Source organism: Pristiophorus japonicus, chromosome 12 (assembly GCF_044704955.1).
Source record: "Pristiophorus japonicus isolate sPriJap1 chromosome 12, sPriJap1.hap1, whole genome shotgun sequence".
NCBI lineage: Eukaryota > Metazoa > Chordata > Chondrichthyes > Pristiophoridae > Pristiophorus > Pristiophorus japonicus.
This window is the reverse complement of record NC_091988.1, coordinates 60,881,897-60,953,985: the sequence shown is the minus strand read 5'-3', so window position 1 is coordinate 60,953,985 and position 72,089 is coordinate 60,881,897. Positions and strand designations below refer to the sequence as shown.

Here is a 72,089-nt window from a genome sequence, read left to right as displayed (position 1 = left end):
AAGTTTGTCCACAGTTTCCTTGACCCCCAGGTAGGCTCCAGACACTGGTCAAGGCTAGAATGGGGTTTGATTGACTTACTGATCAAACAAAAATGTCCATTCAACGCAAGAGATAAGCAGAGAGGGATTCCAGTGCTACAGTTTAGACGGGGTCAAAAACCATTCAAGCTTTGTTCTTGAAGGCTTGTCATCTAAAATTTCAGGTGTTAAAATTAAAACTGAGGAGTATAAGTGACTACTTCTTGGTAATTAAATATGGACCGTCACTTAATATTATTATTAACAATCCCTCAGTGCAGTGTTATCACATATCAACTACACACGGTCCATTTGGTCAACAGTGTCCAGTGAGGTGCCTCCTCCCGAAATAAAAAACTGGAGCCCCTGAATTAGATTAGTGCTTAAGAACCAATCCCAGCTCTCCTTTATACCCTGTGCAATATACGGCATCAGCTTCACGTCTTAATTAGCTAAATTATACTGTCGCATACTCTACCACAGATTAACATAGTTGAAACAAACTGTAGCCTATACATTGATCTATAGAATCATAGAATGGTTACAGAATGGAAGGTGGCCATTCGGCCCATCGAGCCCATGGCCACTCTCTGCACTTCAGCGAGTCCCACTCCCCCTCCCTTTCCCCGTAGCCCTGCAAAAAAAAAAAAAGAATCCGGTGCTTATCCACCACCCTTTCAGGCAATTCATTCCAGATCTTAATCACTCGCAGCGTAAAAGTTTTTTCTTATATCACTTTTGGTTCTTTTGCCAATCACCTTCCTTAGCCTTAATCTATCTTAATATGTAAAATTCTTGTGCTACGACCTTGCTACATATTTCTTGCAACTCTTTTGTATCATCTTCAATCATTGGCCAATTTATTCCTCGGTAGATCTACTGGGTATATTTATTTCCACACACCCAGCTGGACCATTCTTCCCATGCGATTGAAGTTGCCCAGTCTTGCCTCTCAGTTTCTCACAAGCTGCAGCACATCACAGACAATTAAATTAAAACAAACTAAACATCTCCAAGCCATGGTTGGATGCAGGAAAATATAAGCTTCAAACAAATGATTCTTTCAATTAGGATATTTGCACATTCCACTCCTTTCTGATACCTGAAAAACAATCTTAAAACACTGTCAATAGGATTTTCAGCTTTCGGGGTTTCTTGGCGAAAATGGTAGCGATATGTGAAAATTACCGTTTTCACTGCGCGATCATTTTTAGGCCGAACTCTCAGCCTTTGGGGTCTGTGCCAGGCATGTATCGGTAAGGGAGGCTTTCCACTATTATTCGCAGCGCAAAACACGAGTTTCGGCAACTTTAGTCCGGGGTCGTTTATGCTGCGACTGGGGGGGGGGGGGGGGGGGCGGGGAGTCCCCAAATAATTCCAAAAACATTTACAAGACCCTTAACTAAGTAATCGCTGCAAAAAAAAACTTTAACTTACCTTTTTTGCGGTTTTCTGTCTTATCGCTGCTGGCAGAGCTGCACCATCAGGTTTGACTTGTCGCTATTCTGGACGCGGCGTACGGGTCGGGAGGGTGCCAAAACTCGGAGGCAAATGCAATCGGAGTCATTACACGTCGGTGCACCTCTCCTCACTGGTACTTGGAAGCGTCGCCATAAACAGGTACCCTAGGATCCCGTCCGGGCTTTGCGACCGGGTTTTCACAGCGGAGGGTCAAATCGCGGGGAAAACCCGGTCGCTAACTTCTCCAACATCCGGCCCGCAGCTTGTTTTTTGACCCGTCAACACAAGATTCTCACCTGCAATTTGACTTGTCATCCCTTGGAAGCACCCTCACCTCAGTCAGAAAATTGTGGGTTCAAATCCCACTCCAGAGACTTGAGCACAAAAATCTAGGCTGACACTCCAGTGTTGAGGGAGTGCTGCTCTGTCGGAGGTGCCGTTTTTTAGATGAGGCATTAAACCGAGGTCCCATCTGCTCTCTCAGGTAAACATAAAAGATTCCATGACACTATTTCAAAGAAGAGCAGGGGAGTTATCCCCAGTGTCCTAGCCAATATGTATCCCTCAATCAACAAAACAAAAAAACAGTTTATCTGGTCATTATCACATTGCTGTCTGTGGGAGCTTGCTGTGCACAAATTGGCTGCCGCATTTCCTACATTGCAACAGTGACTACACTCCAAAAAGTACTTCATTGGCTGCAAATAATTTTCAAGAATTTAGAGCAATTGAATCTTTTAATCTTAAAAGGAACAACCACAGGTGCATAATGACTTGCATCTAAGTATTTCCCTCCTGGCTTCTTGTGACTTGGCTCCTGAAACTTACAAGCAATTTACTGACTGCTTAATTAACCACAGGAGCTTATAATAGCTACAATCATCTGGTTCTCACAGGGAATATTTCAGCACTGACTTTAAAAGGGACAGGCCAGGCTAGCAACTAAATATCACAACCGTCTCGAGACTTGACTATTCCAACGTACTCCTGGCTGGCCTCCCACATCCTACCCTACGTAAACTAGAGGTGATCCAAAACGCGACTGCCCGTGTCCTAACTCACACCAAATCCCGCTCACCCATCACCCCTTTGCTCGCTGACCTACATTGGCTCCCGGTTAAGCAATGCCTCGATTTCAAAATTCTCATCCTTGTTTTCAAATCCCACCATGGCCTCGCCCCTCCCCCTCCCCCTCCCCCTCCTCCAAGATGTCTGCGCTCCTCTAATTCTGCACTCGAGCATTCCTGATTATAATTCCTCAACTATTGGTGGCCGTGCCTTCTGTTACCTAGGCCCCAAGCTCTGGAACTCGCTGCCTAAACCTCTCTGCCTTTCTTTCCTCCTTCAAAGATCGATGAAGGCCTCTTTAAAACATACCTCTTCGACCAAGCTTTTGGTCACCTGCGCTAATTTCTACTTATGCAGCTCGGTGTCAATTTTTTTAAAATCTCATGATACTCCTGTGAAGTGCCTTGGGACATTTCACTACATTAAAGGCGCTATATAAATACAAGTTGTTGTTGTCTGCCCAACCTTGGACAACCGGTGAGCATTAAGTGAGATCCGCTGGTTAATAAAGAATGATAAATATGTAGCAGTGAATTTAAGGCTGAAATTCAATCTCAGAGTTCGTTTGAGTCATGAACCCATTCAAGCTCGACACCATCCAGGACAAAGCAGCCCACTTGATTGGCACCCCATCCAATACCATAAACATCCGCACCCACCACCACTGGCGTACTGTGCATTGTGTACCATCTACAAAATGCACTGCAGCAACTCGCCAAGGCTTCTTTGGCAGCACCTCCACGACCTCTACCACCATGAGGGCAGCAAGCACACGGGAACACCGCCACCTCCACATTTCCCTCCAGGTCACACACCATTTTGATTTGGAAGCATATCGCCACTCCTTCATCGTCGCTGGGTCAAAATCCTGGAACTTCCTCCCTAACAGCACTGTGGGTGTACCTTCACCATACGGACTGCAGTGGCTCAAGAAGGCAGCTCACTACCATCTTCTCGAGGGCAATTAGGGATGGGCAATAAATGCCAGCGATGCCCACATCCCTTGAATGAATTTTTTAAAAAGGTATGATCTCTGGTATAAATTGCTGCCTTGAGACGCATTGACAACCTTTATTATTCAACATTTATTAGATACTTTAGTCTAATTTTTATTGGCACATACATATTATCATAAGTATACTGATAGCAGTCTTCAAGATTATGAAAGCGTAGAGGTAGAGAAGATGTTTCCACTTGTGGGCGAGACCAGAACTCGGGGCCATAAATATAAGATAGTCACGAATAAATCCAATAGGGAATTCAGAAGAAAGGTCTTCACCCAGAGAGTGGTGAGAATGTGGAACTCGGTACCACAGGGAGTGGTTGAGGCAAATAGCATAGATACATATAAGGGGAAGCCAGATAAGCACATGAGGGAGAAAGGAATAGACTGATATGTTGATGGGGTGAGATGACGAGGAGTGGGAGGAGGCTCGTGTGGAGCATAAACTCTGGCATGGGCCTGTTGGGCTGAGTGGCCTGTTTCTGTGCCATAAATACTTTGTAACACGATGCAAGTGTCCCTGGATTTACAGAAGCTTCCTTGTGATGAAAAGCAGCATAACTGCAGCAGTGCAGAATAGTATTGAATGTTAAGTGGGTGTGTAATGAATTCACTTCTGGTGTTAAACACACCTACTGGTGCAGGATCAACGATCGGATCAAAAGGTTCTACAAACTCACGAGCAAGACCATCATAGTCAAAGCCACTTATTTGCGGTTTTCACGGAAAAATCGTGGGACATGTGGCATTCCCCAGTAATAAGCTGACTTATTCAGTCATCAAAAATCAGTGGTCTGAATTATAAATAAGGCAGAATTGCAGAATGAAACTCCCAAAGCACCAGTGAAAATCCAGGAATCCCACATAATTAAAAAAAAAAATCTCGACTTATTTTCAGTCACTATAAACCACCCTCCCTAATTGGAATCCGTTGGTAACTTCGGAGAGTTATAAATTACAATTCTGGTGAGATCAATCTTGTTCATCCAGTGAATAAGCTGTACCCCCGCCCCCATTGTGCTCCTTCAAACCACAGGGGTTTGCTTTACTTCAAAATATACTTACAGCTGCCTGGAGTAGAGGCCTTCATCGATCTCCGCAGAATTTCCATTAGCTTCCATGGTCTGCAAATCTGAGGGCAATAGGAAGCAGGTTAAGATGTTGTCAAACTCGGAATTTAAACTGAACTCACCTTTTCTGATGAAGGGAAATAGAACAGTTGCATTTATATAGCACCTGATGATATAGGACTGGGAATATTTTTGACTGGCCTTTCGTGCACCCCCTTTGCCTCACCATTGGCTGCTGTGCTTTCAGCCACCTCGGCCTCAAGCTCTGGAATGTCCTCCCTAAACCCCTTCATCTCCCTCTCCTTCTTGAACACCTTCCTTAAAGCCCACCTCTTTAACCAAGCTTTTGTTCACCCCTCCCAATATCTCCCTCTTCAAGTCGATGCCCATTTTGGGTCTGATTACATAGAAACATAGAAACATAGAAAATAGGTGCAGGAGCAGGCCATTCAGCCCTTCTAGCCTGCACCGCCATTCAATGAGTTCATGGCTGAACATGAAACTTCAGTACCCCCTTCCTGCTTTCTCGCCATAACCCTTGATCCCCCGAGTAGTAAGGACTTCATCTAACTCCCTTTTGAATATATCTGCAAAAGCACCTTGGGACATTGTTCTATTAAAGGAACTATTTGCATGCAAGCTGTTATGACTGTGTGCAACTCTTTCCAACATAGTAGCAGTAGTGTACACTTGACTCATAATTTCACTATAGTTTTAATGAAATAAATCCCTTAGTCATCCCGTGTAATTACTTAAAGAGAGTGAGCGCATGCATAAAGTATAGGGCTTTAATTTAATACGAGGTATCAGCCGTGGCTATGTGGTAGCACTCTCATCTCCTCAGTCAGAAGGTCGTGAGTTCACACCCTACTTTAGAGACTTGAGCATATAATCTAGGCTGACACTCCAGTGCAGTGCTGAGGGAACGCTGCACTGTTGGAGGTGCCATCTTTCGGAAGATATGTTAAACTGAGTCGCCATCAGCTCTCTTAGGTGGACGTAAAAGATCCCATGACACTAATTCAAAGAAGAGCGGGGGCCAATATTTATCCCTCAATCAACATAACAAAAACAGATTAATTGGTCATTATCACATCGCTGTTGGTGGGAGCTTGCTGTGTTTAATTGGCTGATGCGTTTCCCACAATACAACAGTGACTACACTCCAAAGGTACTTCATTGGCTGTAAAGTGCTTTGAGACGTCCGGTGTTCATGAAAGGCACTATATAAATGCAAGTCTTTCTTTTAGTAATCCAGAGGCCTGGAGTAATGATCCAGAGACAGGAGTTTAAATCCCGCTACAACAGCTGAGGAATTTAAATTCAATTAAATAAATCTGGAATTAAAAAGCTAGTATCAGTAATGCTGACATGAAACTATCAGATTGTCGTAAAAACCCATCTGGTTCATTAATGTCCTTTAGGGAAGGAAATCTGTTGTTGTTACCTGGTCTGGCCTAGATGTGACTCCAGACCCACAGCAATGTGATTGACTCTTAACTGCCCTCTGCGGTTCAAGGTCGAGGCTCATCAGCACCAATTAGGGATGGGGAATAAATGCTGGCATTGCCAGCGACACCCACATCCCATTAACAAATTAAAAAAAGGCGTATGTAAAGCATAAATATCGGCATGGACCTGTTGGGCCAAATTGCCTGTATCTGTGCTGTAAATACTATGCAATATTCATTATAGAAATACTAGAAATGCGGAAAATGGCTGTTCGACAGGCTGGCAACAACAACTTTTATTTATTATAGTAGTAAAACATCCCAAGGCGCTTCACAGCAGTGTTATAAGACAAAACAAATAAATTTGACACCGAGCCACGCAAGAAATGAGGGCAGATGACCAAAACCTTGGTCAAAGAGGTAGGTTTTAAAGAGGAAAGAGAGGTAGAGAAGTTTAGGGAGGGAGTTCCGGAGCTTAGGGCCCAGACAGCTGAAGTTGGCAACCCGAATTAAGAGCAGCATGGATAGAACTTATTGCAAACCCACAATCCTGGTCCTTCACACTGTCTAGTAACAACAAATATTACTTTTTGTCAGATTTCCAGCCTCGGCTTTTGGCAAATATTATAATTCATTTTTGTGGATTCTATTCAAAATAAACACAATCAGACAGGAGCACTCCTTTTACAAAATGCTTTACAGGGAAGTTAGCAACAATACTGAACCAGTTCTTAGAACTTATATGGGAATTGCCAACGTTCTTTTTCGATTTCCTTCTCAAATGTCAGCATGCGTGTAAACTTTCACTTTCTGTCCCACATAGTTAAATTTTTTAATGTGTTTGTGTGTGTGTGTGTGGCGGTGGAAGTGAGGGAGCATTTGTGAATTTCACTCAAAATGATTGCAAATATCTTCAATTCAATCTGTCAGATTGTTTTGTTCCTGATCAATCCCGGATGTTCCAGCACATTGGTCCAGGTTGCCCTAACGTGTTAGGATCAAACATTTACATTTTAAAACTGTTGTGTATCTGTAAAGCATGCACTCCCATGTTCCGCCACCAGGGAGCGCATCCCCTGAAGTCCCAAGGGATCTCAGCATCTCTTGGGAGCACTGTATATAAGCCGGCGCCTAAGGCCTGTTCCTCACTCTGGATTGTCTTAATAAAGACTGAGGTCACTGTTACTTTAACCTCCCTGTGTGCAGTCTCATCTGTGTTAGGAACACAATAACTGGCGACGAGTATACGAATCCAACGCAAAGATACAGCAAACTGTGGACATCCTGGAGAGGTTCTTGGAGGGTGAGGACTGGGAAGCCTATGTCGAACGACTAGACCAGTACTTTGTAGCCAACGAGCTGGACAGAGAAGGAAGCGCTGCAAAAAGGAGAGCAGTCCTCCTCACGGTCTGCGGGGCACCGACCTACAGCCTCATGAAGAATCTTCTGGCTCCGGTGAAACCCACAGATAAGTCGTATGAGGAGCTGTGTACACTGGTTTGGGAGCATCTTAACCCGAGGGAGAGAGTGCTGATGGCGAGGTATCGGTTCTATACATGCCAGCGATCTGAAGGTCTGGAAGTGGTGAGCTACATCGCCGAGCTAAGGCGACTTGCAGGACAATGTGAGTTTGATGGCTACCTGGAGCAAATGCTCAGAGACTTTTTTGTACTGGGCATTGGCCACGAGACCATCCTTGAAAACTTTTGACTGTAGAGACACCGACCCTCAGTGAGGCCATTGCGATAGCACAGGCGTTTATGACCACCAGTGATAGCACTAAACAAATTTCTCAACACACAAGTGCTAGCAATGTTCATAAATTAACTGGAACTGTGTTTGCGAGCAGAAATGTACAGGGCAGAAACCACAAGTCTGCAACTGCCAGCAGGCCTCAGGTGACCCAGATGACTCAGAGTCCGCAACAAAGGATGAACGCAAGGCAATTCACACCTTGTTGGCGTTGTGGAGGCTTCCATTCATGCCGCTCAAAGGGTATGTTTGCAAGAGCTGTGGAACAATGGGGCACCTCCAACGAGCTTGCAGATGCTGAAGTACACGGTGTGCATACATTTGACGAAATGTCCACCTAAATGTAAAATTGAATGGCTTACCCGTAGCCATGGAACTGGCCACTGGCGCTAGCCAATCCATCATGAGTAAAAAGATGTTTGAGAGACTGTGGTGCAATAAGGCACTCAGACCAGCCCTGAGCCTCATCCACACGAAACTGAGAACGTACACCAAAGAGCTTATCACTGTCCTGGGCAGTGCCATGGTCAATGTCACCTACGAGGGCACGGTGCACGAACTGCCACTCTGGATTGTCCCAGGCAATGGCCCCACACTGCCTGGAAGGAGCTGGCTGGGCAAAATCCGCTGGAACTGGGATGACATCCGAGTGCTATCACATGTCGATGAGGCCTCATGTACCCAGGTTCTTAACAAATTTCCTTCCCTTTTTGAGCCAGGCACTGGAAACGTTTCCGGGGCGAAGGTGCGGATCCACTTGGTCCCAGAGATACGACCCATTCACCACAAGGCGCGAGCGGTACCTCACATGATGAGAGAGAGAGAGAGAGTGGAAATTGAGCTGGACAGGCTGCAACACGAGGGCATCATCTCCCCAGTGGAATTCAGTGAGTGGACCAGCCCGATTGTTGCAGTCCTCAAAAGTGATGGCATGGTCAGGATTTGCGGCGATTATAAAGTAACCATTAATCGTTTCTCACGACAGGACCAATACCCGCTACCTAAGGCAGACGACCTATTTGCGACACTGGCAGGAAGCAAGACGTTCACCAAGCTTGACCTGACTTCGGCCTACATGATGCAGGAGCTGGAGGAATCTGTGAAGGGCTCACCTGCATCAACACGCACAAGGGACTGTTCATCTACAACAGATGCCCATTTGGAATTCGGTCGGCTGCAGTGATCTTCCAGAGAAACATGGAGAGCCGACTCAAGTCGGTATCATGCATGGTGGTCTTTCAGGACGACATATTGGTCACGGGTCGGGACACTGTCGAGCACCTACAAAACCTGGAAGAGGTCCTCCAGCGACTGGATCGCATCGGGCTGCGGTTGAAGAGGTTGAAATGCGCCTTCATGGCAACAGAAGTGGAGTTTTTGGGGAGAAAGATCGCGGCGGACGGCATTCGGCCCACAATCCCCAAGACAGAGGCTATCAGGAACATGCCCAGGCCACAGAACATCACGGAGCTGCGGTCGTTCCTGGGACTCCTCAATTATTTTGGTAACTTCCTACTGGGGTTAAGCACCCTCTTAGAGCCCCTACATGTGTTATTGTGTAAAGGTGAGAACTGGGTATGGGGAAAAAAAACAAGAAATTGCTTTTGAGAAAGCCAGAAACATTTTATGCTCCAACAAGCTGCTTGTATTGTATAACCCGTGTAAAAGACTTGTACTGGCATGTGATGCGTCGTCGTACGGAGTTGGGTGTGTATTACAATAAGCTAACGTTGTGGGGAAGTTGCAACCTGTCGCCTATGCCTCCAGGAGCTTGTCTAAAGCCAAGGGGGCCTACAGCATGATTGAGAAAGAGGCATTAGCGTGTGTGTTCGGGGTAAAGAAAATGCATCAGTACCTGTTTGGCCTCAAATTTGAGCTGGAAACCGATCACAAGCTCCTCATATTCCTGTTTGCTGAAAACAAGGGATAAATACCAATGCCTCAGCCCGCATACAAAGGTGGGCACTCACGCTATCAGCATATAACTACATCATCCGCCACAGGCCAGGCACCGAGAACTGTGCAGATGCTCTCAGTCGGCTACCATTGTCCACCACGGGGGTGGAAATGGCACAGCCTGCAAACTTATTGATGGTGGCGCAGCCTGCAGACTTGTTGATGGTCATGGAAGCATTTGAAAATGATAAATCACCTGTCACGGTTCGCCAGATTAGGACTTGGACCAGCCAAGATCCTCTGCTGTCCCTAGTAAAAAACGGTGTACGGCATGGGAGCTGGGCCAGCATCCCTATTGAAATACAAGAGCTAATCAAGCCGTTCCAGCGCCAAAAGGACAAGCTGTCCATTCAGGCAGACTGCCTGTTGTGGGGTAACCACGTAGTGCAGGGAGACGTTCATCTCGGATCTCCACAGCACACACCCGGGTATAGTAATGATGAAAGCGATAGCCAGATCACACGTGTGGTGGCCCGGTAACGAATCTAACTTAGAGTCATGTGTACAGCAATGCAGCGTGTGTGCTTAGTTGAGCAACGCGCCCAGAGGCACCACTAAGTTTGTGGTCCTGGCCCTCCAGACCATGGTCGAGGATCCATGTCGACTATGCGGGCCCGCTTCTCGGTAAAATGTTCCTGGTGGTGGTGGATGCTTTTTCAAAATGGATTGAATGTGAAATAATGTCGGGAAGCACCGCCACCGCCACCATTGAAAGCCTGAGGGCCATGTTTGCCACCCACGGCCTGCCTGACATACTGGTCAGTGACAACGGGCCATGTTTCACCAGTGCCAAATTTAAAAGAATTCATGACCCGCAATGGAATCAAACATGTCACCTCGGCCCCATTTAAACCAGCCTTCAATGGGCAGGCAGAGCAGGCAGTACAAACAATCAAACAGAGCCTCAAATGAGTCTCATAGGCTCACTCCAAACCCGCCTGTCCCGAGTACTGCTCAGCTACCGCACGAGACCCCACTCGCTCATAGGGGTGCCCCTGGCTGAGCTACTCATGAAAAGGACACTTAAAACCAGACTCGCGCTGGTTCACCCCAACCTGCATGATCAGGTAGAGAGCAGGCCACAGCAACAAAATGTAAACGATGGTCGCGCCACTGTATCACAGGAAATTGATCTGAATGACCCTGTGTATGTGCTAAACTATGGACATGGTCCCAAGTGGATCACAGGCATGGTGATAGCTAAAGAAGGGAGTAAGGTGTTTGTAGTCAAACTAGACAATGGACAAATTTGCAGAAAGCACCTGGACCAAACGAGGCTGCGGTTTACAGACTACCCTGAACAACCCACAGCAGACACCATCTTTTTCGAGCCCACAACACACACCCAAATGATCAACGACACCACCCCGGACCAGGAAATCAAACCCAACATGCCAACAGCACAGAAAGGCCAGGCTCACCCAGCAGCCCTGCAGGGCCAACAACATGCCAGCCCAGCGAGGGCACAGCCAACACACCAGAACAGACATTTGTACCGAGGCGGTCCACCAGGGAAAGAAAGGCTCCCAACCGCCTCACCTTGTAAATAGTTTTCACTTTGACTTTGGGTGGGGGGAAAGTGATGTTGTGTATCTGTAAAGCATGCACTCCCATGTTCCACCACCAGGGAGCACATCCCCTGAAGTCCCAAGGGATCCCAGCATCCTTTGGGAGCACTGTATCTAAGGCATGTTCCTCACTCTGGAGTATCTTAATAAAGACTGAGGTCACTGTTACTTTAACCTCCCTGTGTGCAGTCTCTTCTGTGTTAGGAACACAATAAAAACCACCTCCAGTCGTTTTACTGTTAAAAATATAATTCTGGATAGAATTTGATGGCACTGCTTCCTTTTAATTACTAATCAATGAGCCAATCGCTGTGGCGTGCGTTTGATTCAGCGAAACTCAAACAGTGATTGACGAAAAAAATTGAGGCAATTTTTGAACTAAACAATCAGAGAGCTTTTGACCCAGTTCTGCCGAAAAGGTCATGGACCTGACACATTAACTCTGTTTCTCCCTCCACAGATGCGGAGTATTTCCAGCATTTTCTGTTTTTCCAAATCAGAGAACTTCAGTGGAAAGTTATATTTTTTTTAAAAAGAGGAAAATCCACTTGCAGCTGGAAAAGAAACTGCTGCTTAACAGAAAGACACGAACAGTGTGAATTTGCCGGGCTCTGGGGAAAGGACAGGGGCAGTGACACTAATGGGGCAGCTCTTTCCAAAGAGCCGATACGGACTCGAGGGGCCTCCTGCTGTGCTGTGTCACTCTCTGATACTGTAATAGAAAGACTATTTCCGAAACAACATCCAACCCGAACTTTTCATTTCTGGTTTCAAATCCAATGCCTCAAAACGTGTTTTTTCTTTGAGTGGCTGGTTGATTTAAACTCAGTTTCAACGAAACACCAGCTGATAACCGCACTATCACCAGCCCTCCCCGGTTAGATATTAATGTTACACAGACACTAAAGGTGGCACCGAGTGCACGGATCGCAGATTGACAGTGACTGACTGACGGACGGACGGACGCACCTGCTCTTGCTCTTGCTCTTGCTCTTGCTCCTGCTCCTGCTCCTATCACTGAGGGCCTCTGCTGTCCTTCTAGCGCTGGAATAAGCTGCCTAGCCCAGAAAGCTCCGCTCATTGACACTGACTCGCACTGGGCTCGCTTAAATCTAGCAGGGTGGTTGCAAAAAAAAACTTCCTGCCAAATCCTGATCACCTTAAAAGGGCAATGCACCCAATGATACAACACACTCAACCACTGGTTACAGTGTCCAGCTCAGTCTGGAAAGCCTCGATGGTGGGACGATATGATGGAAATGTTTAAAATAATGAAAGAATGGACCAGGGTAGATAGAAGCAGACTGTTTCCAATAGTCGAGGCGCCTAGAACGCGGGGACCGTAGATACAAGAATAAATGTCAAAGATTTAAAACGGAGAGCAGGAAAAACATCTTTACACAAGTCATTGAAAGATCCTGGAATTCACTTCAAGGGTCCAGAACTTAAAGAAGGGTAACTTTGAAGGTATGAGGAGTGAATTGGCTAGGATAGATTGGCGAATGATACTGAAGGGGTTGACTGTGGATGGGCAATGGCAGACATTTAGAGACCGCATGGATGAACGACAACAATTGTACATTCCTGTCGGGGGAAAAATAAAAAAGGGAAGGTGGCTCAACCGTGGCTATCAAGGGAAATCAGGGATAGCATTAAAGCCAAGGAAGTGGCATACAAATTGGCCAGAAATAGCAGCGAACCCGGGGACTGGGAGAAATTTAGAACTCAGCAGAGGAGGACAAAGGGTTTGATTAGGGCAGGGAAAATGGAGTATGAGAAGAAGCTTGTAGGGAACATTAAGACGGATTGCAAAAGTTTCTATAGATATGTAAAGAGAAAAAGTTTAGTAAAGACAAATGTAGGTCCCCTGCAGTCAGAATCAGGGGAAGTCATAACGGGGAACAAAGAAATGGCGGACCAATTGAACAAGTACTTTGGTTCGGTATTCACTGAGGAGGACACAAACAACCTTCCAGATATAAAAGGGGTCGGAGGGTCTAGTAAGGAGGAGGAACTGAGGGAAATCCTTATTAGTAGGGAAATTGTGTTGGGGAAATTGATGGGATTGAAGGCCGATAAATCCCCAGGGCCTGATGGACTGCATCCCAGAGTACTTAAGGAGGTGGCCTTGGAAATAGTGGATGCATTGACAGTCATTTTCCAACATTCCATTGACTCTGGATCAGTTCCTATGGAGTGGAGGGTAGCCAATGTAACCCCACTTTTTAAAAAAGGAGGGCGAGAGAAAACAGGGAATTATAGACCGGTCAGCCTGACATCGGTAGTGGGTAAAATGATGGAATCAATTTTTAAGGATGTCATAGCAGTGCATTTGGAAAGAGGTAATATGATAGGTCCAAGTCAGCATGGATTTGTGAAAGGGAAATCATGCTTGACAAATCTTCTGGAATTTTTTGAGGATGTTTCCAGTAGAGTGGACAAGGGAGAACCAGTTGATGTGGCATATTTGGACTTTCAGAAGGCTTTCGACAAGGTCCCACACAAGAGATTAATGTGCAAAGTTAAAGCACATGGGATTGGGGGTAGTGTGCTGACATGGATTGAGAACTGGTTGTCAGACAGGAAGCAAAGAGTAGGAGTAAATGGGAACTTTTCAGAATGGCAGGCAGTGACTTGTGGGGTACCGCAAGGTTCTGTGCTGGGGCCCCAGCTGTTTACACTGTACATTAATGATTTAGACAAGGGGATTAAATGTAGTATCTCCAAATTTGCGGATGACACTAAGTTGGGTGGCAGTGTGAGCTGCGAGGAGGATGCTATGAGGCTGCAGAGTGACTTGGATAGGTTAGGTGAGTGGGCAAATGCATGGCAGATAAAGTATAATGTGGATAAATGTGAGGTTATCCACTTTGGTGGTAAAAACAGAGAGACAGACTATTATCTGAATGGTGACAGATTAGGAAAAGGGGAGGTGCAGCGAGACCTGGGTGTCATGGTACATCAGTCATTGAAGGTTGGCATGCAGGTACAGCAGGCGGTTAAGAAAGCAAATGGCATGTTGGCCTTCATAGCGAGCGGATTTGAGTACAGGGACAGGGAGGTGTTGCTACAATTGTACAGGGCCTTGGTGAGGCCACACCTGGAGTATTGTGTACAGTTTTGGCTCCTAACCTGAGGAAGGACATTCTTGCTATTGAGGGAGTGCAGCGAAGGTTCACCAGACTGATTCCCGGGATGGCGGGACTGACCTATCAAGAAAGACTGGATCAACTGGGCTTGTATTCACTGAAGTTCAGAAGAATGAGAGGGGATCTCATAGAAACGTTTAAAATTCAGACGGGTTTAGACAGGTTAGATGCAGGAAGAATGTTCCCAATGTTGGGGAAGTCCAGAACCAGGGGACACAGTCTAAGGATAAGGGGGAAGCCATTTAGGACCGAGATGAGGAGGAATTTCTTCACCCAGAGAGTGGTGAACCTGTGGAATTCTCTACCACAGAAAGTTGTTGAGGCCAATTCACTAAATATATTCAAAAAGGAGTTAGATGAAGTCCTTACTACTAGGGGAATCAAGGGGTATGGTGAGAAAGCAGGAATGGGGTACTGAAGTTGCATGTTCAGCCATGAACTCATTGAATGGCGGTGCAGGCTAGAAGGGCCGAATGGCCTACTCCTGCACCTATTTTCTATGTTTCTATGTTTCTATGTTAGTGGCTCAGACAGAAACTATAGCCTCAATTTGAAAGCTAACCTAGACTGCCTACATTGAAGTCAATGGCGTGTAAAATCGGGCGGGGTGTAAAATAGGTGTATGACATGAACCCACCCTGTTCCATGCCAACATTCAAGACTAGGATGAATAAAAAGGGGCTGAAAGGATGGGGGGAAGGGGTGAGGGAACAAGGTGGTAAATGTGAATAGGACTATTTTCTTGCATGGAGGGCAAATATGGACCGATTGGGCTGAAGGGTCTGTTTCCTTGATGTGCCCCAGTCAGAACATTGCCACAATTCAGTGAAGGGCACAACCGAGACAGATACTCCAGTGTAGTACTGAATTGTTGGAGTTATTGTCCTTGGGATGCAATGTTAGCCTGAGGCCATATCTAACTGTCCACCTGTAGCTATTGATGCGGAGATTCAACATCGTCTCCAGTGCGCCAGTGCAGCCTTCGGCCTGAGGAAAAGAGTGTTCGAAGACCAGGCCCTCAAACCTACCACCAAGCTCATGGTCTACAGGGCTGTAGTTATTCCTGCCCTCCTGTATGGATCAGAGGCATGGACAACTTACAGAAGACACATCAAGTCGCTGGAGATATATCACCAACGATGTCTCCGCAAGATCCTGCAAATTTCCTGGGAGGACAGATGCACCAACATCAGTGTCCTCATCCAGGCTAACATCCCCAGCATTGAAGCACTCACCTCACTCGATCAGCTTTACTGGGCAGGCCACTTAGTTTGCATGCCAGACACGAGACTCCCAAAGCAAGCGCTCTACTCGGAGCTCCTTCATGGCAAACAAGCCAAAGGTGGGCAGCGGAAACGTTACAAGGACACCCTCAAAGCCACCCTGATGAAGTGTGACATCATCACTGATGCCTGGGAGACCCTGGCCGAAGATCGCCCTAGGTGAAGAAAGTGCATCCGGGAGGGCGTTGAGCTTTTCAAATCTCAATGCTGCGAGCGTGAAGAGGTCAGGCGCAGGCAGTGGAAGGAGTGTGTGGTAAATCAATGCCACTCCCCCTTCTCCCGACAAATGTCTGTCCCACCTGTGACGGGGCCTCTCATGTTGGACTGTCCAGCCACCAAAGAACTCACTTTAGAAGCAAATTCAACAATTTCAGACCATAACCTCTGGCCATCTTTGGCTCCCTTCCATTTCCCCTCCCCCCCCCCGACCCCAAATCTTATGTTTTTTCTCTGTCTCTAATGGCAGCTGGTCATTACTCCGCCATTCACACCCTATCCAGTTTAACATTTTTCTAACTTCTGTCATTATCATTTCAATTTGGCCCATCACCCTTTTTTGTCTCTCTAATCTCTCCTGCCTTCCACTCTATCACAGACCTACCCTCTTGTTCTTTCTTCCCCTCCCCCTTTCAGTGCTTAAGAATGTGTTCTTTTCCAACATTCGATAGTTCTGACAAAGGGTTGTCGACCCGAAACGTTAACTTTGTTTTTTTTCTCTCCACAGATGCTGCCTGACCCACTGAGATTTCCAGCATTCTCAATTTTTATTTCAGATTCCAGCATCCACAGTATTTTGCTTTACTACCTAATCATTTGCCTGGCCTGCGGAGTATTTCCAGCACTTTGTGTTTTTATTTCAGACTTTCCTGGTATTTTGCCGTTGTACCTGGTCATTTATCTCATTCCCGCTTGTGGGATCTTGCAGTGTGTAAACTGGACCCACATTTGGCTACAAAGTATGTACAGATGTTTCTGAGATGTGATAAGGTGCTTATATAAACGCAAGTCTTTCTCCTTAATAACCAGAAAGGCAGAGATCCTGAGTAAGCTCCTCCCAAACAGTTTGTAACACTGTAATAACATAATATATTGTAACTTTGACATGCTGGCCTTATACTGTAAGGGTCAGAGACCATCCTGTAAAATAGACCCACCATACACCCCATTCCTTGTTAAGTTGCTGAATACTTCAACAAGCTTTGTCGCATTTGATTAATTTGGCATCAACTTTGAATAATGTCTTTGCAATTTTCACTCCTCTTCCCTTTTGACAGAAGGATCGGACATCAGGCATGCTTTTAACTGTTCAGAGGGTTATGGATTCAAGTCCCACTCCAGAGACTTAAGCACAAAAATCTAGGCCGCCACTCCAGTGCAGTGCTGCACTGTTGGAGGTGCTATTTTTTGGATGAGGTGTCTACTCTCTCAGGTGGACTAAAAGATCCCATGGCATTTTGAAGCAGAACAGGGGCCAATAGTTATCCCTCAATCAACATCACTTTAAAAAAATTATCTGGCCATTATCACAGTGCTGTTTGTGGGAGCTTGCTGTGCGCAAATTGACTGCCGCGTTTCCCACATTACAAGTGACTTCCCTTCAAAAGTGCTTCATTGGCTGGAAAGCACTTTGGGACATCCCGAGGTCGTGAGAGGTGCTATATAAATGCGAGTTTTTCTTTTGACGTGATAAACTGGGTCCATATAATAGTTTTAATATCTTAAATGCAGAAAACGATAACGCTGAGTGAGATTAATTAGCTTGGGGTACAAACCCCGATTTAATCTGCACCTGTGGTGCGACACTTTTCAGCATGCTGAGTTGGTATTCTTCATATAATAATTACTGTTGTAGTTTTAAATAAAACATGCATGAAAGAAGTGGGGTTTCAATAACTCGAGACGAAAGATATTTTCGTTGCTACATCCGCTTTAAGAGGCGGAGCTTGCCTGGAGCGACCAAGTTGCCATTTCTTTGAAAACACGAGTGCCGACAAACAGAGGAAGTGAATAGAAACAGAATGTGAAACTGGAATTGAAATTCTGGGCTCCAAATGACTTTGCATTTAGGAAACGAGAAGTTTATTTTACAACAAATGCTAGGTCCGATGGGGATGTTTCACCCTATTAATGCAAGATGGAAGGTTAGAACATTCCTCAATTGCTACTTAAAATTTTTTTTATTTCCCCAACCTCAGCAATGGTCTCTTTGCTCCCGGGCCTCTGCCAGTGCCGATCACGCTGAGGTATGCAGGTTAACTCGCAAAGATCTCGCCCTGTAAGAAAGTGCCTGATCTATTGTTTTGTGCCACCCAACAATAACTTAAAACCCTAACCCTAAATGCAGCAGCAGCCTGTGTGGGAACCGAACACAGGTTGAAATTTAATATACTATTTCGACGACACACTGGGTGGAATTCCAAGTAGGCATTTGTACTCGTATAAAATGTGTCAATGTATAAACACAGAGGGCAATTTTGAGAAATATACCAGCAAAAGCTACAAAGGATAGATCAGTAACAGAATTTGAAACGGGTGCCCTGTTGAAATGTAGTGCTCTGTTGACACTGCACTGTACACCTCGAATTTAAAATTCTCATCCTGGTGTTCAAATCCCTCCATGGCCTCGCCCTTCCCCATCTCTGTAACCCTCAAGCCCCACAACCAATGTATCCCGTTAAGCTGCATGGCTGTGCATCTGTCTGGAGCTCCCACACAGCCAGCACACCAGCTTCTAAACAGAAGAAAACACCCACGCGGGGGGGATTTGAATGGGCCGCACAGGGGCTGCAAGGAACATTGCCTACAACCCTTCGAGATCTCTGCATTCCTCCAATTCTGGCCTCTTGTGCATACCCAATTTTCTTCGTCCCACCATTGGCGACCATGCCCTTAGCTGCCTAGGCCCTATATTCTGGAATTCCCTCCCTAAACCTCTCCACTTCTCTCAAGATCTCCTCCAGCCCCACAAACCACCCCCCCACCCCCGCCAAGATATCTGCGCTCCTCTAATTCTGCCCTCTTGAGCATTCCCTGATTATAATCGCTCAACCACTGGTGGCAGTGCCTTCTGTTGCCTAGGCCCCAAGCTCTGGAACTCCCTGCCTAAACCTCTCCGCCTCTTTCCTCCTTCAAGATGCTCCTTAAAACATACCTCTTTGACCAAGCTTTTGATCACCTGTGCCAATTTCTACTTGCGGCTCGGTGTCAATTCTTTATCTCATAATACTCCTGTGAAGCACCTTGGGATGTTTCACGTTAAAGGCGCTATATCAATACAAGTTGTTGTTGTTAAAACCTACCTCTGTCACCTGGCCTAACATCTCCTTATGTGGCTCAGTGTCAAACTTTGTTTGATAATGTTTCTGTGATGCGCTTTGGGACACTTTATTATCTTAAAGACGCTATACAAATGCAAGTTGGTGTTGCACCTCCAGTGCTGTACTCAGGTTTAGTCACATACTCTGGATGAGCTGTTATTAGATTTGAACTCACTGATTCCTCAGTGAACATCCAGTGTAACATGTGAAAGTCAGCAGTCTGGATGCTCAAACTGTTCATTTGAAAGGAAAACAAGAGAAAGAAAACAGTTTCATACCAAAATATTTAATGGTCTCAGGTACTTCACAACAAACATACGTAACCCAATACATCCATGTCCAAGAAAGATAAAACATATAATTCAGTTTTTTTAAACGAGCAATTGTACACAGACCAGATTCATCACTGGAATGAACCAAAATAAGATACAGTCGTCTCCAGAAAAGGGCCACGAAACGATTACTTGGGTATTGCTGGAAGGGGCAAAAACCGTGTGCCAAAAACAAAAATACATGTTGACAATGGTGCAGCGCTATGGCAACTGCCACCTGAGTTTAAGTCATTGACTGTACTGCAATCCCAGAAGCTGAAGGCTGCAATTATTTCACACGCGGTCACTTCTCTAATTTGCCCCATTCCAGGCAATTCTTTACTAATTATAGCCCGGGAATTGTAATTATTTAAAAATAATCAACCAAGTCCAACAAAAGATTTCCATTTGATTTGCGTGTTCAGCACAAGTTGTCATGTGCACGCACCAAATGTCTTGGTTCTGCTTCTCAACAGATTATTTATATGCAAAAAATCTTTAGAAGATTGTGGTTCAGTTCGCTTGAGTGCGAGTGTGCCGTTTTGTGCCAATAGGCCATGTTTGTGAACATGTACCATGCCCTGGAGTCACAAGATTCCCTGGTTCTTCCATTTCTGATACCAAGCAACAAGCATCCAATTCCAGATGAAGCGGACTGAAAATGAAAGTTGTTTCATATAAAGGGCTTGGGATAAATACCCAAAGCGAAGTACTATCCTATCAGAAAATTCATCACATCTCAAAACAGACACATCCCAACAGAGACAAACATCGCCCAAGGCATCAAATTTGACCTGCGATTACCATCAATTCCAAGCCCAATAACTGCACAGAACCCAAGCACAATTTTGATCCAAAATATAAAATATACAGATGTTTCGCTCAGCAAAATAAAAATTTAAAAGCCAGTAGATCCATTGCCAAGGTTCACTGGGAAACAGCAGCAGACATTAAACATTAATCATTTCTCTACAGATTGAATTACTGAGAGCATATTTTACAAACAAGTCAATGTGAAAATCTTTGCATCACAGCCCATTTAATCTTTCAATCGCAAGAAATCTTCATCGAAGTCTAACTTTTCTGGCCAAAGTAGCTCTGGATTTGTGGACCAAATTGTTGAAATACTGACTGGCAAAACCTTTTAAAAAAAAAAGTCACCAGAAGATAACGAACTGAAAGGGCATTGCTCATTCTGACACGTGATACCCTACATGGTCATTTATCTCACCAGCCAGTTAGAGTCAGACAATACACAGTGTCAGGCACAGGCTGAATGGCCTCCTTCTGCGCTGCATCATTCTATGCTTCGACAGCAACACCGAAGGAACAGATAGCATTCTTCAATTTCCAATGATCTATTAAGTTTCACCGAGATACTCGTAATGCTGCTCCCATTATCCAAGTCACCATGGGCATTGGTGGTACTCATATGCTGCTCACCTGCAGCCTGACCTATGGGATGCATTGCTGACAAGGCACAGAGAAACCAGCTGGGTAGCCAGAGCAATCCCATTCAGAAGTAAAACTTGTTTTACAAACTGTATCCTTCCTAGATGAGGGTACAGTATAAAATCCGAGGGAAAAAAAAACTAATCAAAATCGAGCAATAATTACAGAATCGATAAAATACAATTTCAGACCGATTAAAAACAACTGTAAACTGATGCTCTCGCTGGTTTTCCAATGGAAGGGACAAATTATTTTTGATTTCCCATTATGATATTAATGGCAGATTTAGGAACTAATTCATGGTTAATAAGCAGGTAGCATTCTTATTTCCCACTGATTGGCTTTTGAAGAAGTGCTGTATATATATATATATAGGGGTTTAAAAATATTTAGAGTGTTGTCCTAAGGTTACATCAACCAGAAGGTTTCAACCTTACTGAAGGTCTTACATTATCATACACTTTTAAAGAGGCAGTCTCACCACCAGATGAAGAAATCACCTCTACTAAAATTAACAGTCAAAAAGAATTAGCCAACTTTTAAACTGTTTTATAAACACTGAGCATTCAATAAAATTGTCTGGAAGAATTACTGAGCCCGACAGTGAAAGGGAGCTGAATTAATGCACACCATTAGTTACAAGATTGTTGAACCTCTCTGGGGCTATTGGCTTTCTCCAATGTTTGCTCAGTCTGGCTTAGCAACCAACCCCAGCCAGCGCCCTCGCTGCCATCGGCCATCACATTTAAAAGGAAATAAAAACAAGAATGGCCAAATAAGGATTGTTTGTAGATTATAAAAGAGGCACCCTCTGCAAAAATCATTTGACTTTATAGGACTCGGGTTATAGGCTTTATAGGCTATAGGACTTATTTTAAAAAGAGAATTACAGCAAATCAGTACATTAAGCAATACAGATCAGCCTACAGCAAAATAGCAATGAAGACCCACACCAGGCCGGGATACTGGATCCCTTAGTGAATCACGAGATGATGCTTCTGCTGCAGCACTGCAGCATTAAAATATTAAACAATTCAAAGTCCTGTGCGAGCAGGGAACCACATGGTGACTGATGGAGCGACCCTCCCTCAACTATGCGCTGATGTACAAAGCAAGTCAACTTCAATGCTGTGAAACTATCGCAAGTATTTGTACTGTTATAAGAATCACTAAGTGTGTTCAAAATTGTGCTGAAACTTAACTTAATCGCCAGCGACAAGAATTTGAAGAGTCCAGCTCCCTGAACATCTTCAATACACAGTGCTGTACTGGCGTTTGCATTGAGGAGTCACCTGTACGTTGTACTCAATCAGGCCAGTTCGAGTGACCCGAATAGACAAGTTAATCCAGTCCAGGGGTTCAGAGGCCACCAAACCCACAAAAAGAAACCCTTAGCTGAATGAATGATCTTCAGCTAAACCCTGGGGCTTCATCGAATCCAGCCCAGACTTGTGGAATGAAAGTCTCCTCTCTTTGCTAACAGCATGTGGAATGGATTGGGGCTGGGTTAGAGATATACTAAAAGCAATTGAACACATAAATGAGCTTGGACAATTCCAGCCTGGTTCCTGAGGTTCTGCAAACTCTTGCGCCCCTACCACAAAACTCTCCCTAATTTGGTACTAAAGTGGCAATCCCATTTAGAGAAGGACGCTGGGTGTAGGAGATAGAAAAATGGCACACTGGTGCAGTAGGTGATGATCGTCTGGCACCAAAACAGTCTCAACAGAGCAGAGAGATTTACTCTGCACCTAACCCATGCAACACTTGACTTGGGATGTTTGATGTTGATGCTGGGTGGATGATGTGTTGTGATCCCCAGTCCTTGCATCTCTCAGCTTGATGAGACAAAACCAAAGTGATATCTGCCATTATTCACAATATAAGAGCAAATTTCTATTCAGAGTGGTTTCCATCCTTTCACCGTATCCTCCCTCCTGTCAGTAGGCGTTGTATTTAACATCTTGTAATGCTATATGATTTAGGCTCTTGAGGACTAGGGTACACCAGTGGGCAACCTGCTGTTGAAACGATTCAGTTGCACCAGTGATGAAGCTCTTGAGATCGTTGACTTTGATCACTTGTCATAGACAACTCTGTAGTCTGTTTGGCTCCTGCTATGTCACATGGTGCAGGCCAGCTACACTCTTCCTGGATGGCTTCAGCCAGTGGTATCAACCATCAGTATTAACACACGACTACAGACAGTACCAGATTGGTTATCCTGGCTTTCAGTCTAGTTCTACCTCATCCAATTTGCAATGTTTTCCTAAAGTTCGGGAATCAGTTCGGATTCATTTAAGGAAATTCTCCAGTTTGGGCTGGTTGCAGATGGCGGTACTTACAATCGTCCGTGACACTTTCTTCCTTTTTGCTTTTAATGGCAGTGGCCGGATGTCAGTAAGTTTAGTCTGAAGAAAGTAATGTTAAAGGAAATCTTTAAAAAAAAATGCAACCTTTAAAAAAACGTCTATTTCCCTCCTTGCATTTTTGGAATGATGTGGAAACATGTGTGTCAACCAGTAGACTGGACCTTGCTGGATTCACAATTCATGGCAGGAACACAAACATCCTGAAAATGTAAACATTGATATGAATCTAAAAAATATCTTTGAAGTATCAATTCTTATTTATCCAATAGTTTCTCCAGCAATGGCTTCTCTTCACACCCCTGCATTTTTACCTTTGGCTTCTCCCAAAGATCCATCCTTGGCCTGTTCCTCTTCCTCTTCCTCATCTACATGTTACTCCTTGGTGACGTGACCTGCAGACCCACCAGCTGTCTCAACCCCTCCACTGTCTCGGTGTTGACAGACCACTTGTTCAATATTCAGTCTTGGATGTGCCATAAGTTCCACCAAACTCTGTATCCCTGTGATCGATTCCATCCCTCTCCCCCCAGCTACTGTCTCTGGCTGAACCAGACTTTTTGCAATCTCAGTGTCCTATTCGACTCAGAGCCGAGTTTCTAGCTCCTTAGCCTCTCCATCACAAAGCCCGTCGACTTCAACTTTGTAACCGCCCACTTTCGTCCTACCTCAGCCCATTTGCTGCAATTATTTTTTAAATTCCGCCCACAAACACATAATTTTCAAATCCAGCAAAGGATACAGGTTCAATAAACTTGGTTCTTCCTCCCAATCCATCGAAGCCAGTCCGCACCTAAAGGGGAAAACAAATTAAGGGACATTAATGGCCCTGATCTTGCGGTAAAAGTAACAGAAAGGCCATCAGCGCGACCTTTTATTTAGGAGTAAATCAGACAGTTCAATCTGCACATGCGAAGTTAAACGGAAATCAGGAAGTTGTCCTCCGATTTGCCCTGTTCCACCACAAGCTTTGCTACACCGGTACCACATTGAGACACACAATATTCAAACATATGAAGGGTGTGAAGTTGTAGTGCTTACCTACTAGATACCCACTAAACACGCCAGAAAAAGTTACTGCTTGTCCATTCAAGTATAAGTGAATTTTTTAACGATATGATAAGTCTTAATTACTGCCAAACAAACTCTCTGGCCCTGAAAATTTACTTTTAGTGTGGAGTCTCATTCCCTCAGATTTTAATTATTGTCAGATATATATAAAGTTTTTTGTCCTTTATCTTTTTTATATCTCTCCCTCTTAATTCCATCTTTCTTCCCCTCTCTATTTTGCTTTCTGTATATGATTTTACACTGAATTAAATGTTCTAACTTACACTTCCTGGTTTAGACTCTGCATGTCTCAGTAAGGATTCTTCAATCTGATTGACAGAGGAGACAAACCATTGCTTCCCCTGTAGAGGATGCTAGAAATTCTGTGGGCAGGTGCAAGTGCAATGAAGGGCTCTGTGAAATCTGAGCTGTTATGAGCTAGTGCACCAAGTATTATATATCAGATAAAAAGAGACCAGTCTGCATAAAACACCTCTACTTAGGCTGTTTCTGATCAACAATTCGGGTATATAGCATAGTGGTTGTGTTACTGGACTAGTAATCCAGAGACCTGGATGAATGATTCAGAGACATGAGTTCAAAACTCACCACGGCAGCTGGGGAATTTAAATTCAATTAAAAATAAATCTCTGGAATAAAAAGCTAGTATCAGTAATGGTGAGCATGAAACTACTGGATTTTTGTAAAAACCCATCTAGCTCACTAATGTCCTTTCGGGAAGGAAATCTGCTGTCCTTACTCAGTCTGGCCTATATGTGACTCCAGACCCACAGCAATGTGGTTGATTCTTAACTGCCCTCCGAAATGGCATGGCAAGCTACTCAGTTGTATTCAAGGCAGCGGCTCACCACCACCTTCTCGAGGGAAATTAGGGATAGGCATTAAATGCTGAACTTGCCGGCGATGTCCACATCCCATGAATGAAAAAAAATTGGAAGATACAAGATGGAAATAAAAGGCACTAATAAATGTACAATTCTCTCTCTTTATAAAATTGAATTCCAACAGATGTCCTTTGGAGATGGTCGCTGTCTTCTTGCGTACAATAGAAAAAAAAATTGGATTCATCCTGAATTCTGGACACTTTTTGAAATCTCCAGCTCAGAATTGGCACGACCCATGACCCATTGGTCTTATCACGAATTTAATTCAGAACCACATGGAGTTATGGTGGTCGATACCGACAGTCAGACTGCCCTCCCAAACCTCTGTCACCAAGTCCCTCTCCCAGCTGCTGCCCTCCTCGCTTTCGACTTATTGCATGACTGGGAATACACCTCCTGCATAAACTATTAATAGCTTTAAAACAAAATCTCAGTATGACAATAATGCCAAGTAGTGGAGTTTTTTTTTTTTAAAACAGCACAATGGTCGAATGTCTAGGTTAAATCCCCCTGCTCCCCCCACCAATAAATACTTTACAATTAAATGTTTCAGGCACAAGTCTAATCTGAAATGGTTAGCTTCAACAATAATACACCAAAACAAAGACACACGTTTTCCATCAGGTCAGAGGGGAGCCTGGCCTTGATTGGACCTATAGCACCTCTGAGTGAGAGACAAGTATACTGATAGTAGTCCCTTCTGAAGGGAGTGGATGCGATTCGCGTTACACTTACGGATCCTCGGTTTGTGTGTGGATCCAAGAAGCTCCCATATGGTTTCTTTTGGAATAACATGGAATTTCTGAGGAGTGCTGGCAGAATATGGTCATCCTCATCTTTGTTCATTTTCTTAAAAGATATAGAAGGGAAGTTTTGTGAAGATTACTGCAATTCAAATCTCAAATGCCTGCTCAATGTGAAGTAAAACTGGGCTCCAATCCCTTCCCGCCACCATCTCTTAACCCGACAAATCCAGTCACACCGTCAGCTTATTAACAGTTACATCCCCCCTGGCCCCGCCGCCTCCCAATTCCCCAGACAATACAAATTGCTATTTCCCATCTTTATGAGATTATGGGGCTAGTTGAGATGCCTTTGGAATTCTCTGCCCCAGAAAGCTGTGGATGCTGAGTCTCTTGAATATATTCAAGGCTGAGATAGATAGATTTTTGGGGTCTAAGGGGATCAAGGGATATGGAGATCGGGTGGGAAAGGAGGGTTGAGGTCGATGATCAGCCATGATCTTATTGAATCACACTGAAGCAGGCTCAAGGGGCTGCAATGCCTACTCCTGCTCCTATTTCTTATGTTCTTAAGATTTTCAGTAAAAACAAAAAAACCCTTCATAAATCTTAATATTTCTTTGTTTTGCGGGTTCATTATCATTTTCTTCATGTAAACTGGATCTTGATGAAACGATCAAAAAATAAATTAAATTAAGCAACAATAAAAAAGAAGCCAGCTCGATCTGGAGAACATTAAAGAATTTTTGCTGAATAAACTGAAAGATAATTGAAGTCAGTTATTTGGATGTAACTTATTTAGAGGAAGCATGGTAAATGTGAATTGTACGTTTGTAGCTCAACGCTGCTTTCTCCCAGCTCTACGTGTCGTCAATGGCTGCACGCACGGGCACGCTTTGCAGTAAGAGGAGTAGCGACGTCCAAAATCGTTGGCCGTGCGTCAATTCGGCATTGTATGCCGACTGTCGTCATACGCCTGGTAATTAAAATACTTTCGCGCCAGAAGACAACTGGAGCGAGATGGCCCCCATTTATTCCTAGTGAAGGAGTATGGGGAAAAAGCAGGAATATGGTGTTGAGATAATCAGCTATGATCATATTGAATTTAATGGCGGTGCAGGCTCGAAGGGCCGAATGGCCTACTACTGATCTTATTTTCTATGTTTCTGAACATCGGCCTCAACCGCCGGTGCTAAAGGTTCCAATTTCTAGGCCACAGTGTACAACTTCGGCACAGAGTTGCTGAGTCGTCCACATACCAGCAGATGACTCAAAAGGCAGAGGCATGGAGAGACATCACCTATGTACCCCTTCATCCAGATGACAGACAAGTGGAGGAATTAAAGAAGCAAAGGGGAAAAAAATAAATGGCTGCATTTAAACCATTAAAAATATGAGATTATAAGAGTGAGCTACACCAGTAAGGATATAGTACCCCACTTTATAACATTTAGGATAAGGTACCAATTCACACAAAACTAATACCCGAACTGTTTTTGTAACTAATATTATGCACCACTAATATGGTCTAAGAGAGAGAAATTTCACAGTACCACACCTGGAGTACTGCGTACAGTTTTGGTCTCCGTATTTAAGGAAGGATATACTTGCATTGGAGGCTGTTCAGAGAAGGTTCACTAGGTTGATTCCGGAGATGAGGGGGTTGACTTATGAAGATAGGTTGAGCCTATACTCATTGGAGTTCAGAAGATCTTTCAATAAAGATCTTACTGAAACTTATAAGATAACGAGGGGGCTCGACAAGGTGGATGCAGAGAGGATATTTCCACTCATAGGGGAAACTAAAACTAGGTGACATAGTCTTAGAATAAGGGGCCGCCTATTTAAAACTGAGATGAGGAGAAATTTCTTTTCTGAGAGTTGTAAATCTATGGAATTCTCTGCCCCAGAGAACTGTGGAGCCTGGGTCATTGAATATATTTAATGCGGCGATAAACAGATCTTTAAGTGATAACGGAGTAAAGGGTTATGGAGAGCGAGCAGCGAAGTGGAGCTGAGTCCATGATTAGATCAGCCATGATCTTACTGAATGGCGGAGCAGGCTCGGGGGGCCAAATGACCTACTCCTACTCCCATTTTTTATGTTCTTGTATCCCCCGATCACCACCACAATCACCTTAAACCAACAGGCAATTGTTGGGGGGGCAAATATTGCTGGGTTATAACACTGCTTGTTAAAACTTCATAAAAACAGCTCAGTTAAACTCCGTTGTGAATCTGTGTTGCAGTTTTTCTCCAAGGGGCAGCTATGCTGTGCTGCCAGTTGGCAGTAATGCTGTCCTTGCAATGTAGCGAGAACTGCATGTTACAAGTTTCAATTTTATTTGAAACTTTTAAAAGTAAAAAAACAAATGTTAGTATAGATTATTTCTTAAAATTGATATTAATTTCTGGCTTACCACAACCTTCTCAGGGCAACTAGAGACGGGCAATAAATGTGACCTTGTCAGTATCGCTCACATCACATGACCAATTAAAAATAAATCGGACTCAAATCAAACATTTCTTGCATGTCATTCTTAAGTCAGTTTGTATTGCCTATTTAAAGTACCATTTTCTTTTAAGGTGTGATTTTCAGTTTTCATTTATAACATAAAAAGTGGGGTTGGGGGGGGGGAAGGAAGTAGAGCCCAAATTCAAAGAAAATAAGTAAAAATCAGTTTTTATTTTGAAAATCGCTAAGTGATGGGGTATCAGCAATATTGCCGCTAAGCTGCGCAGCCATCTGCAAAGTGCCGCACAGGCCGCTCATTGGCTTTTACATTATCGATACTGCACATGTGCAAAAATTTGATTGAGCTGCGCATTGGGGGAGGCAGGCGCGCAGGAGGCGTTGGGTATCGGCATGCTCCAGTGTAATATGTTTCCGTGATCACAAAATACCATTCAGCTACTTCAGAGGTGAAATACATTTACAGTATTTGTGAATGGACTGTGCACTGCAGCATTGACTGTTACAATGTATATTTAAAGTAACTCATCACTAACATAGTATCAGAAGCACAATTTGTTTTTAAAGTCTGACAGATATGAAATAGCACATACTGCAAAATTACATGTTAGCATCTATTGTGACCGTTTTGTGGGGTATATCCATTTTGTTGATAACATTGCTATAGTCATCAAGGCTCTTCAGATATACTTCATTTTGCTTCATCGCCCATCATATTTTCAGAGTGTAATAGCTTTTAATGGAATAAATCTTCATTCCTTTCTTGTTCCATGTACATAAGAACATAAGAATTAGGAGCAGGAGTTGGTCATTCTGCTGCTTGGCTAATCTTCTACCTCAACACTTTCTTGCACTATATCCCCATATCCCGAGATTCCCTTAATATTCAAAAATCTATCGACCTCTGTCTTGAATATACTCAACGATTGAGCCTCCACAGCCCTCTGGGGTAGAGAATTCCAAAGATTCACCACCCTCAGTGAAAATATTTCCCCTCATCTCTGTCCTAAATGGGCGTTATAAACCATACACGCGTTTAATTTACTCATAATCCTGGTTGAAAGGTGCACTTCAAGCTGATGAATAGGTGGTTGGTATTCAGAAGTCACCCATATGAGTGGTGCATAATATTAGTTACAAAAACAGCTCGGGTATTAGTTTTGTGCGAATTGGTACCTTATCCTAAATGTTATAAAGTGGGGTACTATATCCTTACTGGTGTAGCTCACTCTCATAATCTCATATTTTTAATGGTTTAAATGCAAGCCTATTAAATTTTGCCATAACGCCTCTTCGAATACCACGTTCAATTTCCATTTGGCATCACGTGTCAGGTGTGATAGGCATGATATCACACTTAAACTCTTAATAAACAGTGACTAAACAGAGGGGAGTAAGGTCAGGAACTTGGGCTGGGAGAGGCTTTTGTTGGGTTGGGGAGCTCTATCCTCTCTGAAGTCAGAATGGCTCGAATTATACTTTGCAACGTCACTCAGAACTTGGGCTGGGCGGTTCCAATTACACACTCCAGGGAAACTTTTGGGTGTGGCTTATCATCCAAGGGGACCAATCAGCAATCAGGTCATGTGATAATGGAGATCTAATCAGAGCATTTTTACAGTGCAAATAACTGCATCCCTTAATAAAGGTACCTGAAGTAACCTACCTTCCAGAATTTGGCACTGAAAGTCAGGCCCCGGGATGCATGTTAATGAGGTCCTTGTGCACGTTATGTACACGTCGTTGCGCAATGCGCATAACATGACGAACGGAATGCATGCATATCTCAGAATCCACCAAGACAAGGGAGAACTGATCTTTTTCCAGGTAAAAATTGGTAGATTGTATTTTTTTTTTAAACAACAGATCCACCAACCTGGAAAATTTGGGAATTTATTAGTGAAAATTTGCAAATTCTGATTTTAAGGATCTCTAGTTATGCTTAGGCTATAGGAAGAATATCAGCGAGTGCATATATTCAGCCACCCTGTGCTCCCAGTGTGGAGCCTCACTGGGCGGTAACACAGGTCAGTGACAGGGTTATGACGCTGTAGCAATGATTCTTCGATCGGTCGAGAGAGGCTCTGTGCTAAGGTGCAAGGTCACTGAATCAAGCTTTATGTTCAAAGCTTTGTGGCTCTGTTTGTATACAAATTCTCTTCCTGGCTCTTGAGTTTTTAGGTGAAATTTTTCAGCTAGCGTGGCTTTATTGATAAATGGGCAGTAATTGCAATGTACTTACTAATAATCAAGTATGATCACCATCCATCAGCAAAAGGTCACAAATAATAGAAAAATATGAATAAAACATAATGTAAATTTTAAACTATACGAGATTCCAGGGATCACAAGGGGGAAAATGGTGGTTAAAATTCCTATAGTTTTGCTCATGTAGTTGATGGAGTGTTCTGAATTCTTGAATTAAACAATCCTGCAATGATTCCAAGTAGCCATTAACTTCTACAATAATCTGCACCGCACCAGCCCCCCACTGATCAGATTACATTGCAATCTCGCTGTTTATTCTTCAGAAAATTTAGCAAATTCAGTCTTCGAAGGCAGCATTAGAATGACTGCTTCTGCAAAGATTATAAGTAAGTGCTTACCTTTAAGTCGGGCAGTGATGTAGAAGAGCGATGTGGCGTGGATGGTCTATGAAAAAGGTGGCGGGGAGTGGGGGAGGACAACATACAATTAGTTTGTAACATTAAAAAAAGTTATTTTGTTTTGGTTCAACATTGGCACCTTTCAACATGTGTTATATCTCTGAAAGCATGAAGAACATTGTAATCACAGAAATTTACAGCACAGGAGGCAGCAATTTGGTCAGTTCAATGTGAAGCCTATAAAGCATTAGGGTGAAGTAAAATATGGGTAGCAACTCGATTCAGAATAGTCAACATATATACACACACACCAAGCTGTGGCTCAATGGGTAGCACACTCGCCTCTGAGTCAGCAGGTTGTGGGTTCAAGCCTCACTTCAGGAACTTGAGCACAAAAGTCTAGGCTGACACTCCAGTGCAGTGCTGAGGGGGTGCTACACTGTCGGAGGTGCCGTATTTCGGATGAACCAAGGCCCCATCTGCCCTCTCAGGTGGACGTAAAACCGAGGCCCCGTCTGCTCTCTCATGCATGTCTGGAAACATGTGAATTGAGTGTACCAAAAGGATGTATATGATGTGAATCCTGATTAGATCCATGCTAATTGAGTATAATTACTCACTCACAAGGAATTAAAGGGTTGTTGATCTGAAGTACATTCTAAAATGACCGAATCAAACTATATGGCACCCAAACAATACCGTAGTAATGAAACAGCAAATTTATTCTCTATAGATATTTTGACATGGTATTATACGGCCATTAATGAGCGCCTGCACTTACCCTGCTGTGTCTAGTTTTATTTTCTTGGACGCAATACTGAGAGATGTCGGAGGAATATGATCAGGGGTGTCAAGGTCATATGTCAGACACAGATCAATATCCTCCCCAACGGCTGGCTTGTGTAGTTTAGGGTACTGTAAATCCACAGGAGCAGGGCTGCAAACACAAGAATCATCTCAGCGTGCACTGACAGATCAAAGTACAATAATGTACCAACATCATTTGTGAAACCAACAATAACGGAGCAGTCTATTTTCCTAATTATAATAAAAATATTCTACGCAAGTGTCATTGCATTTCAAAGCAATTCACTGTTTGAATGGCTTTGAAATATTGTGGTAAGCGCACTGTGACTTTGTTTTGTATGAGAGGAAAAGCTTATAATGGGATGTCTAGTTTGGCTATCCATTCTGAGATGCCGAGTGAAGAAATGAGGTGCCTTTTGCAACAGATCTGAGTGGGCGGGTCGATGTGAGGTGTTCCATGGTCTAGGACTCATGGCCACAGTCGCACTTCGGGTTGTCCTTCATCTTCCACTTATCCCTCATCTTCCATTTGTGGGGCAGGTGGCCACATCATCCGAGCCCTGTGCGGAATGGGTGGAGCGCAATCCACTGTCCTCGAGGGAGATCGAAGCCAGGGACCTCTGCTGTTGGGGTCAGTGATGAGGTGTTAGTTCTTTATATTGCATGCGTCCTACAATTCCATCCATCTGGATAGTGGCTTGATACCAGCTGCATGAATATTGTCTGATGTTTCCTAGAATTCTGAGTATAAGGCACTATACAAATGCAAGTATTTTCCAAATAATGCGAGAGAAAGTAAGCTAACAATTTTTGACAGCATGCGGTAGTGAGTTGGCTTTCCAACAGGCTGTGCCAGAGTGTCAAGACAGGAATACCGTAGTGGGAGGTCATTCGGCATATTGTGTATGTGCTGGCTCTTTGGAAGAGCTATCCAATTAGTTCCACTCCCCTGCTCTTTAGCCACAGCTCTGCCAATATCACCGTTTCAAGAATATATCCAATTCCCTTTTGAAAGTTACTATTGATATAGCATATCATCCCAGTGTATTCAAATAAGCATCACATGCTCATGTTTTGTTTACTACCCAATGTAAGCCACAAGTATCAGAAATAAGAACAAGGAAGCAAGGAGTTTTGCTGGATTGGAGCATACTCCCAAAATATGCAGTATTACCGAGGCAAATCTAAGGGGTTAGTAGCTTTCCCATAGGAATGAGGGGTGGGGGCACGGGTGGGGGGGGAGGATTTGAACAACCACCTCGACAGACAGAATTAGCTCACTCACCTCTCAAAGATTAAGCGGCTGATTGCCTCGTTGGTGCGATTCGGTGTACTTAGGGACTTTTGCAGGAATTCCACCTTCTTCTTTAAGTTCTGCAAAACCAATAGTTGATGCATTTTATCAGCGCTGGAAAGCTCAGACAGTTGTGTCTATATGAGGTGGAAGGAGGAGAGGGGAAAGCTGGAGGTGAATGTTTAGGGTAGAAGGAGAAGGATTTTTATTTAAATAAACTATGGCCGGGAGCAGGGGTGGGGGAAGAAGGGTTAAGAATTCCCGACAGCATGTGAGCAAGTGCCAGGAAGCAGACCCAATTTGCACGAGATGTACCAAGGAGACTGTGACCGGCTGCTACTAGGGCACCGTGTGGGCTCCACAGCAGCCTAGTTACCTATTGGTGAGTGAGTGGGAGCTTGGGGCCATTCCCCAGCCCACAGTGCTGGGTGCACATTCATTGCCAGGTGCCCAGAGGCACCGTGATACCGAGTGTGGTCTGTGCCCCAAAATAATACTCATGTCAGAACGACTCATGTCCCCAGCTCCCTACCAATGTCAAACAGATAGGGAAGGGGAGAGGAAAAATGCAAGGAGTAGGGACTTCAGCCCAGAGTAACAAATCCTTTACTAAGTCAACAGGCACCACAATGGGGTATTACTGCTTTAAACAACAATTAATATGCTATTTATTCCTCAAGACACAGCTTTGTCAGCCTGGAAATGATTGTTTGTGATATTAACCTATGGCAACGGTCCCGCTAAGCTGTGCAGCTGTCAATGTCCCGCGCAGGCTGCTTACCAGCTTTTGAATGGGAGATTCTGTGCATGCGTGAAATTTCGAATGGGCAGCACAGCCCTTTAACGGGACCGTGCACCCAAAAAGAAATTGGGGAAACATTGGACTACGGATATAAAAACAGAAAATGCTGGCAATCTCAGCGGGTCAGGCAGCATCTGTGGAGAGAAAAACAGAGTTAACATTTCGGGTCGATGACCTTTTGTCAGAACCAACTCGTTAGCTCTGTTTTTCTCTCCACAGATGCTGCCGGACCTGCTGAGATTTCCAGCATTTTCTGTTTTTATTTCAGATTCCAGCATCTACAGTATTTTGCTTTTGTATTGGTCTACGGATGCTTAAAGTGTGCCAATGACGGTCCTCTATTTCAACGAAGATATCAATTGCTTTATTTTAAATAGGTTAACGTATGTTAAAATAGCGAGCAGAGGAATGTTGTATAAATGCAAACCAACATTCCAAACATAACTTCAAGGCAAAAGCTTGCGGCTCTCCAAGCGTGAAATTAAACCGCCCACTTATGATTAATGTTGTGTAAGTACGGATGAAGTGTTGTACATTTTAGCAAACAAGTCTAATTTTACACATCGTTGAGACGGCGCCCAAAAAAACCTCACTGACTTTCTCCGATACCCAGGACTCTTCTGATGACATCTCAGTTCTGATGAGTGGCAAACGTCAAAAGTGCTGTTACAAATTCGGGTTTGCAGTAGATACTGCCTCAAGTTCAGTGGCGTCAATCACTCCTGTAAACGGTCTGAGCATCTTACTGTTGACAGTCAATGCCCAATATCTACTTGTGTAATAGTATAACCCGTGAGGGAGGTGTAACAACAGTAACTCCTTGTGACCTAAACCAGATATTCATGTCTTTCGTGTGTACTTCTTCCATCTCTCCGATGGCAGATTGAGCAAACACTTGGTGAGGTGAGGCTGGCTTATTTCACAACGAGCGAACATAGACAACGATGGCTATGATCAGATTCACTTGCTTCAGTCAGTAAAACTTACCTTCGGCTAATATTGCAAAAATAAACACAATGGCCCTGAATTCATGGACACTAAAGGTGCATACGAGGTGCACACATGCCCGTAGGGGTCGTGCAAGTTCCGGGTTTAGGCACGTGAAGTGCATGCGCCTAGACCCCGAAACTTGCGATCTGTCAAGAATCCGGAAGTAAAGGCCCTCTGCAGGCGGAGAGTTGGGCCAACTCCTGCCCAGCGAATGCCCTTAAAATTCTTACGACTGGCAGGCGCAAGGCCTGCTTTTATCAGCGTACAATTTTTAAAGCACAGAATAATACATTTTTCTCAATAATTTAAACATTTTAATTCCTGTTAAATAAAGTAAGTTTATTTTAGACCCTTTAAAATATGTAAATTTATTTTTCAAAAAATGAAATTTTTGTTTAAAATAATTAAATTCTATTTTGATTAATTTTAAATGTGATGTTTAAAAAAAATGTATCGTAAGTGTATGTGTGTTTTTGGGGGCTTTTCCATTCATACTTAGTGATTCCGTACATATGGAACTCACAAGTATGAATGGGAATACCGCTACTTTGATTGGTTGGGCCGGCCCACATGATCCCAGGGACGAGCAAGAAACGCATACATTCCTGGGATACGCAGGCCTTCGCGTAGAGGCCGCATCCACCTGCAGGAAGCCTCCAACCGCAAATTCTGGGCCAACACGTTTCCCCACATCAGTGGGTCATTCTACTTGACAAATCTAGACTTGCCTCACAACCTTTCATTTTTTATCCGGACTCCAATTTCGGGTCTTAATCAAACTGAGTGCTCCCCGCTCAAGAGTGAAATCCCCCAGTGTAATTTGGAATGAATCTTGCTGAACTCAAAAAACAGGAGATCTCATCGCAGCGAGTGTGAACAACCACTAGAATGTTAAACTATCTTTCATTGTCTCCAGCGAGTGGATTCGAACGGCCCACCTGAATCCTAATCGACATCTCCCAGCCCTGCTGTCCTATGAAGTTAACCCCTTGAGAGCTAGATTTAGCTCAAGATTAGCATTTTAAAAATATATTACACCAGGGTCCCCACTGATGTGGGGCAATGTTCCTTCTAATTTTTTTGCGCGCTGTCCCTTTAAATTTGCAAGCGCAGTATTTTTTTCAGCGGAAGCAGCTGGTGAGCGGCCTGCACGGGACCTCCCGATCGATGTGCAGCCACGTGCCCGTGCACCTCAGGGGAAAACGCAGCATGGGGGGCATAGGCCAAAATCTTAAAACGTGTGGAAACACATCAAAGTGATCCCATTTTAACCTACATAGTTTTCACCCCGAGGTTGTTTCAAACAAGCATTGCAGAAATACAGACTTCCCTGGTCCCCCCAAAAAATCGTGGTAAAATAAAACATTACAAATGGAGTACAGCAGGAGTTGTTCCCACCCCTCTGGCTCAAAATGCATTGGAGCCAAACATACCATAATCTCTCTGTCTGCATTTCGCAGATCCTCCTGCGATGCACGCAGCTCCTCTTTTACTTTCTCCAGCTGTGATATAGTTTTCTCCAACTAAATGAAAACAGAAAAGCCGACTTCAAATTAAAAATGGCAAAAGTTTGTATTCCAAAAAAAGGTAGCGGCACATAGACGTGGATGGAGCAATACAACGACAAAAGATCAGAGAGGGTGGGATCGGTTACAATTGAGGCGCGCATCGGGACTGGGTGGAGGGGGAGACCGCGGGGGGGGGGCCGGGGGGGAGAACCCTCTCCTGCCCATCGTGGGGTGTTAATTTCGAGGCCTCTGTCTATCTGATGGATTTTTAACATCACTTAGCACATCACAAGATACTCCAGTCTGAGCCCATTACGATTAGCTGCTGCGCTGTTTGTTTCAAACATATTTTTCAAATGTGGCTATTAAGCTATACACCATTAACTCCAGCAGAAAACAGAATCTCAAATCTGTTCAATTAGAAACATTTCTATTGACAAACTAATTGTGGCCCCTCTCCCACCCACAGTGATTTGTGCCTTTTGCTTCGAGCCCCACACAAATCCCCAAGATTATGGCACTTAGTATTACAGGCTCAGAGCCCCACCCACTTAGCCCACTATTAGTGAGATACTTCATGTTCTGAAAGTACTTCTGATAGTACCGACTGCTTCTCCCACTATTTAGCAGCACTGAGAAATATAAACTGACTGACTTTCCCTGAAGTAGTGGGTCTTTTACATAGAATGTATAGCACAGAAACATGCCATTCGGCCCAACTGGTCAATACTGGTGCTAACGCTCCACACGAGCCTCCTCCCACCCTCTTCATTTCACCCTATGGAGCAAATCCTTCCAATATTGCATCCCACCACTGGATTCACCACAACCTCAGGTAAGCGCCTCCCCCCACAGGCAGCTTAAAGGCAGCAGCGGCAGCGAGGTCCCAGATCACCGCGACCTCAGATAAGCACCTCTCCCCCACAGGCAGCGGCGGCGTCATTCTCGTCACACCAGTCTTGGTGTTTCCTGGTAGAGTGTCTCTTTGCAGACGCTGGCTATGGTGGCCTTGAGGGCAGACCAGGCACTGTGGGCACTCTGCGTCTCAGGGTCGTCGAAGGTCGCCAGGTTGGCGGTGAGGCGTCGACTGTATAGGGCTCTCTTAACTGGGTATTTGAGTGCCCCGGCGTTGAATTTTCTGCGGCATTACTTCTGTTGTCGTCGCCGCTATGGAGCTATATTAATGTTGATGGAACAGATTGGGCGGTGGTAGTGTCCAGCAGTCATTGGCTCCTGTCATGGCGCGGGTGATGTGCACGTCCTTGCGATCCTCGCTCGGACGATGATGTAGTCGAGCAGGTGCCAGTACTTGGAGCGAGGGTGTTGCCATGAGGTTTTGTATTTGTCCCTCTGGCGGAACAAAGTGTTGGCGATGACAAGGTCGTGTTCTAGGCATTTTGTCAGGAGCAGGGTACCGCTGGAGTTGGATTTCCCTACCCCCTCTCTGCTGATCACACCTCCCCAGACGTCTGTGTCCTTACCGACTCTGGCGTTGAAGTCACCGAGGAGGATCAGTTTGTCGTCCGTAGGGACTCGGGACAGGGATTGTTCGAGGCTGGACTAGAATTCCATAGAATTCCTCTATCAGAGTGATAGAAACTTGAATCTATTAACTTCCTGATTTAATACTAACCTTGCAGTTGGTAGTAAAATGTTCTCTCTTGATCTTCTCAGACATATCAATGGAGGACTTAAATGTCATCTTCAGGTTTTCATATTCCCTGCGGAGAAATTAAACAGTGACAAGGAGAGGCTGTGAGGATTGCTACCTGGGCCTCAAAAGAAGCTCAGTGTTCTGCTTAATCAAGGTTTCATTTCATCAAAAAGAAGTTACAACAGATTTCTCAGCAGTCCAGTTAAATGCACTAGCAGAATGCATTCCAGCACAGGCCCGTGGTCACTAGATTGCACCAACATAGACAGGTTACCTCAAGGACTGCAGCGGTTTAAGGCGGCGGCTTACCACCACCTTCTCAAGGGCAACTAGGGATAGGCAATAAATTACAGCCTTGTCAATGACGCCCACATCCCATGAATGAATAAAAAAGTGTTATAAAAAGCTATATTTATCTTCAACCAGTGGCTTAGTGATCAAATGCAATACGCTGTGTGGTACAGTACTGAGGCATACAGACCAGGTTCAATCTGCAGCCTGTGTTGAGTTAACCCCTCAGCCACAGCAGCAATAATGGTGCAATAGATGGTCACACTGCGTCTAGACGAAGGAGTGGTGAGAGAAAATTAACTAGGACTGGTGCTCCTGATTGCTACCCAGTGGCTTCTGCTGAAAAGTGTGCCTTTGGGGGACAAGATCTGGCTCAACAGTGATGCCCATCATGGTTAAATAGGCTGCATTTTCTGGGCTCACACATTGCAGCAAGATACCAGGGACGCTGGCACCTGTGAAATTGTAGGTCAGCAAGCATTAGTGTCTTTGGGAAGGGAGAATAAAAAGCTGTGCAATCAACATCTGGAGATGTGAAGTGGACTAACATAAGAACATAAGAAATAGGAGCAGGAGTAGACCATTTGGCCCCTCGAGCGTGCTCCACTATTCAAAAAGATCAAGGCCGATCTGATCTTGGCCTCAACTCTGCTTTCCTGCCCGCTTCCCATAACCCTCGACTCCCCTAATGTACATAATGCGACATAAGTTGAGTATCAGCAGCTGCCCTCAGCTGCAGGTCCTGCTGCCTCCACTGAGCGCCGCACAGGTACAAGATGCCTGCATTCCTGGTGAGCTTATATTTTTAGATATTAATCTCGACGACCTCTGGCACCAATTTAACCGCAAAATAAAAACTGCAATCAAAACACACAGAATTACAGGCAATTGGAGCGAGCAAGGGGCTGTAATTTATTGCAGGGCTTCAATGACATAAGACATGAGAATATGATTAATTTAACGGTGCAGTTTTTGACGTGACCAAAATTATTTCAGCTCTTCAACGTTCACGAGCTGAGTCTTAATTTTCCTCGGATAAAATCTACACATTGTAAAGAATACAGAAAGGGAATTAGATAAACAGCTGAAGCGAGTTATTAAAGGATACTGGTGTAATTTACTCTTTGGACCAATTGAAGCCATAGATTAAATGTCAACACTGCTGCAATCATCTATAATTTTACAGATATTTTGCAGTTCAAGCGGAATTATGAGAGATCTACTGCTTAGTAGGCACTGTAAATTCCCTGGCAGTTTACTCGAGACAGGTAATCTAGTTCTGAGTTACTTTCACACTCAATCTGTGTAAGGAATATTGATTTCCAGTAATAATGCCAGTCACTGCATTGAATGCATTTCCATAACAAATCTCCTGTCATTTTAATGGAGTTCCTATTCAACTTGCGCAAACATGCACGAACGCACCATCCATTGCTTCTTCAAATATTCAGTGCTCATCTGCTGTCCAAATTACAGAAAATATTGCACATGATAATTTATGTCGTATAATTCTCAGTTTAAATATAAATTGATGACCTTTTAATGTACTGATGACCTATGAAGAAAGGTTGAGCAGGTTGGGCCTGTACTCATTGGAGTTTAGAAGAATGAGAGGTGATCTTATTGAAACATAAGAGATTCTGAGAGGGCTTGACAGGGTAGATGCAGAGAGGTCATTTCCCCTCGTGGGGGAATCTAGAACTAGGGGGCATAGTTTCAGAATAAGGGGTCGCCCATTTAAAATGGAAATGAGGAGGAATTTCTTCTCTGAGGGTCATGAATCTTTGGAATTCTCTACCTCAAGACAGCTATGTCATTGAATATATTTAAGGTGGAGATAGACAGATTTTTGAATGATATGGGAGTCAAGGGTTATGGGGAGCGGGCAGGGAAGTGGAGTTGAGGCCAAGAACTGATTAGCCATGATCTTATTGAATGGCGGAGCAGGCTCAAGGAGCCAAATAGCGATGCATGATAAAGCTAAAATCTGCTGTAACAATCTGCCTTCACCCCAATTTCAGATGAGCACCATCCACTGAATCATGATGAGATTTCCTGCAGCAACTATCCTTGTGGGCACCGGCCAAGACTACCTTTTCAATGCTATCAGTGCTGATTGAAGAGTAACCAATGGATTCATCTTTGCAAGGAATTGCATTGAAATTGCTCAAACTCAGAACCCTTCACAGCTTGCAGAGTTCTGACGAAAGGTCATCAACCTGAAATGTTATCTCTGTTTTTCTCTCAACAGGTGCTGCCTGACCAGCATTTTCTGTTTGTATTGCAGAGAGACTTTCCTCCCATTTATCTACTGGATTAAACTATTTACATTATTCGAACACAAAACAGTCCTCCTTACTTTTTTAAGGATACACAGTAAACAGACAGCTGTTCCACTGCCGAATGTCCTAATCCCATATCCCCGATCATTTCCTCGACTTCTGGCCTCTGGCTTTGAAGCAGCACCTGGACACTGGAGACAAGAAAAAATGTTGAATGGCTAAGATATCAAGTTTGTACAGCAGTATCTATGATGTGGACAGAATTGGAGGATGTGTGGCTCCCCTGAGATAGTGAGCCCAACAGAACAAGACGTTTCCAAGTTTGAACTTTAGTCCGTGCCGAGTTAGCTGAACTCGAACGTTACCGGGTGCTACAATTGTCGTTAGCACCCCTATAATCGGAGAGCAATATACGGATCGAGGTACCTGCGCCTCATTGTAATGCAACGACCCTTGCTGCAAGTCCACACATTCAGATGTCGGGCAAGGACAGCAAGTAAGATGTCAACACTCACCATCAAGGACCACACATGTAGCACCAGGTACCAGAGGGTAGACTGGAAGCTAGCAAGGAGTCAAAGCCTCAGGATAGATGGGGAGGAGAGAAAATTGGTGCGAGACAAAAAATAAATGGAGCATTTGTTCTAACTGGGAACAAGGAATCTACCATGAAGCAACCTGACGAGATAACGCGGCAGTCGCCTGTGATCAGATTCAAGAATTAAGATTAGTTATTGTGCCACTCCACTGCACACATTTATCTATTTATGACACTTCCAGATTTCTCTAAGGTAATTATTTTTGCACATTAAGACACCGAGTACCTCAGACTTGCTCCTGTGCTCTTAATTTACGAGGTGCTGACTGATGAGTTTTTGCAATGTTGGCACCTCTCTGCCCCTCGAGAATGTTGTGCAAAGTGAAGAAATACTTCTGATTGGCTAAAAGCGGTGACGTGTAATTTTCACAATTTATTATTAAAAATGGCACAGTAAGTTAAATTGCTTCTGTTATTGTAAATTAATTTCCCATGAAATTTTCATCAGTGTTTCTCCACTTAAGTTTGGTAAATGTCAATCATTGAATGAAAAAAGGACCTAAAATGTACCATCACGATCCTGCTTTATAGAGCGCTATACACAAATGACCGATGATTATTTCTTCTTTGAAACAATGGTTTTGTATTCCAGCACAGGCATAATGGGCCGAATGGCCTCCTTCTGTGCTGTATCATTGTATGATTATCACCAAACCATCCAAGCTTCAACCGAGCTAGCAGTAGGGTAATCGTGGAATGGCACGTACACCGCACTGCACTCCAACTAGAAGGGGAGGACAGAACTAGAAGGAGAAATTCAGGCTTCAGTTCATTTTTGTTCAATCCATTGACCATTTCATTTCCATCATTTCTACATAGGAAATACACCATTTAAGAACACCTGCATGTTGATAAGCTTGAGGTCATCCAAAACACGTCGCCCGTGTCCTAACTCGCATCAAGTCCCGTTCACCCATCACCCCTGTGCTCGCTGACCTACATTGGCTCCCAGTTAAGCAGCAGCTCGATTTTAAAATTCTCATCCTGGTTTTCAAATCGCTTCATAGCCTCGCTCCCTCCCTATCTCTGTAATCTCCTCAAGTCCTACAACCCTCAGATATCTGCACTCCTGTAGTTCTGGCCTCTTGAGCATTTTTAAAAATGATCAATGATTTTCTCTCCTTATTTTCTGTTGATTCCCCCTGCAGCCGCTATTCAATTTGTGACTTAGAATCTCAAAGTTGGACATGACGATGAGCAACCTGCAGTAATAATTTTGAAATGTTTAAATAATGAATTAAGGAGAAGCTAGATAAACACGAGGGAGAAAGGAATGGGAAGTTATGCCGATAAGATTAGATGATGGCTCGTGTGGAGCATAAAAACCAGCATAGACCAGTTGGGCCAAACACCTGCTTCTGTGCTGTAACTTCGACATAACTAACAAAGGAAATTCGCATGGCCATTTACTGTATAAAAATGCTGGTTTTACCATACTTTTCTAAAGTTTTCAGTTTCTGTCGAAGCCTGCGTGCCTCCTCCTTTGCGGATTTTGAGTCATCCTGCTGCTGTTCCAGATACCTCATCTGCTTCTGTGAAAATAAAACCCACGGGCGATGTGAAGAAAGAATAACGTACCAGTGAATGAATGCATGAATGGAAGGAAAGAAAAAGGGAAGGAAGGGACGGGAGGGAGGGAAGGAAGGAAGGGAAGGAAGGAGGGAGGGAAAAGAAAAAGGGGAGGGGGAAGGGAGGGAAGGGAAGGGGGGAGGGAAAGGAAGGAAGGAAGGTGTAGATTTATATAGCACCTTTCATGACCACCGGATGTCCCAAAGTGCTTTACCACCAATGAAGTACTTTTTGGAGAGCAGTCACTGTTGTAATGTAGGAAACGCAGCAGCCAATTTACACACAGCATGCTTCCACAAACAGCAATATGATAATGACCAGATAATCAGTTTTTGTGATTGAGGGATAAATATTGGCCAGGACACCGGGGATAACTCCCCTGCTCTTCTTTGAATTAGTGCCGTGGGATCTTTTACATCCACAAGAGAGCAGATGGGACCTCAGTTTAACAATAGATGCATGCAGGTGAGTTACCGTCCAATTGGACAGCTGCAGACAGATGTACACATGAATTACCTTGAGAGTTGAGCATAGCATTTCTGTCTCACTCAGCTGCTTTGTCAAAGATTGTACTTTTGCGTTGCGTTCATCCAGGGTTTCCCTCAGTGTATCAATGATTGATTGCCGGTCCTTCTTCTCTTTCTCTGAAACCAAACGACCAGGTTAAGAACAATCAAATGTCCATATCTTCCTCGTACATTTTATAAGTTCCGTCACTAACAGAGTGTCAGCTTGGCTCAGTTGGTAGCACTCTGACATCTGCGTCAAGACGTCGTGGGTTCAAGCCCCAATGCCGGGACTCGAGCACATAAGCTAGGCCAATATTTCAATGCAATACTGACGAGGTGCTGCACTGCTGGTGATAGCACCTTTTGCATTAGGTCCCATCAGTCTGTTTAAACAGACATAAAGATCCCATGACACCAATGTTCCTGTTCAGCTGTGCAGTTGTGCAAGTCTCTGGACCTCCCTTGCAGCCGGCTCACCGACTTTTTAATGTGAAAAACCACACACATGCGATATTTTGAATGGGTTGTGCAGCCCATTAAAGGAGCCGTGCAGCCAAAATAATAATAACAGAAACATTGCATGGCACAATTCAAAGAGTAGAAATGTTTGCCCGGTGTCCTGGCCAACATTTCTTTCTCAATGCTTTTTCTTTCCTTGTAATAGCACATTTTTAAGACACCCACATTTGGGCATTGACTTGACTATTCCATCGCATTCCTGGCTGGCCTCCCACATTCTACCCTACTTAAACTAGAGGTGATCCAAAACTCAGCTGCCCGTATCCTAACTCGCACCAAGTCCGCTCACCCATCACCCCTGTGCTCGCTGACCTACATTGGCTACCGGTTAAGCAACTCCTCAATTTCAAAATTCTCATCATTATTTTCAAATCCCTCCCCCTCCCCTTCCGCCCCCCCCCCCCCCCCCCCGCGAGATGTCTGCGCTCTTCTAATTCTCCACTCTTGAGCATTCCCTGATTATAATCGCTCAACCATTGGTGGCCGTGCCTTCTGTTTCCCAGGCCCCAAGCTCTGGAACTCTCTGCCTAAACCTCTCTTTCCTCCTTCAAGACGCTCCTTAAAACCTACCTCTTTGACCAAGCTTTTGGTCATCTGCGCTAATTTCTACTTGTGCGGCTCGGTGTCAAATTTTTTGTCGCATAATCTCCTGTGAAGCTCCTTCGGACGTTTTACTGCATTAAAGGCGCTATATAAATACAAACTATTGTTGTTATCAACTATGCCTCAAGGCTCAAAGAGGTTGGGCGATCCAAGCCCTACAAAAATAATAGTCCTAATCATAGTTGGGTGTGGGGAGAGAGAGAGAGAGAGAGAGAGAGAGAGAGAGAGAGAGAGAGAGAGAGAGAGAGAGAGGTGACAGCAACTCAACTCCTTTTAAATAGGAAAATTAATATCTGATCAGGATACAAACCACAGGATGGGAAATGCTTCTTATTTAAAAGAAATGCCCTAAAGACCAGAACAAAGGCTGCCAGTATTGGGGGGGGGGGGGGGGGTGTGGGAGTGTGATCAATAAGAACTCTTGAGTCAAGTGGGTGAAGTGTAAAGGCCCATCAGTACTCAGCCCACCCACCTCCGCAATTATGGAACTTAAATCTAAATTAAGAGCATCGTCAACCAGAGCACCACTTCAGCCAATCTAATGGCTTCTGAAAGCTATTGTTAAGATAATAACAATTCATTCCACAGCTGTGGCTCAGTGGGGAGCACTCTTGCCTCCAAGTCAGAAGGTTGTGAGTTCAAGTCTCACTCCAGAGACGTGAGCATAAAAATCTGGGCGACACTCCAGTGCAGTGCTGAGGGAGCGCTGCACTGCCGGAGGTGCCGTCTTTCAGATGAGATGTTAAACCGAAGCCCCACTTGCCCTCTCAGAAGGATGTAAAAGATCCCATGGCACTATTTTGAAGAAGAGCAGGGGAGTTATCCCCGGTGTCCTGGCCAATATTTATCTCTCAATTAACATCACTAAAACAGATTATCTAGTCATTATCACATTGTTGTTTGTGAGAGCTTGCTGTGCGCAAATTGGCTGCCGCGTTTCCGACATTACAACAGTGACTACATTTCAAAAAAGTACTTCATTGGCTGTAAAGTGCTTTGGGACATCCGGTAGTTGTGAAAGACGCTATATAAATGCAAGTCTTTCTCTCTTTCAGATGTATTAAGATTATTTTAACATTTCATTTTGGAGCTTTGCAACTGGCAGAGGGAGGAAATGTTCACCTTGCTCCAAAAGCTGAAAGGATAGTAACAAATCAAAGTCAGATAACTACAGACCCATTCATCTTGCCTTTCACCACCAATAAAGACTTACATTTATATAGCACCTTTTCAGTTGAACTTCATCTGCCAATTATACGCCCATTCTGCAAGTTTATTAATGTCCTCCTGTAATTTGTTGCAGTCCTCCTCAGTATTGACTATTGCCGCCAATTTGAGGGGTACAAGTACTGAGTGGGGTGAAGTGTCCCAGGGATTAATCTTGGGACCACTATTGTTTCTAATTTACAGCAATGAATTGGTTACATTTCCAGCTGACACCAAACTAGGAATGCCATTCGAATCAGCTCAGAAATACAGAACGATCTGTACAAAATACACAAGTGGGCGGAACAATGGAAGATGTTGTTTAATATAGACAAATTTGACTCATTGGAGGGAAAACTGGACAACAGACATACTTTGTGAATGGTGTTGAAATAGCTAAGGATGAAGTTGAAAAAGATGCAGGAGTGCCTTCAGAGTCAGGACTCAAAATGTCCACCCAAGGCAGAAACTCAATCAACAAATTATGACATTATACAGCCAAAACAGAAGAATACAAATCAGAGGAAGTCATGATTAAACTGCAGTGGTCAGACCATATCTTGAGTACCATTTCCCGTTCTGATCATCGAGACAGAAAGGATGATTCAAACTTTGGAAGCTGTGCATAGAGTCATGAGCTGGATCCCAGTCTTAGAGATCTCAGTTATGAGGAAAGACTGAAGAAACGTGGGTTCTTCGGTTTTGAAAGAAAATATCTGAAGTGGTCTTAGAGGAACACAAGGTTGTAAATTGTATGGAAAAGGTAAATCTGGAAAATTACTTCAAATTAAATTGCTCGAGTAGGACAGGGTGCCCAAGATTCAAATGAGTAAAAGGCAAATTTAGCACTGGCGTCAGGAAAAATTTCTTCATAGGAAGAATCATCATAGAATGGACTCCTCGTTAAAGTAGTGGAGGTGAAAACCCTGGAGTTATTAAAAGAAAGAAGACTTGCATTTATATAGTGCCTCTCACGACCATCGGACATTTCAAAGCACTTTACAACCAATGAAGTACTTTTGGAGTGCAGTCACTGTTGTAATGTAGGAAACACGGCAGCCAACTTGTGCACAGAAAACTGCCACAAACAGCAAAGTGATAATGAAATGATAATCTGTTTTTTTATGATGTTGATTGAGGGATAAATATTGATCAGGGCACCGGATATAACTCCCCTGGCTCTTCGAAATAGTGCCATGGGATCGCTTAAATCCACCTGAGGGGACAGACGGGGGCCTCGGTTTAACATCTCATCCTAAAGAAGGCATCTCCAACCGTGCAGCGCTCCCTCAGCACTGCACTGGAGTGTCATAAGAACATAAGAAATAGGAACAGGAGTAGGCCATACAGCCCCTCGAGCCTGCTCCGCCATTTAATAAGATCATGGCTGATCTGATCATAGACTCAGCTCCACTTCCCCACCCGCTCCCCATAACCCCTTATCGTTTAAGAAACTGTCTATATCTGTCTTAAATTTATTCAATGTCCCAGCTTCCACAGCTCTCTGAGGCAGCGAATTCCATAGATTTACAACCCTCTGAGAAAATAAATTTCTCCTCATCTCTGTTTTAAATCGGCGGCCCCTTATTCTAAGATCGTGCCCTCTAGTTCTAGTCTTCCCCATCAGTGGAAACATCCTCCCTGCATCCACCTTGTCAAGCCCCCTCATAATCATATACATTTCGATAAGATCACCTCGCATTCTTCTGAATTCCAATGAGTAGAGGCCCAACCTACTCAAACTTTCCTCATAAGTCAAAACCCTCATAGAAACATAGAAAATAGGTGCAGGAGCAGGCCATTCAGCCCTTCTAGCCTACACCGCCATTCAATGAGTTCATGGCTGAACATGCAACTTCAGTACCCCCTTCCTACTTTCACGCCATACCCCTTGATCCCCCGAGTAGTAAGGACTTCATCTAACTCCCTTTTGAATATATTTAGTGAATTGGCCTCAACTACTTTCTGTGGTAGAGAATTCCACAGGTTCACCACTCTCTGGGTGAAGAAGCTTCTCCTTATCTCGGTCCTAAATGGCTTACCCCTTATCCTTAGACTGTGACCCCTGGTTCTGGACTTCCCCAACATTGGGAACATTCTTCCTGCATCCAACCTGTCCAAACCCGTCAGAATTTTAAACGTTTCTATGAGGGCCCCTCTCACTCTTCTGAACTCCAGTGAATACAAGCCCAGTTGATCCAGTCTTTCTTGATAGGTCAGTCCCACCATCCCGGGAATCAGTCTGGTGAATCTTCGCTGCACTCCCTCAATAGCAAGAATGTCCTTCCTCAAGTTAGGAGACCAAAACTGTACACAATACTCCAGGTGTGGCCTCACCAAGGCCCTGTACAACTGTAGCAACACTTCCCTGCCCCTGTACTCAAATCCCCTCGCTATGAAGGCCAACATGCCATTTGCTTTCTTAACCGCCTGCTGTACCTGCATGCCAACCTTCAATGACTGATGTACCATGACACCCAGGTCTCGTTGCACCTTCCCTTTTCCTAATCTGTCACCATTCAGATAATAGTCTGTCTCTCTGTTTTTACCACCAAAGTGGATAACCTCACATTTATCCACATTATATTTCATCTGCCACGCATTTGCCCACTCACCTAACCTATCACTCTGCAGCCTCATAGCATCCTCCTCGCAGCTCACACTGCCACCCAACTTAGTGTCATCCGCAAATTTGGAGATACTACATTTAATCCCCTCGTCTAAATCATTAATGTACAATGTAAACAACTGGGGCCCCAGCACAGAACCCTGCGGTACCCCACTAGTCACTGCCTGCCATTCCGAAAAGTACCCATTTACTCCTACTCTTTGCTTCCTGTCTGACAACCAGTTCTCAATCCACGTCAGCACACTACCCCCAATCCCATGTGCTTTAACTTTGCACATTAATCTCCTGTGTGGGACCTTGTCGAAAGCCTTCTGAAAGTCCAAATATACCACATCAACTGGTACTCCTTTGTCCACTTTATTGGAAACATCCTCAAAAAATTCCAGAAGATTTGTCAAGCATGATCTCCCTTTCACAAATCCATGCTGACTTGGACCTATCATGTCACCATTTTCCAAATGCGCTGCTATGACATCCTTAATAATTGATTCCATCATTTTACCCACTACTGAGGTCAGGCTGACCGGTCTATAATTCCCTGCTTTCTCTCTCCCTCCTTTTTTTAAAAAGTGGGGTTAAATTGGCTACCCTCCACTCCATAGGAACTGATCCAGAGTCAATGGAATGTTGGAAAATGACTGTCAATGCATCCGCTATTTCCAAGGCCACCTCCTTAAGTACTCTGGGATGCAGTCCATCAGGCCCTGGGGATTTATCGGCCTTCAATCCCATCAATTTCCCCAACACAATTTCCCGACTAATAAAGATTTCCCTCAGTTCCTCCTCCCAACAACCAGTAACACAGGCAGCAGCTTGGGAGCTGCTTTACTGCCCTCTCAATGACTGACTAGTACACAAGAAACTGAAGCTAAAGTTTGAAAGATAATGGCTGTTGGGAGGTGCAGTGAGTTGCCCTCCAGGATTTTGATTCTCCATCTGTCCAGCCCACTTCCTGATGACAGGTGCCTAATCTTGGTCATGCCATGTGGGAAATAATGAGCATGAGCCAGCTTCCTAACACACCACTGGGTAGCAGAAAAGAAGTTATGCAACGCACATGTCACACCATTACACCCTTATTGGTCAGCTTTGCACACAAAGCCAAGGACGGCTCTTGTTCAATCAAAGCCTTTTTTCTTTTAATACAACTGAACACTTTTTCTTTTGTAGACAAACAGAATATAGCACATTTGAGCATTAGATATTTTTAAATTTTAAAATATAAACAGGTTTGCCATATGCAGCACATTTTACCATACACGGCATAAACCTAACTACAGCCCATCCAAATTCATACTCCAATCTTACACTCAATGTACTCTGAAGGTAATGATGAGCTGCATAGTAAAACAGGAAATGAGTTCCTACCTCTCAGTAACAGCTGAGACTTGACTCTGTCCAATTCATTCTGGAAGTTCACAGATAATTAAAATTTCAGTCTGACAGACTTGCAGAGCACAGAACAGAAACATGAGTTCCAAACACATTTTACATTTTAATTATGAAAATGTAAAAATATAAATATAAAATCATTGTTTTAAAAAGATGACAAGTGCTTGGAAATAGCCTGTTACTACATTAAACCAAGTGATTTGAATTACAGTCTACTGTTAATTTGAAGTTGCTTAATTTGAATTATCTGTAAATTTCAATTAAACTCATGAACACGTCCGATGAATTAAATTTGAATTAAAATCGTGGACATCTGCTGTTGTATGCAAACTGCTTAATTCAATTACCAATTATTTCATTTTTTGAGCATGAAAACTTCAAATTAACAGTGTAAAATATACTGAAGTATATAGTTCTTAAAATTCAGTTAAGCAACGCCTCGATTTAAAAATTCTCATCCTTATTTTCAAATCCCTCTATGGCCTTGCCCCTCCCTATCTCTAATCTCCTCCAGCCCACAACCCCCCCCCCCCCCCCCCCCCCCCCCAAGATGTCTGCACTCCTCTAATTCTGCCCTCTTGAGCATCCCTGATTATAATCATTCAACCATTGGTGGCCGTGCCTTCTGTTGCCTCGGCCCCAAGCTCTGGAACTCCCTGCCTAAACATCGCCGCCTCTCTACCTCTCTTTCCTCCTTCAAGACACTCCTTAAAACCTACCTCTTTGACCAAGCTTTTAGTCACCTGCGCTTATGCAACTCGGTGTCAAATTTTTAATCGCATAATACTCCTGTAAAGCACCTTGGGACATTTCACTACGTTAAAGGCGCTATATAAATACAAGTTGTTGTTAAAACTGCATAATATATATTAGGGACAATCTCATTATGGAAGCTGCAAAAACAACTATTATTTAAGAGCCAGTTTGATGAAGGGTGACACTTGAAACACTGGCCCCTATTCTATTATTTCTTAATTAATTACAGTAATTAAAAGTGAGTTTTTTTTGTAAGTGTAAAATTAAAAATCAACTTCAAGATAAAAATACCCTTTTACTAGATTATTCTTTTTCAAAATATCCACTTCTTAAACTCTAACATAATCATTTGAAAAACAAAAGGAATGTGGTTGATCCTGATTGAAGTGGTAACTTCCATGTTAGAGCATTTCTCGAACATACAGAGACTATAAATCAACCATTTTTAAATAAATATTTTATACATTCATTTTAGGAAATCACCAGATACAATATACTCCAACTTATCTCTAGTTCTGAACCAGCAAAATACTACAATTTGTACAAAACAAGTTAACCTGGGAACCTGATCTGGTTGCCAAAACTGAAAGCGCCAAGTCAGATTTTGCAGCAAGACAGCCTCACCTGGAGAGTTTCTGCATCTAACACCTGCTCGGCCTCACCTATATCGAAGAACAGCTTCTGGACGATGTGTCTTGCACTGACCTATTAGAAAACAAGGACATCTCATTCCACCGCAGTGAGGATAAAGTTAAAAATAAGTGTTAGTCCATAAAAAGACAGCAAAGAGTGCTGCACCCTGAGCGCCGTGGAAGGAGTGTTTATGCTACAATACAGGTGAGGAAAAATACATCATTAGCAACTCTATACAGCTTGGTTTGAAGTCACCCATGCCAGCTATTGTGCGCACTATTTCTGTAATACTGTTTCAACTGAAATGATTGAAGCAAATGATTGTCTTTTATTCCAAACTCCAATCCTCCTGGTGTCAAACAGTGATGTAGTGAAGAAAATAAGAACTTAAAATGGGTGCCGCACCTCCATTGACAGGAGAGTGCAATTACAACATGATAACTTACATGGACAGTTTCCATGATAAATATGGACATAGGAATTTATAATGGGAAAAAGATAACCGGAAGTGGTGTAAGATTTTAATATATTAATACAGAGATAACATATTCCGAGTTCCTAACTCCTTCAATATTTCAAGCATCCCTCTGAATTAAAAAGGCAATACGGGTTGAGCATCCGAAATCCGGAAAACTCGGGACCGCGGCCGTTCCGGATATTTCTGGATTTTGGAACGTCTTTGCCTGGGTCGAGGTAAGGGGGGGGGGCGGGGGGGCCGGAGGGGAGAAGGGGGGGAGCCGGGGCCGGAGGGGGAGAAGGGGGGAGCCGGGGCCGGAGGGGGAGAAGGGGGGAGCCGGGGCCGGAGGGGGAGAAGGGGGGAGCCGGGGCCGGAGGGGGAGAAGGGGGGAGCCGGGGCCGGAGGGGAGAAGGGGGGAGCCGGGGCCGGAGGGGAGAAGGGGGGAGCCGGGGCCGGAGGGGAGAAGGGGGGAGCCGGGGCCGGAGGGGAGAAGGGGGGAGCCGGGGCCGGAGGGGAGAAGGGGGGAGCCGGGGCCGGAGGGGAGAAGGGGGGAGCCGGGGCCGGAGGGGAGAAGGGGGGAGCCGGGGCCGGAGGGGAGAAGGGGGGAGCCGGGGCCGGAGGGGAGAAGGGGGAGCCGGGGCCGGAGGGGAGAAGGGGGGAGCCGGGGCCGGAGGGGGGAGCCGGGGCTGGAGGGGAGAAGTGGGGAGCCGGGGCCGGAGGGGAGAAGGGGGGAGCTGGGGCCAGGGCAAGGTCGGGCCGCCGAGGGCCGGGGCAGGCCGCCAAGGCAGGGGAGTCCGGATTTCGGAACATTTTCCGGTTTCCAGATGACCCCACCACGGATCAGCCCGGTGTCCGGATTCTGGAACATTCCGAATTTTGGAATTCCGGCTTTTGGACGCTCAACCTGTACAATAAACGGGCTGTAACCTCAGGATTTGTAACAATCTGATCAACAATATTTGAAGTAGGAAATTCAAAATGCGAGAGGTGTCAGTACTGAGAAAATAAAGCATTTCATACACAGTGTCAGCATCTCAAGTACAGCAAAGCCAGATACAGAGTAAAGCTCTGCTAGATTGATCCCTGGGATGAGAGGGTTGTCCTATGAAAGATTGGGCCTATACTCTCTGGAGTTTAGAAGAGTGAGAAGTGATCTTATTGAAACATGTAATATTCTGAAGGGGATTGACAGGGTAGATGCTGAGAGGTTGTTTTCACTGACTGTAGCATCTATAACTAGGGAACATAGTCTCAGGATAAGGGGAAGACCATTTAAGACTGAGAGGAGGAGGAATTTCTTCATTTAGAGGCTCGTGAATCTTTGGAATTTTCCATCCCAAAGGGCTGTGGATGCTGAGTCGTTGAGTATATTCAAGCCCGGGATAGATTTTGGGAGTCTAGGGGAATCAGAGGGTATGGAGATCGGGCGAGAAAGTGGAGTTGAGGTCGAATATCAACCATGATCTTGTTGAATGGGGGAGCAGGCTCATTATGGCCTACTCATAATTCTTATGTTCTCCCTGCACTCAGACCCAGCAATGTTCCTTTGCCCAATCTCTGAAGAGCAATTCCTATACCAATGTGACAATTTTGCAACAACGGTGGCAAGTTGGGTCAGTCTGTGGGAAATTGTGTATTCTGGACTCGTACTCAAATAGCTGCAATGTGACTCCCCACTTTCTTTCATGTAGGATCCTGACATTCACAAGAAGATTGCATTAGGATGGAGAATGAAACAGTTAATTCAGAGACCATGGTTCAGAACTTAAAGAAGGCTAACTTTGAAGGTATGAGGAGTGAATTGGCTAGGATAGATTGGCGAATGATACTAAAGGGGTTGACTGTGGATGGGCAATGGCAAACATTTAGAGACCGCATGAATGAACTACAACAATTGTACATTCCTGTCTGGCATAAAAATAAAAAAGGGAAGGTGGCTCAACCGTGGCTATCAAGCGAAATCTGGGATAGCATTAAAGCCAAGGAAGTGGCATACAAATTGGCCAGAAATAGCAGCGAACCCGGGGACTGGGAGAAATTTAGAACTCAGCAGAGTAGGACAAAGGGTTTGATTAGGGCAGGGAAAATGGAGTACGAGAAGAAGCTTGCAGGGAACATTAAGAAGGATTGCAAAAGTTTCTATAGATATGTAAAGAGAAAAAGGTTAGTAAAGACAAACGTAGGTCCCCTGCAGTCAGAATCAGGGGAAGTCATAACGGGGAACAAAGAAATGGCGGACCAATTGAACAAGTACTTTGGTTTGGTATTCACTGAGGAGAACACAAACAACCTTCCGGATATAAAAGGGTTCGGAGGGTCTAGTAAGGAGGAGGAACTGAGGGAAATCCTTATTAGTCGGGAAATTGTGTTGGGGAAATTGATGGGATTGAAGGCCGATAAATCCCCAGGGCCTGATGGACTGCATCCCAGAGTACTTAAGGAGGTGGCCTTGGAAATAGTCAATGGATGCATTGACAGTCATTTTCCAACATTCCATTGACTCTGGATCAGTTCCTATGGAGTGGAGGGTAGCCAATGTAACCCCACTTTTTAAAAAAGGAGGGAGAGAGAAAACAGGGAATTATAGACCGGTCAGCCTGACATCGGTAGTGGGTAAAATGATGGAATCAATTATTAAGGATGTCATAGCAGTGCATTTGGAAAGAGGTAATATGATAGGTCCAAGTCAGCATGGATTTGTGAAAGGGAAATCATGCTTGACAAATCTTCTGGAATTTTTTGAGGATGTTTCCAGTAGAGTGGACAAGGGAGAACCAGTTGATGTGGTATATTTGGACTTTCAGAAGGATTTCGACAAGGTCCCACACAAGAGATTAATGTGCAAAGTTAAAGCACATGGGATTGGGGGTAGTGTGCTGACATGGATTGAGAACTGGTTGTCAGACAGGAAGCAAAGAGTAGGAGTAAATGGGGACTTTTCAGAATGGCAGGCAGTGACTAGTGGGGTACCGCAAGGTTCTGTGCTGGGGCCCCAGCTGTTTACACTGTACATTAATGATTTAGACGAGGGGATTAAATGTAGTATCTCCAAATTTGCAGATGACACTAAGTTGGGTGGCAGTGTGAGCTGCGAGGAGGATGCTATGAGGCTGCAGAGCGACTTGGATAGGTTAGGTGAGTGGGCAAATGTATGGCAGATGAAGTACAATGTGGATAAATGTGAGGTTATCCACTTTGGTGGTAAAAACAGAGAGACAGACTATTATCTGAATGGTGACAGATTAGGAAAAGGGGAGGTGCAGCGAGACCTGGGTGTCATGGTACATCAGTCATTGAAGGTTGGCATGCAGGTACAGCAGGCGGTTAAGAAAGCAAATGGCATGTTGGCCTTCATAGCGAGGGGATTTGAGTACAGGGGCAGGGAGGTGTTGCTACAATTGTACAGGGCTGTGGTGAGGCCACACCTGGAGTATTGTGTACAGTTTTGGTCTCCTAACCTGAGGAAGGACATTCTTGCTATTGAGGGAGCGCAGCGAAGGTTCACCAGACTGATTCCCGGGATGGCGGGACTGACATATCAAGAAAGACTGGATCAACTGGGCTTGTATTCACTGGAGTTCAGAAGAATGAGAGGGGATCTCATAGAAACGTTTAAAATTCTGACGGGGTTAGACAGGTTAGATGCAGGAAGAATGTTCCCAATGTTGGGGAAGTCCAGAACCAGGGGACACAGTCTAAGGATAAGGGGGAAGCCATTTAGGACCGAGATGAGGAGGAATTTCTTCACCCAGAGAGTGGTGAACCTGTGGAATTCTCTACCACAGAAAGTTGTTGAGGCCAATTCACTAAATATATTCAAAAAGGAGTTAGATGAAGTCCTTACTACTAGGGGAATCAAGGGGTATGGTGAGAAAGCAGGAATGGGGTACTGAAGTTGCATGTTCAGCCATGAACTCATTGAATGGCGGTGCAGGCTAGAAGGGCCGAATGGCCTACTCCTGCACCTCTTTTCTATGTTTCTATGTTTCTAAGACTTCCACCCCATCAACTCTGGTCTGGCCTTGATTTCCGGGTTCAGAAAGGGTGAAAGAAAAGGTTTTAACCCACTGTACCACAAAGACCACTTTTAATTGGTCTTTACTGCAAAGTTGAATTCCATAAATGTTATTGCTTAATTTTTAAAAAGTCATTTAAAAGGGTTGACGGTGGATAGGCATTGGCTGACATTTAAAGATCACATGGACGAACTTCAACAATTGTGCATCCCTGTCTGGCGTAAAAATAAAACGGGGAAGGTGGCTCAGCCGTGGCTAGCAAGGGAAATTAGTGATAGTGTTAAATCCAAGGAACAGGCATATAAATTAGCCAGAAAAAGCAGCAAACCTGAGGACTGGGAGAAATTTAGAATACAGCAGAGGAGGACAAAGGGTTTAATTAGATGGTGGAAAATAAGAGTACGGGGGTAAGCTTGCAGGGAACATAAAAACTGACTGCAAAAGCTTCTATAGATATGTGAAGTGAAAAAGATTAGTGAAGACAAATATAGGTCACTTGCAGTCAGAATCAGGTGAATTTATAATGGGGAACAAAGAAATGACAGATCAGTTGAATAAATACTTTGGTTCTGTCTTCACTAAGGAAGACACAAATAACCTTCCGGAAATACTAGGGGACCGAGGGTCTAGCGAGAAGGAGGAGCTGAAGGAAATTCTTATTAATCAGGAAATTGTGTCAGGGAAATTGATGGGATTGAAGGCCGGTAAATCCCCAGAGTCTAATAGTCTGCATCCCAGAGTACTTAAGAAAGTGGCCCTAGAAATAGTGGATGCATTAGTGGTCATTTTCCAACGTTCTATAGACTCTGAATCAGTTCCTATGGATTGGAGGATAGCTAATGTAACCCCACTTTTTAAAAAAGGAGGGAGAGAGAGATTATCGACCAGTTAGCCTGACATCGGTAGTGGGGAAAATGTTGGAATCAATTATTAGAGATGTAATAGCAGCGCATTTGGAAAGTAATGACAGGATTGGTCCAAGTCAGCATGGAGTTATGAAAGGGAAATCATGCTTGACAAATCTTCTAGAATTTTTTGAGGATGTAACTGGTAGAGTGGACAAGGGAGAACCAGTGGGTGTGGTGTATTTGGACTTTCAAAAGGCTTTTGACAAGGTCCCACACAAGAGATTAGTGTGCAAAACTGACTAGTGGAGTACCACAAGGTTCAGTGCTGGGACCCCAGTTATTTACAATATACATTAATGATTTATACGAAGTAATTGAATGTAATATCTCCAAGTTTGCAGATGACACTAAGCTGGGTGGCAGTGTGAGCTGTGAGGAGGATGCTAAGAGGCTGCAGGGTGACTTGGACTGGTTAAGTGAATGGGCAAATGCATGGCAGATGCAGTATAATGTAGATAAATGTGAAGTTATTCACTTTTGTGGCAATAACAGGAAGGCAGATTATTATCTGAACGGTGACAGATTAGGAAAAGGGGAGGTGCAATGAGATCTGGATGTCATGGTACATCAGTCATTGAAAGTTGGCATGCAGGCACAGCAGGCGGTGAAGAAGGCAAATTGCATGTTGGCCTTCATAGCGAGAGGATTTGAGTATAGGAGGTCTTACTGCAGTTGTACATGGCCTTGGTGAGGCCACACCTTGAATATTTTGTACAGTTTTGATCTCCTAATCTGAGAAAGGACATTCTTGAGGGAGTGCAGCGAAGGTTCACCAGACTGATTCCTGGGATGGCAGGACTGACATATGAAGAAAGACTGGATCGACTAGGCTTATATTCACTGGAATTTAGAAGAATGAGAATGGATCTCATAGAAACATATAAAATTCTGACGAGATTGGACAGGTTAGATGCAGGAAGAATTTCCCGACGTTGGGGAAGTTCAGAACCAGGGGTCACAGTCTAAGGATAAGGGGTAAGCCATTTAGGACTGAGATGAGGAGAAACTTCTTCACTCAGAGAATTGTAAACCTGTGGAATTCTCTACCACAGAAAGTTGTTGAGGCCAGTTCGTTAGATATATTCAAAAGGGAGTTAGATATGGCCTTTACGGCTAAAGGGATCAAGGGGTATGGAGAGAAAGCAGGAATGGGGTACTAAAGTTGCATGATCAGCCATGATCCTATTGAATGGTGGTGCAGGCTCGAAGGGCCGAATGGCCTACTCCTGCACCTATTTTCTATGTTTCTAAAAATACTGAAGATTCAAACAAAATAGTACAAATGCTGTTCAGCACAATGTAACAGTCATATGTGAATGACAAGCATAGGCTGGTTTCAAAACACATTCAAATAGACTAAAAAGTAATGTAACTATAATATAGTATTGTATTTTGCACATTGTATGGAACAGAATCCTTTACTGGCCCGAACTTTGTGGTGGCAATGATGGCGAAACCGTCAGCGTTCGCCACCGTTACCTCTCTGAAAGTGACCGCAACTTCTGGAATCAGTGCATGCAGATAAACTTGGAAATTCAGATATCGCTGTCAGTCATTCCCTGCCTCGCCGCAGGGTGCGCTGTGGACCTCCGCAGAGCCGGCAATCAATTCAAAATCACAGTTCCTGGCAAAAACTTTCCCTTTTACGTCGGAATATCACTGTTAAGCCTCTCCCAAAAAAGTTAAGTCCCGTTGACAGAAGGGGTAACTGGAGTTTTAAAGGCGTATTGACTGCTGAACAACCGTTCTGGCTCTGATAAACGAATTTTATATTTGTGGAATGTCAATTTTTTTTATTATTACATGGCTTTTAATAAAAATTTTTTTTAAGTTTGTTTATATTTCAGCTTCTATCTTAATCCCATGTGTCTGTCCCAATCTTTATTTCACTCCCTGTAAAACTTATAAAAAAGTAAATTATAATCTGCATTTTACTTCTTGGTTTGCTGTCTGAGAATTCTTCAATTTGATTGGCTGCTTAGCCTGCTTGATGACATCACTGTTGCTGGACGCTGGAGATTCACTTGATTTGGTGCCAGATTCAAACAAAGGGCGGGAAAGTTGAAATTCACACTGCAGAGACCGCTAGATCTTTGTGAACAGCTTTCTTCGAGGTCAGCAGCGAGCTCCTTCGCTTCGCTGCTGACCACAAATTCTGGGCCATTGTATTTGTTTCATCTGTACATTTAAAAAATATCAGCCATTTATAATTTAGTCCCCATTTTCCCCAGACCATACCCTCGCTGAGGCAAGTAGGCAACCATTTTCCAAATCTCTGCCCCGTGGGAGAAGTGCTTGGTTTTTACTCAGCTCTACAATGACACAATCAAAAGCGGGAGTTCACCAAGTGAGGAGATTATGCCCACCTCTATCGCCCCCAAACCCTTCCATTTTCAGATCAAAAGATCAGCGACCTGCAACGTTAACTCTGTTTCTCTCTCCACAGATGCTGCCTGACCTGCTGAGTATTTCCAACATTTTCTGCTTCTACTTCAGATTTACAGCACCCGCAGTACTTTGCCTGTGCTTTTCATTTTCTCCTCCCCTCTCGTGAGCATCAGTGGGTACTTTGCCAGAGTGCCTATTCTTCATGGATGAGGCTAGATTGTGAGCACTGGCAGACGACTGGACTGGAGGCGAGGGGCATCATGAGCAAGACAAACCCTGCCCTCACCGATTTTCCAACACACGTTATACACACCATCAGAAGCAGTTAGACAATGATCAGAAAACACAAACCTGGCTGATTTTCCTTACCCCTCCCAGCCCTGGGATCCTAAGGCAAATGTATCACTGCAGCTCTATTCTTATTAGAATCATAGAATAGTACGGCACAGAAGGAGGCCATTCAGCACAGCGAGTCTACACCGGCTCTTTCGAAAAGCAATCCAGTTAGTCTAACTCCCCCGCTCTTTCCCCATACCCCTGCAATTTTTTTGTCCTTCAAGCACTTATCCAATTCCCTTTTAATAGCTACTACCTGTATTGACTCTGCATCCATCAACCTATCAGGCAGTGCATTCCAAATCCTAACCACTCGTTGCGTAAAAAAGATTTTCCTCACGTCGCCTCTGGCTCTTTTGCCAATCGCCTTAAATCTGTGCCCTTTGGTTATCGACCCTTCAGCCACTGGAAGTAGATTCTCTTTATTTAATCTATCTAAATCCTAATACATAATAGAGTATTGTATTCTACACAGTATGCTTGGTCCTGTCTCATAAGAATTAGGATGAGTAGGCCCGACGGCCCCTCAAGCCTATGATTCATATTCACAGTTGAACTTTTATTTTGAAGTTTATGATATCGACATGCTGCAGACCTGCTGGAGAGACTACATGGGAACCGCATTCGACGGGTTTTGTTAATACGATTACAGTACCTGTATTCTACACTGAGGGCAGGTCCGAGATGGAGCACTGTGAAACCACTGAGCAAGACTGTAAGAGGCAAAAAAAAAGTTAGTGAACAATTAAGCAGCAAATAAGCATGATTTTAAATCAAATGACTCACTCTCACATAGAATGAAATAATTCCAATACTTAAAGTGCCGCAGGAAACAATTAAAAGGTTTCAGACAGTACACCCTGTTCTTTTAAAAAAAAAAATAGAGTATTGTATTCTACACGGTATGCTTGGTCCCTTCTCATAAGAATTAGAAGTAGGCCCTATGGCCCCTCGTGCCTGCTCCACCATTCAATATGATCATGGCTGATCTTCCACCTCAACTCCACTTTCCCGCCGTATCCCCTTGAACCCCTTAGAGTCTAAAAATCTATCTATCTCAGCCTTGAATGTACTCAATGGCTGAGCATCCACAGCCCACTGGCAGAGAATTCCAAAGATTCCTAATCCTCTGATGAAAAAATTCCTTCTCATCTCAGTCCTAAATGAGACTATGCCCACTAGATCTGGACTCTCAAGCCAAGGTAAAAACAGCCTTTCAGCATCTGCCCTGTCAAGCCCTCTCAGAATGTTGTACATTTCAATGAGATCACCTCATTCTTCTACACTTCAGAGAACATAGGCCCATTTTACTCAATCTCTCCTCATAGAACAACCCCTCAGCCCAGGAATCAATCTAGTGAACCTTCGTTGCATCCCTTCCAAGGCAAGTATATCATTCCTTAGGTACGGAGACTATAACTGTACACAGTGGACCAAAACTGCACTATGTACAATCCTTCTGGTCAAGAACAATACTAATTTAAAAGATAGCTTACAATTATGCTAAAGCTTTAAAGCATTATATAACTGAAGCGGGAACCTTGGGCCCAAATTTCCCCAAACTCTTTTTCTGGCGCACTCACCTGAGATGCGTCCCTTTTGTCCGCATCAAGCGCGCCGAAAATCTTCCTCCCGATTCTGGCCGCTCCCCAGCCTCTCCTCGGTGGTGGCGTAGCTTGGCCAGTAGATTGGGGGCGGTGCCAGGTCCCGGCACTAACCTCGAACCATGCGCGCTAGAGTGTGTGCGCATGTGCAATAGCTCCTGGCAGCCCGAATCTGTGTGCCGCTCTGCAGGCTGTGTGAGAGGGGCACGGAGCACGCCACCCCTAGCCCTGGCCGAATGGGCTCCCTCATCGGTGGCCCGTTGTGTTCCCCAAGGTAGGACTTCTATTTTTTATGTGTTATTTATTGATTGATTGATTGATTGCTTATTACTTTGGTCTTGGTGCTTTAGGTGCAGGGTTCCTGCTATTTTTTATTTGTTAAATAATTGCTCATTACTTTTTGTGCTTTGTTTAGTGCTTGGTGCAAATGTACTACTTTGTTTAGTGCTTGGTGCTTTAAATGTAATTATGCTTCTTTAATGTTGTTGTGAAGGTGTTTAGTGCTTTGCAAGATTCCCTCCCCCTCCCCCGCAACTCTGGCTGCCTGTGCTGATTTCTTAATTCACCGCAAGGTTTTTCAGAATGTACACTTACGCTGGCCTAAGTGAGTTTGGAGTACTTGCTTAAATGGCCAAAGCAGGCGTAAGTGGCTGGTAACGCCCCCTTTTGAAAAAAAAACAAACTCACTTACACTGGAGCAACTTAAATGGGGAGAATTGCGATTTTTAAGTTACTCCAAAAAAATCTAGTTGTTCAAAAAAAAACGGAGCAACTCCTGGGGAAACTTGGGCCCCTTGAAACTATCCTGAAAAGAGCGCACTCAACAACTTTGTTGCAAATATAATTTATTCACTTTTCTGCAATTATAATTCATGGACTTTTTCCAAGCAACTCCAAAACCACCTTTCTTAATTCACAAATTACGATCAGGTAGTGCAATAGGGACACTTTTAGAGACAGCTGGTACAAGCTATAAGCAAGAGGATATGATTAATCTTGAGTGCTGGATAGTCCTGATATTATGGATAATTCAATTGCAAGATATTTTTAATCCACAAGAGGCTCCTCGATCTCACCCTATCAACATATCATTGAAGCTCTACTAGTGGATCTCCTCTGGTGTTGCTCACGCTGTCAGTGTATGTACTGAGCTTACAAAGTGCAAGCAAGAAGCCCCAGAGCTATTCTGTGCTCATCCCTGGAAAAATTGCAGAACTGCTGATCTACTTGGTGGGCAATGTTCCACTCAATTTTTTCTTGGGTGCCTGGCCCAGTCACAGTTTCGCGCATGCATAAAATTTAACATTGAAAAAGCAGGTTCCGTGTGGCTTAGAGGGAACTTCGCTGGTTTGGCGGTGATTCATTTTTTTAAAAAAATCAATGGGCCATGGTTCAGCAATGGGATTGTTCAAAGGCAGTTTAAATTGCCGCATCCATCACATATAAACAAGCTTTTTAATAATAGAGAAAGCTCGAGCCCAATCTGTGGAATACAACTTTTCAGGCTGACAATGGAGATTGTAACATTATATCTGTACCCTACAATCATTCTGCTCATTTCAAGGGCCAGTAATTGATGAGCTTTGCCAGTTTCGAACTGCTGTTTATCTCAGAGCTAATGTGTGAAAATAGTTGCTTTTCAGTACTCACCACTCATTGTGAAAAGTGTGTCCGCAATGGATAGCTGCCACATCCTTGAAATTATCAAAGTAATCAGAACAAATTGTACAGTAGGCGCGAATTGGCATTCTCTCCTCCTTCTACACCAGCAGATATATTAACCTGTTTCTGTTATTACTGTGGTCCTACCCTGCCAGATTAAAAAAAAAAGCATCAGTATCCACACCTGAAAGATTTGTTCACACGGGAGGTCACAGACTGGGGCTCATCTGCAACAGTGACCCACGCTGTACAATACGATAATATAATGGTTTGATACAAAACCAGTTTGTGTCTTTGTACTTATGTCGAAATATAGTACCTGTATCTGGAAATTATCATCTGAGCAACTGAACAATCCTGCTCACCCAGGACTATTTCAATAAAGTATTATACAGCATAAGCTTTCAAACTGGGCTCATGTTGCGAACACTAAAAAACAATTTATGCCACAAACGCACTTAGGGTGGCTTATACTCTTTCAGAAACGAGAGCAGAAAGTTTCAACGGTCTGTCAACATTTGCACAGGTATCCCACAAGGAAGAATTTGAGAACCTCTTATACAAGTACCCGCAAAGAGGGGCTACTTGTTATAACAGGGCAAACTGTTTGTGACAAAAGTAAAAGCGGGTGTTAGGAGAGCAGGTGTGGGCTGGTTCTTGGGGTGGGGATCCCCCACATCGGTACACAGCCAGCAGGGTGGTCTGCACCCCTGGGGTCAACCTGCCTTTCCTCCACCGCATACCCAGTCCATGGCAACCCTCACTGCTTTGCCAGACTCTCCACGTTTCTCCCTTCCTTTGCTATTCCGCTCTAACCATTTACAGCTCCTCTGGACCCATTCTGACTCTTTATTTGTCCCATCACCCCCTTTGTCATTAAATCACACCTGCCTTCCACCTTATCACAGACCTTTCCCATTTGTTCTTTGCCTGTCCCCTTTTCTCTTGCTCCAGACTTGCTTAAAAGCTGTTAAATCTCCAACACCGTCCAGTTCTGATGAAATGTCATCGACTTGAAACGTTAACTCTATTTCTTTCTCCCCACAGATGCTGCCTGACCTGCTGAGTATTTCCAGCATTTCCCGTTTGTAGTGCCATCTGTGGCTCAGTGGGTAGCACTCTCGCCTCTAAATCAGAAGGGTGTGCGTTCAACTCCCACTCCAGACACTTGAGCACAAAAATCCAGGCTGACACTCCAGCGCAGTACTGAGGGAATGCTCCACTATCAGCAGTGCCATAGCTCAGATGAGACATTAAACCGAGGCCCCCATCTGCCCCCTCAGGTGGACGTAAACTATCCCATGGGCACTATTTCGAAAAGCAAGGGAGTTATCCCCGGTGTCCTGGCCAACACTGCTCCCTCAATCAACATAACAAAAACACAGATTATCTGGTCACTACCACATTGCTGTTTGTAGTATCTTGCTGTGTGCAAATTACAGCACTGACTTCAAGGGTTAGATTACAAGGATTACACAAATTAGGATTGTATTCCCTAGAATTTAGACGGTTAAGGGGTGATCTGATCGAAGTTTCGTGTTATTAAGGGAAACAGATAAGGTAGATAAACTATTTCCGCTGGTTGGGGATTCGAGGAATAGGGGGCATAGCCTAAAAATTAGAGCCAGTCCTTTCAGGAGTGAAATTACACACAAAGAGTGGTAGAAGTTTGGAACTCTCTTTTGCAAATGGCAATATATGCTAGGTCAATTGTTCATTTTAAAATTTCAAGAGTGATAGCTTTTTGTTATCCAAAGGTATTAAGGGATGTGGGGCAAAGGTGGGTATATGGAGTTAGGTCGCAGATCACTGCATGGCCTACTCCTGTTGCAATGACTACATTTCATAAGTACTACATTGGTAAAGTGTCTTGAGACGTCTGGTGGTCGAGAAGGGCGCTATATAAATGCAAGTCTTTCCTTTTGGGGCAGGCATCAATGTACAACGATGTAATTTGTCATTTGCCGGGGGAGATGCACTCGGTGATCAGACCAGGGCAGAATATCCACGATGAATGTCTGGGAAACATATTTAAGCAGTTTCTTGCGGCTTTAATAAGCAGCAGGAGGAGTAACAGCTCCAACAGGGAGCGGGTGCCTGAGCTAGCCACGCGGGCCTGACCACGCCTGCCCCGGTACCGAGCCCCCGGGAGGGACGGGAGCTGTGGGCCCGGGCTGTCGGGGAGCCGCGGCCCAGCGCTGAGCGCAGGCCACAGGCTTCACTGGGCGAGAGCAGCCCGAGGCCCCGGGAGGGACGGCCCGCACTGCGGCCTCCAACTCCCGGCCCGGTCTCTCGCTCCCTAATCCGAATCGCCGCTCTCCCTCCCCCCGCGCTGCCTCCCCGGACTACCCCGCGCCCTCCGCCGCTCCCTTCTCTCACCGACACGAAGCGCCAGTCCCTTTGAAAACCGGCTCATCACTTCCGCCAGCACTACACGCAAATTCCGGTTGCTTCAAATGAGATGAAATGGGAAAGGGAGTGGGGGCAATGGGGTGGTAGGATGATGCGGTAATGTGGGGAGGTAATACTTGTGGAGGGAAATGATGAGGGAACAATGGGGCAGTGAGTGATGGGGAATGCAATGAGGAGAATGGGATAATGATGGCCAGGGTCATTGGACAATGGTGGGAGAAGAGGGAATGATGGTAAATGGGGCAATGGTGTTGGGGAAATGATGGGGAGGGCAATGGTAGGGAAGGGAGTGGGGGAATGATCGGTGGAGGAAAGGGGTTAGAAGAGAGCAGCATAAAGCATAATGGGGAGGGTTTGGGAAGGAATGGGGCGTGGCGTGGCAGATTGTGGAGGGGGTGCGAGGCAAGGGGGAGTAGTGAGAGTGGAAGGGAGCAGGAAAAGGAGAGGTGGAAGTAGAGGGGTGAAGAATTTGGGGGAGTGGGGAGAGAGGCGGAAGTGGGAATAGAAGGGGATGGGAGGTAGCGGGAAGAGGAATGAAGGTCAGAGATAGAATGAATGATGGTGAGGGACTTAGGGGGAATGAGGGGGAAGTAAGGGGAAGAAGGGACGAGAGAATGAAGGGAGGGTTAGGGTTAAAGTTACATAGAGAATAGAGAGGAAGGGAATGAGGAGCAATGTGGATGAAGGAGAATGGGAGTGGAGGAATTGGGACGGAAGTGTGGGGAGGGGGAATGGAGGGTCACAGTTCCCACCTCCTGTTCCAACTCCTTCCCGATATATTGATTCTCCTCCATCTGCCTTGCAGAGTTTTGGGTTCCTAATCCAGAGCTCAGCCTCGCCGAGCCTCAAGCTGGATGTGGAATCTTTTCTTGGACTCAATGTCCACACACATCATACCCGCCTCCTGGTCTCAGCCGGACCAACAGCTAGATCATCATCCATTTGCTCACCCCTATAATCACTGCCCCACCCCTCTCTCCCAGACCGCAAAGCAGGCCCAGCATCTCTCTAAGTTTCCTGACCTACACTGACTCCCAGTCCGACAATCCCTCATTAAAATCCTCATCCTTGTTTGCAAATCCCTCCATGGCCTCGCCCCTCCCTCTATCTGTAACCTCCCCCATCCCTACAAAACTCAGAGATCTTTGTGCTCCTCCTCTTGTGCATCCCCGATTTTAATCGCTCCACCATTGGCGGCCGTGCCTTCAGCTGCCTAAGCCCTAAGCTCTGGAATTCCCTCCCTAAACCTCTCCGCCTCTCTACCTCTCCTCCTTTAAGACACTGCTTAAAACCTACCTCTTGGACCAGGTTTTTAATCAGATTTGTGCACAAAATATAAATAGCCATGACAGTATACATCAGAGAAGCAGTGCATTCACAACTATATTGAAAAGATTAAAAATATAACAACTCGTAACCATAACAACCACTGAGAAGGTTGCGACTGAATCTTAATCGCTTGTGGGTATTAGGTTTTTGGTTGCTATGGGCAGGTTGTTTCTAAGGTAGGATTCAGTGTATACACTACATTTTGTTGGATAATATTTGAATAATTCAACTCACTATTTCTGCAAAAACATGTCCTTTTTTGTGTTTTTAATGTAATAAAACATCCCAAAGCGCGTCATAGCAATGAAAAGAAAATGACTCGAGGCTCAGCAATGATTGAAGGGTCAGGAGTGCTGACCAAAGGCAGGATAAAGATATGTGCTTTAAGGAGCAATATTACAAAGAGGGGGAAAGGACACAGGGTGGGGGGAGGCGGAGGTGGAGGGGTGTTTGTTTGGGTTGCCAACTCTGGTGGGGCCAATTCCTGGAGGTTCATCACATGAACTCCTGCTTCCAACTGCCCCGCCCAATCTATAAGCCTTTTATTCCCCATCTCCAATATTCTTATCACGAATAAACAAAATTGTTCAAAGAAAACGATATGCCGCATTGATTTTTCTCCTGGGTTGCTTGCAGCAGCACTCTGGAGGTTAACTTTTAATTCCTGAAGATTCCAGGACAATCCTGGAGGGTTGGCAACCTTAAGATTTAGGGAACGAGTGTGGCGAAGACAGCTGATGGCCCTCACGTGTCAGGCTTGGCTCAGTGGGTAGCACTCCAGCCTCTGAGTTATGAAGCTGTTGGTTCAAGTCCCACTCCAGAGACTTGAGCACAAAATTCCAGGTTGACACTCCAGTGCAGTGCTGAGGGAGAGCTGCAGTGTCGGAGGTGCCGCCTTTTGGATGCGACATTAAACCGAGGCCCCGTCTGCTCACTCAGGAGGATGCAAACGATCCCATATCATTATTTTGAAGCAGAGCATAGAAACATAGAAAATAGGTACAGGAGTAGGCCAAACGGCCCTTCGAGCCTGCACCACCATTCAGTAAGATCATGGCTAATCATTCACCTCGGTACCCCTTTCCTGCTTTCTCTCCATACCCCTTGATCCTTTTAGCTGTAAGGGCCATATCTAACTCTCTCTTGAATATATCCAACTCTCTGCGGTAGAGAATTCCACAGGTTAATAACTCTCTGAGTGAAGAAGTCTCTCCTCATCTCAATCCTAAATGGCTTACCCCTTATCCTTAGATTGTGTCCCCTGGTTCTGGACTTCCCCAACATCGGGAACATTCTTCCTGCATCTAACCTGTCCAGTCCCGTCAGAATTTTATATGTTTCTATGAGATCCCCTCTCATCCTTCTAAACTCCAGTGAATATAGGCCCAGTCGATCCAGTCTCTCCTCATATGTCAATCCTGCCATCCCGGGAATCAGTCTGGTGAACCTTCGCTGCACTCCCGCAATATAAAGAACGTCCTTCCCCAGATTAGGAGACCAAAACTCAACAAAATATTCCAGGTGAGGCCTCATCAAGGCCCTATACAACTGCAGTAAGACCTCCCTGCTCCTATACTCAAATCCCTTAGCTATGAAGGCCAATATACCATTTGCCTTCTTCACCGCCTGCTGTACCTGCATGCCAACTTTCATTGACTGATTTACCATGACACCCAGGTCTCGTTGCACCTCCCCTTTTCCTAATCTGCCACCATTCAGATAATATTCTGCCTTCATGTTTTTGCCACCAAAGTGGATAACCTCACATTTATCCACATTATACTGTATCTGCCATGCATTTGCCCACTCACCTAACTTGTCCAAGTCACCCTGCAGCCACTTAGCATCCTCCTCACAGCTCACACCGCCACCCAGTTTAGTGTTATCTGCAAACTTGGTGATATTACACTCAATTCCTTCATCTAAATCATTAATGTATATTGTAAATAGCTGGGGTCCCAGCACTGAGCCCTGCGGCACCCCACTAGTCACTGCCTGCCATTCCAATAAGGACCCGTTTATCCCGACTCTCTGCTTCCTGTCTGCCAACCAGTTCCCAGTTCTCTATCCACATCAGTACATTACCCCCAATACCACGTGCTTTGATTTTGCACACCAATCTCTTGTGTGGGACCTTGTCAAAAGCCTTTTGAAAGTCCAAATACACCACATCCACTGGTTCTCCCTTGTCCACTCTGCTAGTTACATCCTCAAAAAATTCTAGAAGATTTGTCAAGCATGGTTTCCCTTTCATAAATCCATGCTGACTTGGACCGATCCTGTCACTGCTTTTCAAATGTGCTGCTATTTCATCTTTAATAATTGATTCCAACATTTTCCCCACTACTGATGTCAGGCTAATCAGCCTATAATTACCCGTTTTCTCTCTCCCTCCTTTTTTAAAAAGTGGTGTTACGTTAGCTACCCTCCAGTCCATAGGAACTGATCCAGAGTCGATAGACTGTTGGAAAATGATCACCAATGCATCCACTATTTCTAGGGCCACTTCCTTAAGTACTCTGGGATGCAGATTATCAGGCCCTGGGGATTTATCGGCCTTCAATCCCATCAATTTCCCTAACACAATTTCCTGATTAATAAGGATTTACTTCAGTTCCTTCTTCTCTTTAAACCCTCGGTACCCTAATATTTCCGGAAGGTTAATTGTGTCTTCCTTCGTGAAGACAGAACCAAAGTATTTGTTCAACTGGTCTACCATTTCTTTGTTCCCTATTATCCCTGGTGTCCTGGCCAATATTTATCCCTCAATCAACATCACTAAAACAGATTATCTGGTCATTATCACATTGCTGTTTGTGGGAGCTTGCTGTGCGCAATTAACTGTCGGGTTTCCTACATTACAACAGTGACTACACTTCATTGGCTATAAAGCTCTGTGGGATGTCCTGTGATCGTGGAAGGCGCTATATAAACATAAGAACATAAGAAATAGGAGAAGGAGAAGGCCATATGACCCTTTGAGCCTGCTCCGCCATTTAATACAATCTTGGCTGATCTGATCATGGACTCAGGTCCATTTCCCTGCCCGCTCTCCATAACCCCTTATTCCCTTATCATTCAAGAAACTGTCTATTTCTGTCTTAAATGTATTCAATGTCCCAGCTTCCACAGCTCTCTGAGGCAGTGAATTCCACAGATCCACAACCGTCTGAGAGAAGAAATTTCTCCTCATCTCAATTTTAAATGGGTGGCCCCTTATTCTAAGATTTTGCCCTCTAGTTCTAGTCGCCCCCATCAGTGGCAACTTCCTCTCTGCATCCACCTTGTCAAGCCCCCTCATAATCTTATACATTTTGATAAGATCACCTCTCATTCTTCTGAATTCCAATGAGTGGAGGCTCAACCTACTCAATCTTTCCTCATAAGTCAACCCCCTCATCTCTGGAATCAACCTTGTGAATCTTCTCCAAAACAAGTATATCCTTTCGTAAATATGGAAACCAAAACCGCATGCAGTATTCCAGGTGTGACCTCACCAATACCCTGTTCAACTGTAGCAAGACTTCTCTTCTTTTATACTTCATCCCCTTTGCAATAAAGGCCAAGATTCCACTGGCCTTCCTGATCACTTGCTGTACCTGCATACTAAATGTCATGTATGTACTTTTGGGATCACTAGCCACTAGATGGCGTCACTGTTGGAGGCCATTGAACTGCAGGCACGTGTGTTCAGCCCAAGTATAAGAGGCCAGCCATTTTGTATATTAGTCACTTTGGGCTTTAAGAAAGCAGAGCCAAGGTCATACCTCTTGGCGTTAAACAGAACTCAGTCTAACAGTTATTGCATACACAACATTTGGCGACGAGGCAACAAGAACCTTTGCATGCAAAAATGAGCACAATTGGATTGTTGGAATGATTTGTGGAAGGAGAAGATTGGGCAGACTTTGTGAGCCATTTGAGGCAGTTCTTCATGGCCAACAAAATGGAGGAGGTTGGCGAAATAGATCGGCGCCGGGCGGTGTTCCTCACGGTTTGTGGTCCAAAAATTTATGGTTTGATAAAGAATCTACTCCTGCCTGTGAGTCCAACAGAGAAGACGTATGAAGAATTGTGTACACTGGTACGGGACCACCTTATGCCAGACAAAGGCATCATCATCTTGAGATACAGATTTTACACACGTTCGCTCAGAGGGCCAGAATGTGGTGGAATTCGTTACCGACCTGAGACATCTTGAAGGGTTCCCAAAAATTTCCAGGAGTCCCTCTCCCTGAAAATTAATTAAATGCTCCTCTTGGACTGTTAAAAATGAGCTTTGGATTTTTCAAGTGGTGATCTAAGTTTTAAAAAGAAAAAGGCAAAAGGGGGCCAACCTCATGGAAATCACCCCCAGTGTTTGGACTTTTTGAAAAGAGAATTCAAAATGGATCTAAATTACAGAAGCCTGAGATCTAAACATCTATGGGAAGGAGCATATCAATTTTAAGATTCTACAACATTTTAGCTGCGAAAAAGAGTTACCAAATACAGGAGGTGGGGCTAACCTCTGTGAAGTAAATTCATGTATTAAGGATCCCAGACTGTCTGGGGGAACTATGCAGACCAATTCACCCCCGAAGAGATAATCAAGTTACCAGCTATTATCTAAACTACAGAACTCATCCAAAATATGCAAGAAGCCAATTACCCAATCAACCACTATGGAAATCATGGGCCCAACTAGATGGCCAGGAAACTGGACAATCCTAAGACAATGCAAAACCAGTGATAGCACATTATCACACCCTAATTGAGTTACTACTGACTAGCCCACCAAAAACACTGACAAAGGAGACATTTAAAAATCAATGGACAGAACAGTTTAAACAAAGCCCAAGAACTGATTTGGCGCAAAGGTAAGGAAAACCTGTTTTAGTATAATTGAAGGCCTGTTCTGGCAGTTAGGGGTGCTTCTAGAGACACTATTAAGGTAGCAGTCTCGTTGCATAAGTTGAACACCAGCCTCGAAAAGTGGGACCCCGAAACATCGGCGCAAGGAATCTCTAAAACCTCTAAGAAGGACAGCACCATGACAGCAAACAGGCTTTCAAAATGACTATCAGAAAGTTTCGGACCATTGTGACCAATCAAACAGTCAACCGGAACCAACCCGATAAAACCGAAGAAAAACCGAAGATTTTCCCACTCTACAAGCCTGTCCTACACTACCAAGGGGTAAAACATTACCTAACGGAACTTTTAAGATTACCTTGACCAAGGAAAAGTGAATACTGACCCCACAAGTCCAATACGCACCTTACCGCATCAGCGGACTCAGTCCAACTGAAGAAGTGATGTAGGGTGAAGTCCCCAATGAGGTCCGGGGTACAGACTACAGAACCCGGACAACTAAGGCGAACCCCAGAGTTTGGAACAGGACCAGGACAACTAAGGCGAAGCCAGGAGTTGGAACTGTCAAAAGGGAATTGGTGAGCATGGTCCCTGAAAACCCAGAGTTCTAACCTAGCTAGATAGTGGGTCTGGGAGGTTGGGTTTTTCTTACTGTTCCTACCTGTTGATGTTCTTGTGTGTTTTCCCCTTCCAGGTTTAGTGCATAAGTATTTTGTGAGGTGGGAGGACTGTGTTCTTTTAATCTGTTATGTGTGTTATGTGTTCTTCCCAAATATAGAGCATTTGAGTTGCCATTTCTCCCTATTTTTACTTGATTACTGTGATTATTAAAAACATGCCCTTTCACTCTGTTTGAACACAATAAAACCAGTTTTGCATCCTACCCAACTGACTCTGTCTCAGTTTCTCACAACACCCAAATCAGTCCACAGTCTCGAATCCAGGGTGTGGGGCATCTCGAAAACGCCAAGGAGTCAGAGAAACCTGACCAAAACATCACCCCCTACATAATGGCGACCACGAAGGAACTGTGGCAAAAGGGATGTGAGGAGACAGACTTTGGTTGTGAGAAAAGA

The 72,089-nt window shown here is 44.4% G+C and overlaps 2 protein-coding genes across 5 annotated transcripts in view; both read right to left on the bottom strand.

The window, feature by feature from the left end:
• The window catches only part of LOC139277286 (ubiquitin-like modifier-activating enzyme 1), a 355,737-nt gene extending 343,276 nt beyond the window's left edge, over nt 1-12,461 (bottom strand). Inside the window, exons 1-2 of one of the 2 annotated variants that reach the window (XM_070895554.1) lie at nt 12,317-12,461; nt 4,616-4,682 (exon numbers count right to left, since the gene is read on the bottom strand). In XM_070895554.1, the coding sequence (XP_070751655.1) occupies nt 4,616-4,682; nt 12,317-12,428 (179 nt within the window). In that variant the 5' untranslated portion in view covers nt 12,429-12,461. Of the gene's footprint in view, nt 1-4,615; nt 4,686-12,316 lie in introns of both variants that reach the window. The other variant, XM_070895555.1, reaches the window with a different exon arrangement.
• Nucleotides 12,462-19,366: 6,905 nt separating this feature from the next.
• traip (TRAF-interacting protein) lies at nt 19,367-64,935 on the bottom strand. 3 transcript variants are annotated; one of them, XM_070895552.1, is made up of 16 exons: nt 64,798-64,935; nt 62,407-62,566; nt 59,808-59,865; nt 51,039-51,119; nt 49,635-49,674; nt 43,317-43,444; nt 42,669-42,763; nt 40,711-40,824; nt 38,040-38,127; nt 36,332-36,421; nt 33,098-33,186; nt 31,787-31,942; nt 31,006-31,051; nt 25,919-26,032; nt 23,971-24,021; nt 19,367-23,270 (listed from the first exon to the last, which is right to left on the bottom strand). In XM_070895552.1, exons 2-16 carry the CDS (start codon nt 62,502-62,504, stop codon nt 23,154-23,156), a joined length of 1,365 nt encoding a protein of 454 aa, XP_070751653.1. In that variant the 5' UTR covers nt 62,505-62,566; nt 64,798-64,935; the 3' UTR covers nt 19,367-23,153. The 3 variants fall into 3 exon arrangements, with proteins under 3 accessions (XP_070751653.1, XP_070751652.1, XP_070751654.1); XM_070895551.1 differs by lacking the exon at nt 64,798-64,935 and adding an exon at nt 63,329-64,703; XM_070895553.1 differs by lacking the exon at nt 64,798-64,935 and adding an exon at nt 63,478-64,703.
• Between the last annotated feature and the right edge of the window lie 7,154 nt (nt 64,936-72,089).

Coding starts and splice junctions, on each gene's coding strand:
- traip (XM_070895552.1), bottom strand. CDS start 62,504: ATGCCAATTCGCGCCTACTGTACAATTTGTTCTGATTACTTTGATAAT. Junction 51,120..59,807: donor GCCCTCAGTGTAGAATACAG/GTACTGTAATCG, acceptor GTTTTCTAATAG/GTCAGTGCAAGACACATCGT. Junction 33,187..36,331: donor ATGCAGACAGAGAGATTATG/GTATGTTTGGCT, acceptor TTGGTTTTGCAG/AACTTAAAGAAGAAGGTGGA.